A 59,918-nucleotide genomic window follows, 5' to 3' on the forward strand; every position below is an offset into this window, starting at 1 on the left:
TCAAGCTTCCTCCCATTTGACTGTATTCTTCAGTTTTGTCCTAATATCTTATTTTTCCTGGTTTTGTCCAGAAATAAATACTTGTAATGTTTTGGAGCTTGGCTTACATCGCTATGAAACTCTGTGAATAGTACTACTACATCTTAGAGAGTAAATAGCAAGCGTTTGCAGACAGGTCAGCATCTTCTAATAGACAATGGCAATCCTTTAGCAACCAAAACAATCACAAGGAAGTTTTTCAACTTGCACCTGCCAACAACTTCCAGTAACCATTGTACACCCAGTTGTAGAATGCACATTTGAACTTTGTGACTGATGGTTACCAGGAAGTCTGGTCATGACTAGGCTCATGGCCTGCGTGAATAGGGATGGGTATTGTTTAGGTTTTATCCGATACCGGTGCCAAACCGGTACTTTTGAAACGGTGCGGTGCTTAAAGAATGGAGAACACAAACTTTGTCCAAAAACCTCTCATGTTTAGCTGGGTTTTTTTTTTTTGTAAAAAGATAACAATGCTAGCCTTTTCTGCAGCTATAGGGCATATATGGTATCATTCTTGGCTGGAAGCAGTACTTAAACAATGGAAAAAACACAAACTTTGTCCAAAAACCTCTCATCCGGCCATGTTGACCCAATGTGGATAGCGAGCGGGTAAATGGTAAAATGGCCTGTATTGGTATAGCGCTTTACACATCCACTGGCGCCACCGGGCCCTCTGACTACCACCAGTAGGCAATGGGTGAAGCGCCTCGCCCAAGGACACAACGACCGAGACTGTCCAAGCCAGGGCTTGAACCGGCAACCCTCCGATTACAAGGCAAACTCCCAACTCTTGAGCCACGACCCACATGGAACTTTATATCTTAATGTTTTCCCATATTACTTTTGCTTTTGCTATGAGAAAAAATCAGAGTGCAAAAGTGAGTAAATTGATAACACTTCCAACAGTGTAACAAAGCAAAGTCTTCATTTCTGAAAGCGTCACTCAGAGTGTAGCTTATATCTTGAAATAATGGCGTCTTTGGGGTCTTGCTGAGGCACTTCCATCTGTCTTGTTACCTGCAGAAGAAAAACAAAGTGGAATCCTTATTTGTTTGTTGATGAGACAGCCTGTTCCCACTTTGTTTGTCTTACTCTTTTGAGAACAAAGATGCATCACCAACAGACGTACCTAACTATACAGCTAACAAGGAAATTGGATTTACAAAACAACCCAAGGCAGTACTTTAAGTTGGAGGGAAAATGAAATTTCTGCTGTATATACAGTTTTTTCTTTCCAAACGAGCTCCATGTAACCCCAGAAAAACTTTGTTAATATAATTCTTATTGTTATCTGTTGTTTGTGTTTTGTTTTACTTGCAAACATCGTCCAAAAGAGTAATGAGACAAACATAAGACTGTCCAGTACCAGTACATATACAGGCATATGTGCATGCTTCAGCTAGTTGGCTAAATGCTCCCATTTGGCTTCCACTATATAAAAAAGCAATTGTTAGACTCATGTTAGCTGGCAATTTAGCAAACTAGCCAATTAACATTTTGAAAAGATGACTTTGGTTCTGATAAAATTAGCAAGTGAGATATAGTTAGCCAATTTAATTGATTTCAGTTTGATTCATACATTGCTACATCAACAGTCACCTGAAGGTGATATTGTAAGGTAAAAGCCTACAGTGCTAAAAAGAAAACCCCAATAATCAGACAGTCTCGTAATGGTAAATGGATGAGTTTTTATGGAGCGCTTTCCTACTCTACTTGAGCATTCAAAGCACTTTATACAAGATGTTTTCTATCTAACATTCACACTCTGACGGATGCATCGCAGAACAACTCAGGGTTCAGTATTTTGCCCAAGAATACTCTGGCATGCAGACTGGAGCAGCATCAAACCACCAGCCTTCAGATTAGTAGATGACCTGCTCTAACTCCTGAGCTACAGCCGCCAAGTACTAATCAAGCCAGACCCTGTTGAGAGTGGGCACGCTCAGGGTGGTATGATTGTCAGCCACAGCACTTGGTGACAGTGGGAAGAAAGAACTGTCTTTTAACAAGCAGAGTCTGAACAAACGTATCTCAAGCAGGGACAGCTACACTATACTGCCAAATGTATTTGCTTATTTTCCTTCACATGCTTATGGTGTTGAGTGACATCCCACTCTTAGTCAACAGGGTTCAAAATGACGTTGGCCCACTCTTTGCAGCTATAACAACGTCGCCTCTTCTGGGAAGGCTTTCCACAAGGTTTAGGAGTATGTTTTGGGGACTTCCTGACCATTCTTCCAGAAGCGCTTTGGTAAGATCAGACACTGGTGGACTAAACGGCCTGCCGCAGTCGCCACTCTAATTCATCCCAAGTGTGTTCTATCAGGTTGAGGTCAGGACTCTGTGCATGCCAATCAAGTTCTTGCACACCAAACTCACTCATCCATGTCTTCACGGACCTGGTGTGCAGTCATGTTGGAAGAGGAAAGGGCCATTCCCAAACTATTCCCACAAAATTTGGAGCATGGAATTGTCCAAAATGTTTTGGTATGCTGAAGCAATAAGAGTTCTGTAGCGACTGACTCCAAAGAAGTCAGTTGCTACAAATGGTGACCAAATGGTGATCATTTGGTGACCCTGCTCTGTGATTTGGCTGGGTTGTTGTCATTTGCAGTCACGTCCACACCTGTTACACAGGTGACATCCTATAGTTCATTTGCAAACGTTTGTAGAAGTAGGCTGTATCCCATTTCAGGGTCTGCAGCCTTAAAGTACGCAGCCTTAACAGTCCACACGGGCCGCGTACTCAAAGACCGCTAAGGCCGGAAGTGAGAGGCTTGTGAAATGGGACGGTCTAGCCTCCGTCGCGCTGCCCAGGTTGCCTAGCAACCATGACACTAACAGCTGGAAACGTTTCATACAGCTTTGTTTGACAGGAATGAAGGAGAAAATCTTTTGTTCATTTGTTTGTTTGTTTGTACATTAGCTTTGATTTGACAAGTATCTGAGGCTGAGACCACAGGACTGTGAAATCATGATTATTGGGCTTCATTTCTGTACTGAACAGTCATTTAAGATTAGCTAGTAAATAACAATTAGCTAATGTTGTTCATGAGACTAAGGTCATCTCACTTTGGTAATGTAAATATAATATGGCCAATATTAAAGTTATAATTTCAATCATTATTAGTTATTACAGCAGTGAATGAACTCTGTTTCAAATACTGAGCTTCAGTAAAGATTCAAGCTGCATTTATTTATATTATTTATATTTCCTGTCACCTTAAATCTTCACTCAAAGACAGGTTTCTTTGACACTGTATATATAACTGTGTTATATAGATGAGAGACAAATATTGTTCTTTTAATATGTTGGCATTACTAAATTTGTCTCAGTGCTTACTTTAAATATCCATAAAATCATCACATTCTCTGTAAGATTAACGTCAACTATTGAACGGCGTATATTTTAAAGTAAAGGCTTTAAAACCAAGTTAGTACTAACATTGCTAATGTCACATAACTTTGCCGACATGTGGCCAACAGTAATGTTTTAATGTTCTTTGTTATTAAACACTCGCACATAAATAAGTGACATAATATTCAGTACTTACTTTTAAAGGTTTACTCTTCGGGCGCCCCTCTTCCGCTGTTTTTTTTTACCGGCAAAATTATCCACACCCACCGCTGCGCTATGCATTCTGGGATATGTTGGGCCATGAAGTCTACACCGCCACGTCCTTAAAATTCAGTGAAATAAAGGACGCATTTGAGGGCCGCATTTCGAGCAGCCTTTGAATTGGGACAGCCTTCGTCGTGTCGCTGTGACATAATTGGCCTTAAAATGCGGCCTTTAAGGCTGCAGACCCTGAATTGGGATACAGCCGTAGTCTGCATGCCTAGGTGCTTGATTTTATACACCTTTGGCAATGGAAGTGATTGGAACACCTGAATTCAATGATCTGAATGTGTGAGTGAATACTTTTGGCAATATAGTCTATGTTCTGCAACCATTTGGGGGATGAGGGTAAAAAGAATATAGAAAAGCAGTGCATAGAGGCAAGGAGAAAAGTATTAAACTATGGGAGAGAGTAGGAAAAAGGTAATGACAGCAGAAGTGTTCAGTTAAATTCAAAATTGGATATCACAGGGTGCCAATGAATAGAAGCCAGTATGGGAAAAATGTGATCTCTCTTTCTAGTCCTTTTCTCACTGTAACATTTTGAATCAACTGAAGGCTTTTTAGGGATTTTCACCAACATAGCAACAGTAAAAGCACTCCACTCAAGGCTTCATAATGGGAATTCAAAAACCAGTGTGCTACAGCCATATTTTATAATGTCGTGTGCATGTGTGGGTTGCAAGACGGCCTCCCGGTCTCCATTCTCACTTCATTACTACATTTAAAGAAAGTAATATTCTCCTCCCCTTCCAAGAGCCGCTTGTTTTCCTGGAGGGGAGCTCGATCACAATAAGACAGGCCAGGGGCAAGCAATCTGAAGAGATCAGACGCAAACATGCACACACTTTGACTCAAACACACACTGAGGATTGGCGAGGAGCAAAGCAGTCACTGGAGAGCAGAGAAGAAGACAGGCAGGCAGGCTGAAGTGAGATGGATGTTGGCTCTTGGAGGAACCTCACAGCACACTGCTGCTGGGACTTAGAGATAATTTGCTGCTTGTCTGTGAAAACAAGATGTAAAGCCACAATTTATTGTTGTCCTTGCTATCCCATCTGCCGTGGGCCAGAATGAAAATGACCTGTGTTTGCAGGGTAAGCACAACATTCCTCTGCATACAACCCTATATGCAGGCAGCGCTAGAAATCATGCCAAAAGACAAAAAAGACGGGAAAAAGTTCACAGGCAGATGATGGTGACAGACTTAGATTAAAACCCACAGAGGACACACACAAACACACCCACACTGGGTTCAGTTCACAGTTGATGATGAATGCTTGCGACTCATAAAGCTTATTTTTAATTAGCGACATGGTCATTAAAATGTGTTAATTGTATGCATTGTGTTAATGCTGTGTCAAAGTCAGCTAAGGACGAGGCTCGACGAAAAGTGTGGTTTAGCGACTCCAGTAATGCAGTGTGACCCTGTGTAATTTCAGAATGGTAATTGGACAAAGTCCCCCTGCCCGTCCGTGTGCACAGACACACACCCACACGCGCTACCTATCCACAAATTTTGGCAGATGAGAAAGCAATACAGCTCCCCCTTTTGGCAGGATCTACCAGGATCAGTGCATCTTCATCAAAGACATGGCATCAACCTTGGTCTCCAACTCCTCTGCTGGCAAGAAAATACATCAAACATTAGGAATAGCTCACTAAAGACAACTTCACCGCTTCTTCCCAAAGTTGCAGTGACAGACAAATTGAAAAGTGGCACACACTAATGTGCCCTCCGCCTCCCCGAGCCCATCATTCAGTGGAATGTGTTGTTTCGGTGATGCTGAGGAAAATGGCAAAATAAGCCACTATCTTAAAATCAATTATTCATAAAATCCTGAACAATACTAAAATTTTTATTGAATAATAAAACAGAGGTGATGACTTAAACAAATCGGGGCAAAACATAAACTGAATCTGATTCTGCATTCCACTTTAACAAGGGAGGTCGGTCAGGTCAACTTCAAGCTTCAGTTAATGCATCAATATATTACAAGCAGTATGTGATTCCCTGCACTTAAATTCACATGCAATACCTAAAGGCGCTGAAACGACTGCTCAAATGCCATGTCAGTGTCAGATCAGCTTGGTAGAGTAATGAAATTTGCCCAGTGGCTTGAAACTGTAGCACGGCAGCGGCCATTTTGGTTCAAGTCCACAAACTGATAACAGACGTGCCTGGAAGCCCAGAGCCCTGGAACGAACGCCCCCACTGCTGCTTTCAAGGACTCAGATGCTGGAATTCAGAGAACAAATTGCTGATTAAATAAACACACATCAGCATATCAGAGACTTAACTCCGAAGTCACGTGTCATATTAGTTGGCATAACTGCAGGTTCGCACAATATATTTTCCGTTTTAGACTACTTATCTTGCATGTATGTTATAGTTATTTTAGAACACAAATCTGTTTCAACACACTTTTCCGTTTACATGTAGCTGCAACACTGTGGTTACACTACATCATAATGCAATTAAAAAACATTTCTTCTCTTAATGTCTGATCGTTTGTTGTTTGCCCCATGAGCGGGAAACCCACAGTCCGTCATTTAACTACGTATGTCCGCAATCACGTAGTTGAGAAGGCTGAACGTACATAATGACAGTGAACGCAGCACCGCCGTCACTTCTTCCGCCCGCGTGACACCTGCAGTTACAGTCCAAACATGAGCGCTTCTGCTGTGGTTCGGAGGTTAGCAGCTCTGTCAGGAGCCTCGGCAGTGGGAGCTGGGGCTTACGGGGCTCACGGTATGCAACTGTCCTATTGTCTGTAGCTCTCGCTCAGCTGAACAGTCGTGAAAGGCTGTCATGTTGAGGTTTACGGCGCCAGCCTTGATATCAAAACACGCAGATTTAAAGTTTGCGTACTCACCACACGCCCGAGTAACTGTAAAGCAACAACACATACATGCTGCTAATGTTAAACATGCTAACGATTAATTCGGCTTTCAGTAAGCCGTCGAAGCTTCACGTTGTTTTTGTAAAAATAACCAGTGTCGTAATCAAGGTGACCCGCCTCCAGGGTGGAAGAAGGCTTTTTGTGGGTCAGCCACTGTCCACGGTAGGGATAGCTGAGTGGTTGGATAACTTTTAAAATGTGATAAGAGAGTGGTTGGTCTCACCACCGTATCACAACACGAGTATTAAGGAACATGACTTGAGGGTGTGGGTTACTGATTAACCAAATAAAGTGTGGTCTGTTGTGTCTGTGATCATGATATTCATGGTGTGATAATAAGTAACAGTTGTGTTTTTCTTGTTTTAGGTTTCAAGAACAGCGATCCTGATGACTACCGAATAGTGGTATGTTCATAATACTGCTACTTATGTTTTTTTTGAGCATTTTGTGTGCCTAATATCAGTTTTCATTAATTCGTGTTAGCAGAGGTAAAGGTCAGAGCATATGGATTCAAGACTGATTTAATTTGGGATGCACTAAAACGGTGGATAAATATGGCTTCATGGTGACTTTGTCATTGACGTAGGCACGTGAAGTGACATCTGAAATACCTCTTACCGAGCTTAGGTTGTTGTGGAGGGGGCTGCTGGGGCCTGTCTTAGCTGAACAACTATTCTAGAACCAGATAAAAATGTCTTTGGAAAGTGGAAGAAAGCTGGAGTACCTCAAAATACCCGTAAAGGCACTATACACAAAAAGTAGTGAGTAGTAACAAATTCAAATAAGAAAGAAAGATGGGTTAAAAAAATGCAGCATCTACTGTTGGCCAAATTTGTATTTTAAGCATCAGTGTATCTGCCCAATTGGTGCAACTCCAGTTATAGTTTAGTGGACTGTATGACTGTTATTTGTTTTACTCTCAGAAAACTAAAAGATGTCTGTGAAACATTTTCACACTGTGCTGTTAATCTGGAGGAAACTTCTGTAATGCAAAAAGACAGGAAATTGATTTTTTTTTTAATGATGAGATACTTTCCTGGCCAAACTTGGGCTGATTGATGAGAATGGTGTAAATGGTGCTTGATAGCGGCTCACTAAATATCCACTTCTAAACTTAATAATAAAAGGCCTTTCCAGAAAATGTTTGATTCACTGAACTTGATGAGTGGCTGGGAAAGGCAGAGTTTTTTCTGAAAGCTCTGTGTGTGTGTGTGTGTGTGTGTGCCTCTTCAGCTTTTTGAAACCGCCAACAAGTACCATTTCTACCACAGCCTGGCCTTGCTGGGTGCTGCCCACTGTGGGAAACCTGCTGTGGTAAGTACAGAAGCCTAAGACCCTCACTCTTGGCTGGATGCACTTAGCTCAATCCTTTAAAGTGGATATAGTGCCACAGTCGTATTTGCTGTTACCTGTCCATCCTCACTCAGAGATATTATGTTACAGAGACTGCTGTTTTATTACATTATAAATGATAAAAGTGACAGCATAAGTATAAATTTGTTGTGGATTGACGGTGAAAGAACACATTATCCCAACAAATGGAACCAGGAAAGAAAAAATGGTAGCCAAAGAATCTCCTCACTTAAATGTCACCACCCCATCATCTGTACTTTTAAGCATTCATGCATGTCCCTCTGCGTCTCATGTCTGATAATGTTGTTATTATGAGTTGACAATAAATTGGTAAAAACTGTGGAGTTATTAATTTGGATTAAATAAAATCTATGAACCAGCTTTGGAGTCAGTCCGATACAGTGAGTTTTTATTGTTTACACCTGTTTAAGGTGTCCATCTATAAAGTTACTAAACCTGCTCACTCGAGTTGTGTTGTGTGTCAAAATGGGCATAAATATTAAGCTAATGAGATAAAATGACTCATTAATCATAAGTAATGATACTCAATAACATGCGTTATTCTGCTGATAAGATACTTTAATGTGTGTAATGTGATAGTAAGCTAATAAGCCACATTAGCTAACTGAATGATGGGCTAATAAATTATGTTAGGAAATGACGTACTGTAGTAGACTAATCTTTGCTAATAATATGAATCAATAGGATAATAAGGTACATTGTTGAATTTAATGGTAGGCTATTGAGATAAATTAGCAAACTTACAATCAAGCTAACAAGATGTGCTGGCTAATCCGGTCGTAAAGTCTGACGTCACTAGCCGTGTCTGGGCCTAAACTCCGCTGCAGGTCCATATGTCAAACGATCACTATGGCATTACTGAGAGTTGAAAAACTGTCTAAAGTCTTTCATCTTTAATAAAATGATCAGCGTTCTGCTCTACCAGGTGTAACAATTGAGTTTAACATCCAGGCATCCATGAAAACGGAATTTATGACATTTAACGGAGTTAGAAGTTAGCAGGAAGTTAGCTCGCTAGCTTCTATCTAAATACAATATAGCATGTCCTGACTGCGGGGTTTTGGAAACAAATTAAAACGTACAGCTCTGTTATCACTTCCAACATAAATGAAGACAGAAAGCTAAACAGCAGTGATGTTTGTAGGGTTACTGAAGTTGGGCTAGCTGGTATATAATGATGTGCTACGTGACCGCTAGCGACACAGCTATGTTAGCATAATATAAACAAGCTAACTTTTTTTCCACTCGATAAAAGTTAACGTGAGTGTTATCGGTGGTCAGGAACAAATGTAATCGCATGGCAGGATGCTGTAAAAGGACCAAACTTCAGCCAGGAGAACAACTGAGATAATCCATCCACAATACGAGGTTAGTCATTCATATACTGCTGCATGGGCTGGGCTGTAGTTGCATCCTGATCTTAAATAAATGATTAGCGGTAATAAAAGCCGAGGGAGGTCAACAGTGATCACTGACTGTTTTAGGAGCTTTTTGAGATTAAATAGAAGAAAATACAAAACATTAAACATGTTAACAACACAAAAGCCATATTAAAGCAGACTACTTTAGGCCCGGAAGTAGGATTCGTCACGTCATCACTTAACGACCGGATATGTTTTCTTATGATAAGAAGCATGCTAATATTATAAATTAGCTGATGTAACATAAACTATTAAATTATGTTAGCCAATAGCATATTTGTGGGATAATAGCATGCACTGGCTAACTGAATAGTGGGCTAATAATAGCATACTCTATTATACTAATAAGATAATTAGCTATATTAGCTAACAATGCAAGGCTAATAAGATGCATCAATTTTTAAGTAAGCTGATATTATTTAATTATATTATAGGATGATATTATAATATAAGTATAATTTAAGAAGGCTGACTCTAAATAATGGTTTGCTTTTAATGCTTTTAACTTTTTTTGCAAAACAAACAAACAAAAAACTCCTTTTTGCTGGTCCCTGTGGGGTAACATCTCAAGCAAGGGCGAGTCTCAAGCAAGAGAGGTTGGAGAGTACATGGCAGCCCTACTACAATGTGTTTGCAAACTTACAGATTTAAACTGACTGAGACCAAAATGTTTCTTTTTCACAGGCTGGTAGCCTTCTGATTGCGGGCATGGGGATGTTCTGTGGCTCTTTATACCACCAGGCTCTGACAGGGGACCCCGGACTGCGCAAAGCGGCTCCCGTGGGGGGCGTAGCTATGATTGTTGGATGGCTGGCCATGATTCTCTGAACTGTGACAGCTTACATCTTCTCCAGAGAGCCACACTGTGACACTACACTGTCAGACTGCTAATAAATGAACTGGAGAACTTGTAAGAGTTGGCTGAGGGCTAGTGCTGAGTTATAATGTCACCCATCCAACCACCGCCTGCCCTGGGTTGTGGATGTCAGCAGGAGATAAGGTCACCGCAGGATGATCACTTTTCTGCCACTGCTGTCTGTTTGTGGCTGCTGCCCTTTGACTATAATGTTAAACTGGATAAGAAATTTAACACAAAATGAATGGAATGAACTGTATCATCCAATTTGTTATGGAACATTTTAACTTTTGGTGATTTGAGTTAAAATGCATCAATAAGACAGTGTTTGTTGTGAAAATAAAGAATCCCTCATGATAGATTAACAACGAAACCGTTTCCTAAACTCTGAAATCCTTTTTTCCACAAGGATTGTTTATTTACCTTTAAACAGTCATTTACCAGCATGAATAAATCTCAACAATGAATATTCAATCTGCTGTATACCAAAGGTCCGTGTCAAGTCTTTGCTTTTTTCCATTTCTCACAGACATCACTTTCAGATACTGATCATCTGCTGTAGATGGGTTTTTAGGTTATCTTCTTCCTCTTTTCTCCTCCGCTTGTTCAGTTTTGTCTTTTTTTAAGGACACACTGCACACCATGCTGAGATTTGTCAAGTTTGCAGCTAATATCTCTTTGGGAATTCCCTTTTGGTGCAAAAATAAAGTTTTATGCCTGTCTTGTTATCCTTGAGATTTTTCATGGATTTAACTATACGAATGGGAACAAATTGTTATTTTGGAGAGAAAATCTGAGAAAAAGCAGCCACATGTCCACTTAAAAACTTAAGCAAACTTTCTGAAAGCCTGGAGAACTACTGCTCAACAAAGTCGTACAAAATTACAGCAAAGTCTGGCTGCTTGGAAGCAAAATATAAAGAAATGAGGCAAGACTGTAAGATGTGACATTACCCTCTGATTTCTGTAAACCCATTTTGAAGACTCAAGTGTTTCAGTCTTCACTGTCTTGGTATCTTGAACTCAAACAAGCTTTCAGAAGTGTTTTCATTTGACTGCATAGTCAAATATTGTTTTGTTGAAAGACGATAAGCAAGTGTTGACACACAGAACTTTATGCTAGAACACTAGGTCAAAGTTTTTAGTATTACTTTTTTTTAACCTCACAATGTTTGTGTAATAGTAAATAGCATTCAGTTGCATACTTACATTGTGTGCTAAAAAGAACTAATGCGTGTTAATATCTGGTCTTTAAGTGATGACGTATGAACCCTGCTTCCGGGACCAAACTACTCTGTGTTTATTAAGGCTGTTGTGTTTTACATGTTTTAATGCTTTGTATCTTGTTCTATTTAATCTGAACACCCCCTAACAAAGAGCAGTGATCACTGTCGGCCTCTCGGTTTTTGGTACCACTATTCATTTTAAAGCTCAGTTTTTAAAACCTTACGGTCTAACTACAGCCCAGCCCATGCAGCAGTATATCAATGACTAACCTCTATTGTGGATGGATTATCTCAGTTGTTCTCCTGATTGAAGTTTGCTCCGTTTACAGCATCCTGGCATGCGATTGCATTTGTCCTTAACCATCGGGAACCGTCACATTAGCTTTTATCAAGTGGGAAATAGTTAGCGTTCATCCTCCTGTGTTTATATTATGCTAACCATAGCTGTGTCGCTAGCCACCATGTAGCACATCATTATATACCAGCTAGCCCAACTTCAGTAACCCTACAAAAGTCACTGCTGTTTAGTTTCCTGTCTTCGTTTATGTTAGAAGTGATAGCAGAGCTGTACGTTTTAATTTCTTCAGAAATCCCTCAGTCAGAACATGGTATATCATCTTTAGATGGAAACTAGCGGGCTAACTCCCCGCTAACTGCTAACTCCGTTAAATTGAATACATTCTGTTTTCATGGATGCCTGGATGTTAAACTTAACTGTTACACCTGGCAGGGCAGCCACACCGATCTTTTCATTAAAGATAAAAGAATTTAGACAGTTTTTAACTCTCAGTGATGCAGCATCACTGATGCTGCAGTAATCGTTTGACTTTGGGACCTGAAGTGGAGTTTGGACCCGGAAACGGCTAATGACGTCAGACTTCAGTTCAAAAGAGTGCTTTATTTTTCATTGCAACATTAAAAGCTGTTGTCACACATGCTGTGACTCTGAACATTTCTAGATATTATCTAGCTATTATCTGGTAAATGAGAATCCAATGTTCAAAACCATCACATTGGACTGGCTAAAGTAGTAGCTAATAGCTAAGTGTAATAGTCTGGTGAAGTCATGTCTATCGAGTGGTCTTCTACACTATTAGACAGCACCCAGGTCTCAAACAAAAGTATTATTTTAAGTATTCCAATACACAAGCACATATAGATTGTGTGCTACATGTGGACAGTATAGCAGTTGACATGTTAAAGCAGCTTTAATAGCAAATTTTATTATTGTTATCATACCTGGACAGTAGAAACTTCTGTCCTAGAGGTTTGTTGTGTGCACATTCATCTGAAAGGAAAAAGGAAGCTGACTAATGGTAGTGCTAGTTTAAAGGGCATCCTCAATGTGTTGGTTTCACTAAAGGCTAGATAAACCCACAGGATTCACAACCTATGGCAGTAGAAACGGTGTCTCTTGTGGTGAATGTATTCACAGCCCCGAGGGTTTGAGCCTCTGAGTAGCAGAACACAAAAGAGTTCTTTAGCAATAGCCTCCCGTTAGCCGGGACCATGTTCCAACCACTCGGCATTCAAATTGAAAGTGAAATCCATTGAAACACTAATTCCCCTTCCTGACTGTGGGCCCATGAATGGAGACCTTTAGAAAATAGCTGTATAAATCTCTGGGTCAATTTGCTGGGGCCGGTACATAAGCCGAGGCTGTGCTCAAAAGAGAAGGCACTATTGACTGAATGCGTTGCCAGTGAGCTCTTGATCACGAGTCATAAAACCCTCATTAGAATTAAGTAGCTGCTGAGGAGAATTCTGTTCTTCCAGGACCAAGCAATCACACAAGAAAAAGCTCTGACGCCCGGTCACACATCTATGACTCACAGCTTTCAAGCATATGGGAGACACCTGACTGAAAGTTACAGGCTGTTCCGCTCTGTCGGATGCATATTTGAAGTGCTATCATCAAATTTTCAGCCATTTGTTAAATATTTAAAGCGAAACCATGTGATTTTTTTTTCTTGACAAGATGTGAGCTACAAGTTCAGAACAGTTTCACACACTAGTCTTATTTTAGGGTATTTATTTCTCTCGTCTGTAGCTGACGTTCACATGGGTGGATCCTGTTGCTGTCAGCAGCACACCACAGTGTTAAAATCCATTAACTGGATCACAGAGTTCTGGTCTGCCAACACACATTTGATGTGTGAGCACACGAGGGGGGGTGAAATGGAAAGTGAGATAAAGGGAGACCCTTATCTCAGAACCATAATCTCACGAGTTAATTCAGACGACGCGTCAGCTTTTCAGTGTATCTATGAGGAGTGCTTGTTGAGCACTCGGTGTACGGTGCCTTCAAAGATTATTTTTTAAAGAGAAAATGGTTTTCTAATATATTTCATTACAAATATAAAATACAGTTTGCTTAAGTGAAAGAACATCTACACTTTTGATGTATTTATTTTACCATCTACCATGGACTGAGCTACAGTTCATCGGGGCAAACGTTTGCAGTTAATCCAAATCCTACATTTAATTTAGGAACTTGAACCATAGTAGTGCAACATAAACTAAGTTCATTTATATTTTGACCATGGAAATGTTTAAAAAACTCAAAATGGATTAATTTCAGAGGTCCAATCTCCCGCTATCAATGCAGCTCACAATTTCTCTTTGTTCCTTCTACTTCCAAGACTCTTGGTTCACTTTCCTCAGGGTAGCTGTTCGGTGGATTTGAAACCTGACCACAGGGGTGTTGTCAGCATTCACTCAGCTTTAACATCACTCTGGATTCTCCACTAGCTCTTGTTAGCATGCTAACTGTGCAGATGCTAAGAAAGAGCTAAACTTTTGTTATCAGTATAATGTTAAGTGTTTCATTCCTGGACCCAGTTTTCCCTGGACTATCATCCTCTGGTGGTTTTGTGCAATAAAAATTAAAGTAGCACGTTACTTTGGAATGTGTTACACTCTGCAATTTATGGTACAATTTACAATAGCCACATGACAACCAGTTAGCAAAGAATTATTTGCTGTTTTCCAAGTCATTCAGTCTTGATGCTAGCTGCAGGCAGTAGCTTCATATCTTACAGACAGTTACAACAGAAGTGTCAATCTCTTCATTTCATTTGTTCCTTTGTGGACTGATTCAACCATACTCCTTGCTGTGAGAAAAGACAATCTCTCACTAATAGCTAATAGCAGTGTCTTTTGGCAGAACGATCCAAATATCTAAAGTATCATTACCAATGCTGGTATTGCTGTCAGATCGATATCATCATTGATACTTTGTTGCTATCCTCTAAGTTCAGTATGTAGCCCACTGCACTGTGTAAAATAAAATGTTCTTTGGGAAATCAATAAACCTCAAATATGTACCATGAAAAATGTCTGATCATTTTTGTGTTGACATTACATCTACTTTATTTATAGCCTATAGCACATTTACAAAGCAGTGTCAATGGTTGAAAAGTGTGCTTTGTTGTGTTTACTAGAAGATAAGATAAGATAACCTTAGTCCCACACGTGGGAAATTTGTTTTGTCACAGCAGGAATTGGACAGTGCAAAAGTTATGAAGCAAAAATTAGAATACAATAAGAATAAATACAATACACAACTGTACAGAATATAATAAAATAAAATACTATATACAGTAGAATAAAATAGAATAAAATATACAATAGGATAAAAGTAGAATACAAATGCTGTATACAACTGAGTAAAAATACAACGATGCCAGAAAAGAGTATTGCACTTAGTGTTATTGCACATGTGTGGATGTGTGTGTTTGATTAGTTAAAGTCTTTGTTGTGGAGTCTGACAGCAGTGGGGAGGAAAGACCTGCGAAATCTCTCCGTCCCACACCGTGGGTGCCGCAGCCACTGAAGGAGCTGCTCAGTGCTGTCAGAGTCTCCTGCATGGGGTGGGAGATGTTGTCCATCAGGGATGACAGCTTAGCCATCATTCCCCTGTCACTTAGCACCTCCACTGGGTCCAGAGGGCATCCTAGAACAGAGCTGGCCCTGCGGATCAGCCTGTTCAGTCTCTTTCTGTCCCCGGCAGAGATGTTGCCACCCCAGCAGACCACACTGCAAAAAATGGCTTAGGCCACCACAGAGTCATAGAAGGTCTTCAGGAGTGGGCCCTTCACTCCAAAAGACCTGAGTCTCCACAGCAGGTACAGCCTGCTCTGCCCTTTCCTGATGAGGGCGTCTGAATTATGAGTCCAGTCCAGTTTGTTGTTCAGATGAACACCAAGGTACCTGTAGCTGTCCACAGCCTCAATGTCCGTACCTTGGATGTTCAGTGGTTGCAGTGGAGGATGTTTGTGCCTGCGGAAGTCTACCACCAGCTCCTTGGTTTTACTGGTGTTGATCTGGAGGTAGTTCAGCTGGCACCAGTCCACAAAGTCTTGGGTCAGTCCTCTGTACTCCCTGTCGTCCCCATCAGTGATGAGGCCGACTATTGCAGAGTCATCAGAGAACTTCTGCAGGAAGCACTGGGTGGAGTTGTGGGAGAAGTCTGCAGTGTAGATGGTGAAGAGGAACTGAGTCAGAACCGTTCCCTGTGGGGCCCCAGTACTGCAGACGACCCGGTCCGACACACAGCCCTGAGTTTTCACATACTGTGGTCGGTCGGTGAGGTAGTCCAGTATTCATGTTGTGAGGTGATGGTCCACTCCTGAATTCTCCAGCTTGTCCTTCAGGACCGTCGGAAGAACGGTGTTAGAGGCACTGGAGAAATCAAAGAACATGATTCTCACAGTGCTCCCAGCAGTCTCCAGGTGAGAGAGGGAACAATGTAGGAGGTGAATGACGGCATCATCCGCTCCAATGCCAGGCTGGTAAGTAAACTGAAGTGGGTCCAATGATGAGCTCACCAGGTGCCGAAGCTGAGCCAGGACCAGCCGCTCCAGGGTCTTCATCAGGTGGGAGGTCAGAGCCACCGGTCTGTAGCTGTTGAGGTCCTTGGGGCGTGAAGTCTTTGGCACTGGTACAACACAGGAGGTTTTCCAGAGCTGTGGGACTCTTCCCAGCCTCAGGCTCAAGTTGAAGAAGTGCTCCATCACCCCACACAGTTGGTCCGCGCAGGACCTGACGACCCTTGAGCTGATGCCATCTGGGCCCGCTGCCTTCTTGGCTTTAATCCTCCTCAGTTCCCTCCTAACCTGGGTGGTTGAGCGAGACAGGCTGGAGCCTTGCGTTGAGTTGTGTGTATGTTGGATGCTGTTGTTGGGGTTGGGGAGGAGTGAGCAGGGTGAGTAGAGGAGGTGTGAAGTGTCTGAGGTGTCAGAGGTGGAACAGCAGCAGTGGGGGTGGGTGAATCTGCAGCCGATGTTGAAGACTGCCTCATGGATGAATCAAATCTGTTGAAGAAATGACTCAGTTCATTTGCGAAGTTAAGTAGTGATTCATCTCGTCAGTCATGAAAGGCTGCTGTCCCCTACATATGCTGCTTGTATAGGTTAAAAATATTGGAATCAGTATTGGTATTGGCAATACTTACCCTGTATTTATTTGGTATTGCAATCAACACCAAGATTTGCAGTATTGCGCTAGCGTATTGCACAGTATAACACTAGTGTGTACAAGGATAGGATCCTGAAACTGAAATGACAATAGCAGCTTGTCCGACTGAGACGTATTAAAGTGTCCTTTGTGAAAAAGGCCCTTTGGGTGCACCTGTTATGATTTACACATGTCCTTTTACATGGGCGAGTGATAAGTGTTAGAAAGTACACTAAATGCCCTTTGATTGAATGTGGTTTTAATGTGTTGTGTGTTGCTGTTTAATCCATAAAGCTGAATAGATTACAGAGGCAAACCCATGGGCTGTCTGCCTTTGCCTCTGACTCAGTCTGTAGTGTTGCAAGCTTGGGAGAAAGCAGAGGCAAAGATACCAACGGTAGATATTGTTAATTATGCCTCCAGGGACTTCCTCTGCACTTCACAATTGTTCCTATCTTTTTATTCCCCCTCAACTCAAGAATATATTATTTAGTCAAAAATGTTCGCCATTTTTTCCCTCTGTTTTGGCCTTTTTCTCATCTTACCCTGCAGACAGATTTAATTACATCAGCATCTTCTGTGAGGGGATTGTGTGTGTGTGTGTCTCAGTTTATTTTGGTCAAAAAATAAAGAAAGTGGTTCTGTGAGCGTTATCAGTCATGAATGAGTAAGGTGACAGTGAGCTTATAGGAATTGAGACCCTGGCTATGGATTGATGTGCACTCACCAGATCCTCAATCTGAAGACCTGAATGAAACTCTCTGGCTAGGCCGTCTTTGGCGAGGCCACTTGATTGCCCAGAGCTTCCTCCCTCTCATTCACATGAACCAGGGGACACACAAATACCTACTCACAGACACACACGGGCAATAAATTAAAGTGCATGCTGTATAATGCCACCACAGCAGCGCCAAATCCCCTCTCAAAGGCATCAATCAGGACGCAGCGTCTCGCATTGCGGAGCGGAATGACTCTAACGGCCGTCCCGAGCGCTCCCACATCCCGGTCTCCCCCTCTGACCTTTTCAAGACACTTAAATGATATCACACCCTCAGATAGATTATACCCTCACTTCAATGGACATCGAGGCCCCATCACTTCAGCCCCCTTTTCACGGCTTTATACCCAATCTTTTCGCTTCACTCTGCAGCACAGTCATGATGGCAATGCATCAGAGGAGCTAAAGGGATGACACCGGAGGGAGCTGCTATTGTTACCACTGTCATCAGCAGCCGTCTCACAGAGTAATGTGGTGTCTGGAAATTGTTATTAGACAGCTGGGATGGTAAAGATAATGGCGAACAGTGGTTGGGATTATGTTGCATAAATGATATTACATAAACTCGCTATGATCTGCGGTTCAACAAAGCACTTTACAATGAATTTCTCGCTTTTGTAAATATTCAAAGAAAATGCTTTTGTATAACTATAATCAATTTGATGTATACTTTAAACCTGTTGCTGAGAATTACTGTGCTATAGTTCTAGCTAGAGATTTACATACTTCCATTGTGGACACTATAGTTTTGTCCCCACTGGCTTTTTAGTAATTTCTTTGAGCTAGGGTGACATACAGCTTTAAGAGTAACTAGAATTTTAATTATATAGCACAAAGTAAAAAAAAAAAAAGGCTTTAAGGCTAATCTTAAAAGTAGAGAGGGTGTCTGTCTCCTGTGTATTTATTTTGTTGTTTTCTGAAATAAACACAGGGTCAAAATTATATATACACTATACTGCCAGTAGTATTTGCTCGTCTGCTAGTGACATCGCTTTCTTAATCCACAGAGTTTAATATGATGTTGGCTCACCTTTTGCAGCTATAACAGCTTCAGCTCTTCTGGGAAGTCTTTCCACGGGGTTTGGGGATTTTTGACCATTCTTCCAGAAGCACATTTGGGAGGTCAGACATTGATGTTGAACCAGAAGGCCAAAGGTGTTCTGTCAGGTTGAGGTCAGGGATCTGTGTAGGCCAGTCAAGTTCTTCCACACCAAACTCACTCATCCATGTCTTAATGTGTCTTGCTTTGTGCCCTGGTGCCCAGTCATGTTGGAACAGGAGAGGGCCATCCCCAAACTGTTCCCACAAAGTTGAGAGCATGAAATTGTCTTGGTGTCTTGAAGCATTAAGAGTTCCTTTCACTGGAACTAAGGAGCTGAAATCAACTCCTGAAAAACAACCCCTACCAAGCTTTATACTTGGTATAATGAAGTGAAACGAGTACCGTTCTCCTGGCAACCACCAAACCAGACACCTGACTCTGTGGGATTTCCAGATGGAGAAGTCTGATTCATCAATCTGGAGAACACTGCTCCACTGCTCTATAGTCCAGTGGTGGCGTGTTTTTCTCAATAAATGCTTTGCCTTGCACCCTCGGCTATTTAAAGCTTGGATGCAGTTGCTCGGCCATGGAAACCCATTACACGAAGCTCTCTACACACAGTTCTTGAGCTAATCGGCCACATGAAGTTTGGAGCTCTGTAGTGACTGACTCTGTAGAAAGAATCTGTGCACATCAGCATCTGCTGACCCAGATCTGCAATTTACATGCCCTAAAACTTCATGGCTGAGTTGCTGTCTTTTCCAGTTGTTTGTAGTTTGTTATAATGCTACTAACAGTTTACTGTGTAATATTTAATAGTGAGGAAATTTCACGACTGTACATCTGTTTGAAAGCCCCCACCTGAATTGTTTTCTGTTCTCTCTACATGTCATGCTTTTGGCTTTTATGCTCTCTAAGCCATTGGTGGAGTTCTGAGGAGGTTTCTTTGTCTTCAGTTGTGCTTCTCAAATCTTTTCCTCTGTAACTCATTCACCTGTGGATATTTAAGGCCTGATTGTGCAGCAGTTATTTGAACAATATTACTTAGCATTATGAACATTATGCACTCTGGCTTCTCACCCTGTGTGAATATTTCTTCAGCTAACTATGAGTTTTTTGGTTTGTTTTCTGCTTTTTAGTTCTCAGTCCATAACCTGTTAAAGAAACTTTGTTCCCACTCTGTCTTCTCTGGAAACACTGGTGCACACCACCAGCCGCTCACCTCTGGAGAGAATCCTGCAAAGAGACGGACTTACCTGCAACTCACCTGCCTGCCCACAGTCTGTCTAGGAATAGGCCCTCCTCATCTCAGATCCCTCCAGAGCTTATTTTCTGTAATCCCTCAAGTAATAAAATCTGCTCACAATAGATTAGAGGTCTTTCAGTAAACTATGTTCAATTTTAAACTCGGCGAGAGTGCCAGTAAAATGATAAATAGGTTAGTTCTTAGATTGTGTTTTTCTACTCTACCTAAGCACTCAAAGTGCTTTATACAACATTCACCCAAACCCTTTTTTTGTACACTTAAATGTTTTTTTTTACCTAACATTTATACATTTATGCTGAATGTATAAGAGAGCAACTTGGTGTTCAGCATCTTGCCCAAGGATACTTTGGCATACAGACTGGAGAGCCAGGGATTGAACCACCGACCTTCCACTTATAAGGCTACCTACACCTGAGCTACAACTACTCTAGCAAAACATGACACCACCAGCTAGCTTGCTGACCAGCTTTCTGCATGTGCTTCATTTCATGCAATCACCTCAAGGTACATATACAGTGATTTCTACCAAGTTGCGTTAAGAAAATAAATGAACCTGTACAACAAAGCTTGATTTTTGTTTTATTCTAAAAGATGCATGTTGTACAATCTTCAGTTCTAGAAATGAATAAAACTATTACATGTTGCTTTGACATTCATGTGCATGAGGAATGAATCTGATTTGCATCTCTATATTCAGCAGCATTAAAAATGTTCTTGAGCCAACATTAGGCCCGTGCACAGACTCAGCTGAGACAAAATCAAAGTAAGAAAGGAGATTTCATAAAAAAGAAAAGAGAACATTAAAAAATAAGGCTAAAATATATGATATTTTATCACCCACTGACATAGAGCTGACCAACAGGTTTGGACTGCATGCCTGAAGTTCAACGCTTCATCAGCATTAACTGCGTAATGTTATATATAGTCATGAATCAGTCACAGCGATTTTCCTTGGCTACATTTTAGCTGAAAATACTGTTGGTTTTACTGCAGTAGAATGAATGTTACCTTCAGGACTTGTGCTTCTAATGGACTATTAATCCACTCTTGCTAAATTCAATATGGTTGACATATTATCTTAATTTCAAGCTGATTTCCTCTGTTTACTGTAACTGTTTTCCAGTCTGACCCCAAGTTCAAACCCCCAAATATTAATTTTACTGTCACAGAGACACTTTTTGCTGACAAACTAGTTATTAACCCTCAGAGTTTTACCAGTCGATCTATGTCCCTGCCCTAACCTATGATCGTGAGCTTTGGGTAGGGTCTGAACGAATGAGATATAAGCGGTGGAAATGAGCTTTCTCCAAAAGATGGCTGGCCTCTCCCTTAGCAATACGGTGAGGAGTTCAGTCATTTGAGAGGGACTCGAATGATTAAGAAGACCAGCTACTCCTCCACATTGAAAGGAGCCAGTTGAGGGGGTTTAGGCATCAGACTAGTCTGCCTCCTGGGTGAACTGTTCTGGAGAGATTATATCTCTTTCAGCTGGCTGAGAATGCATCAGTGCTCCTCCAGATATGCTGGAGGAGGTGACTGAGGAGAGGAAGGTCTAGGCTTTTTTGCAACCCAGTCCCAAAAATGGAAGTCTGAGTGGGTGTTTTTAAAGAATAGGTTACCAATATTGGAAAGACAAATATTTTTTGCCAGACTTTTTCTTTGCTGTTTTAAAATGCTCACATTTTCCAGTTGTGACAAATGTTCTTTTGTTTATCCATAAAACAAAACATTTTTCCCCAAATACATGTTCACAGGCTCCTGCAGTTTCCACTTGATTTGACTTGCCAGGAGGAATATTTTTAAGGCAGCCCTTAATTCTAGACCTGGGTGATACAGTGGTGTGAAAGGGTGTTTACCCCATTCCTGATTTGCATATTTGTCACATTTACATCAGGTAATGTTCAAATGTTGGTTCATGGTTTTCTTCCATTTTTGATCTACTGCAGAATATTTTTAAGGCAGTTATCTGCTATAAAAAGCCAGGACAGGAAAATCTCCTCAGTTACTTTGACACAAATGCATCTGCTGTGATGCTTAAACCTCTGATGAAGTCTCACAAGTGTCAGCTTTGTTTTTATAACCAACATAGATATAGAAATATGGATATATACTGATAAATGATCATTATTATAATATTTCTGGCTGTATGAGTCAAAATTTAATCGAATCAAATCGGGACGTTGTGAATCTCAATTGAATCGATTATAGAAATCAGTGACGATATCCAGCCCTAAACATCCTGCCAACAGCGGTGGTGGTAGTGTGATGGTCTGGGGCTGTTAAGCTGCCTATGGACCTGGACGACATGCTGTGATAAACTAAACCATGAATTCTGGTATCTACTAAAACATCCCGAAGAAGAACGTCTGGCCACCTGTTCATGACCTCAAACTGAAGCTTGATGAAGACTCTGGAGTGGCCTAGTCAAAGTCCTGACCCGAATCCTATCCGGTTGTTCAGTCTGACGTCAATAGCCATGTCTGGACCTAAACTCCGCTGCAGGTCCATATATCAAACGATCACTATGGCATTACTGAGAGTTGAAAAACTGTCTAAAGTCTTTCATCTTTAATAAAATGATCAGCGTTCTGCTCTACCAGGTGTAAGAATTGAGTTTAACATCCAGGCATCCATGAAAACGGAATTTATGACATTTAACGGAGTTAGAAGTTAGCAGGAAGTTAGCTCGCTAGCTTCTATCTAAATACAATATAGCATGTCCTGACTGCGGGGTTTTGGAAACAAATTAAAACGTACAGCTCTGTTATCACTTCCAGCATAAATGAAGACAGAAAACTAAACAGCAGTGACGTTTGTAGGGTTACTGAAGTTGGGCTAGCTGGTATATAATGATGTGCTACGTGACCTCTAGCGACACAGCTATGTTAGCATAATATAAACAAGCTAACTTTTTTTCCACTCGATAAAAGTTTACGTGAGTGTTCTCGGTGGTCAGGAACAAATGTAATCGCATGGCAGGATGCTGTAAAAGGACCAAACTTCAGCCAGGAGAACAACTGAGATAATCCATCCACAATGCGAGGTTAGTCATTCATATACTGCTGCATGGGCTGGGCTGTAGTTACATCGTAAGGTTTTAAAAACTGAGCTTAAATAAATGATTAGCGGTAATAAAAGCCGAGGGAGGTCAGCAGTGATCACTGAGTGTTTTAGGAGCTTTTTGAGATTAAATAGAAGAAAATACATAACATTAAACATGTTAACAACACAAAAGCCATATTAAACGCAGACTACTTTAGGCCCGGAAGTAGGATTCGTCACGTCATCACTTAACAATCGGATTGAAATGCCGTGGCATGACCTTTAAAAAGCGGATAATGCTCGAAAACCCTCTAATGTGGCTGAATTATAACAATTCTGCAGAGATGAGTGAGCCAAAATTCCTCCAGAGCGCTGTAAAAGACTCATAGCCAGTTATTCCAAACGCTTGATTGTAGTTGTTGCTGCTAAGGGTGGCCACACAAGTTATTAGGTTTAGGGGGCAATCACTTTTTTACACAGGGCCATATAGGTTTGGATTTTTTTCCCCTTAACAGTAAACACCTTCATTTAGAAACTGCATTTTCTTTGTATTTGTGTTATCTTTGTCTAATATTTGAATTTGGATAATGATCTGAAACATTTAAGTGTGACAAACATGCAAAAAATAGGAAATCACTTTTTCACACCACTGTATGAAGTGATGTTTCGCATATCGTTTCCTCTCCCAGTAAAAGGAAGTAAAAACTAAAGAGTTTAAGAGACATCACACTCCTCTTTTGAAGCATCTCACTCTGTCTGCTGAAGGCTATGGTTATCTCTTACCTCTCATTTGGCAGACAGCTAGTGTCGCTCCCTCAGCTTGCTTATTAAGTGCAGTGTGGTACAGCATTATCTTGATAAATGTTCCTCTTATGGCACGGGATAGGCTGATGAATCAGACAGCGTTGGGCTGTATATGGCCAGTTCTTCTCACTGTCACAGTGTGATAGCAGACTGTGAGGTGGTAATGATCCACTGACAAGCTGAGGGGGAGGTCTGACAGGTTATTCCAGGCGCTATCAATCCACTGAAATGTAGCAGCGATGCAGAATATGAATAACTTGGGAATGTGCACACGAGGTTTACCCTCAGATATTAAACAGTAAGTGGTTCACCTACCAGTATTGAACAACTGCTGGGGGATCCCAGGGAGACATTATTGCTTCATTTTATTTAACACATCTTATTTTTGGGAGTTTAATTCCATCTTCCCTGTGTGAAATTTTCTAAGTCAAATATCATTTGGGAATATAAAAAAGGAAGTTACTCCTTAAAGAGCCAAAAGTTTTGCAGCTGAACTTCAGTGTCACGAGAAGTTCAATTTAACCCGACTCTGAAATGTCACCTGAAGAGATCTTTAAGGGTAAAAAAAATAGAATAAAAACCACAAGGATGTCATCACGATCATCTCAAATCTGACCTGAGATGACACGATCTGGATAGAGGATGCTAAAGATTTTTGACTGTATCTCCTTGTGAGGTTACACAATATTTCACAAGAAAGATGACAAACTTAAAGAAACTTTATTACAGGGTCTTGCAGCACAGCTGAGACTGTCTACCTAGGTCTCAGCTTTGCAGCTGAAAGTTGGTACCATTAAGAGTTACGCATAACATGCTAAGCTTTTTGTTCTTAACCGACACATTAACCACAAAGCCTCCTACTGCTCAGGACTCATCAGGCTCATTCTGGGCAGCTTGCTTATGACCTCCTTCCCCAGGCCTTGCTCCCTTCCTTTTTTCCTACTTTGGGACAGGACTAACAGAACATCTCGGATCCAAGGAGCAAAAATAAGCTTGCTCCAAATGTTGTCTTCTGGGGTCATGTTTAGAGATAACGGGTGGGCTCGGAGTAGAGCCGCTGCACTAAATATAGTCTGCTGTGGAGGTTTGGGTAACCGACTAGGATGACTCCTCAGAGACGAGGTGCGTTGAGGGTGTCCGATTGGTCGGCAGAGTCTAGGACACACGGGAGATTATGTCTCTCAGCTCTGCATTTCTGTGAAAGAGTCAATTGCTGGAAGAAGGGGGGTCTGGGTGTTTTTGCTTAGAGTGCTGCCCATGCAAACTGGAACTATAGAAGAGGCAGAAAATGCATCCAACCACAGCTTCCTCCCACAGCCTAATAGCATGCATGTTAGGTTAACTGGTGACTCCAAATTGGCCATAGGTGTTTGAATGGTTGTCTCTCTGTGTTAGCGCTGTCCTGAGTGTAACTGCTGCTGACTCTTTGACAGCAGGGATTGGCTCAATCTCCACCACAACCCTAGATGTCTTTCAGGTTTTCATCACACTGTTTTTGGAGCATTTAACCAGCACAAAAATGGATATGATACAACAGATAAATACAGGGAATATATTAATAATATCCAGTATATTTGTGTCTGATCCCCATCATCTTTAAATCAGCCAATGAGTGACATTGCTAATGCCATGAGGATCCAGTTTACATAACCTACCTCAAAATTAAAGGTGACATTTTTATCATACAGGATGAATATTTCTTATTTCTTTCCAGCATCCAGCAGATAGCTGGATCACTGTGCACCACTGCTCTGATGGACTTGGAGCCTTCCAAAACACCAGCTGTGCAATCCTCCTATCAAACCTTCAGCTCTTGCCTTTATCTTCTTTGCGAGGCACATTTTTTAATCATAAACCTGACCTCACAAATCCGTTTGTAGTGTTGTAACGCGGGGCGTGCTCTCCACATACACCGCTAATCCCTGGATCCTCTGAGTAGGACCATGATTTCCTGGACGGTGTTGCCAGGGGAAAGGTGGTGCCCAGGACCTGTTGGAAATGACAGCTGAGGAAAGCGGATTGAAGCGAAGGCATCACAATAACATTAAAGACAGAAGATAGCGAAGAGTCCCTCGCGTCAGCGTGTAACGGGTGTGTGTCCGTTTGGGATATTTGGCAGCTTTAGCCTGACAGCTAATCATTTCACTGTGAACCGCGACTCGTAAGCTAACGACACCCACTCTCGCTGAGTGTGTGTGCATGTGGGTGCATGCATCTGTATGGGTTATGTGTGTGTGTATACATTTCAGTGTGGATGTGTGTGTGTGTATGACGCTGCGCTTGGATTCACTGTCCCCATCTGTCACGTTAGCTAGCATGCTAATTTGATGAGCTAATATTGGCTAATAAAAGAAATTAGCCGACTCTGGGCGAGGCACCGCACCGACATTATCACTGCGAGTCAGACCCTGAGCTTATACGATAGTACACACTGATTGCAATCTCTTCTAAGCAGAACAGCGTTATTTGCTGCCTTTAAAGAATCGCTTAAGAAGCCTGCGTTGACTTTTAGACAGCAGTGTAGCTAATTTTCTCGGCTATTAGCTTTGCAGCTAGAAGTGGGGGGGCTGGCTCGCTAATTGACCCAGTTTGGTGGGGCAAGGGCCAAGATATCATTCCGCTCGACTGAGCTTTGTTTACATTACAACTTTTAGGCTTCTTACTTTCAGAGCACGTTATTTAATGCAATTATTCAAGCCTATTAAAGGACAGCAGTATTTTTAACAGCACATCATTGACGTAATGCATTCCCAAATACGCTAAACCCTTTAAAAACTCCTGTCCCGCAATTAGTCCGGCCACCTGAGGCACCATGTAGTACATTTAACTTCACAGACTCATTCCTTTGCTCATGGTCGTGTTTACAACCAAATTACAAGTCTGTAATGTCATTAAAAAAGTAATAGCTCAGGTTTTATTAAACGGTATGTATGTTTTTGAGTTTTACTTGCTGTAGATACATTGACTCTCCTTTAAGGAAGTGAACACTTGTACTCTGGGGGTGTTTCTACAGTGTCTCCAAGAGGTCAGGGTTATCATATTTAACCAAAACTAACGTGAAAAACACGTTTTAGTTAAAGAAAATAAAAACAAAAACTAGACTTTTGTTAAAACTAACTGAAATGATTTTGGGAACCTACGAAAGATACGAAAAAAATATGTAGAGGTGATATCGTTAGTTTTAGTACTTTTAGTAAATGTGTTATTGTATCTTTCTTCATGAGGCTTTGGTTGGTCATGTTTATTGCAACTTTGGATGGCTACAAGACTGCGAGTCTACTGCTTTCAAAAGGTTGCGTGTTCATAATGTAACACCGGCTCTGATTTTCCTAAATCTTGTCTCTAGCAAAAATTCTTGCAACAGTGTCAATGGCTGAAAATGCTAAAAAATAATAGCTATGTAAATAGCTAAATGTAATGGTCACTGAAACCTTGAATGCTAAGTTTACCAACTTGCCGAAAGAGCTTGTTGTTAATTGTATTAAAGTAATTTCATGACATTTAAAGTGAATGAAGCTGGATTGAAACATGATAGGTGTTGGTAAAAAAGAATTATTGGTGCTCATATGATTAAAAAAAGGCTGGAATTTCCACTTTTAGCAGTTTTGGTCAAAACATCAGTGTCACCTTTTCAGCTGTTATGATGCATTGGCGGTTGTTCCTTAATGTCATATGTTTCTCTGTGAAAGTGCCTCTCAGAGTCTCATGATTCACACAAGGCTGGTGAAAACAAGGCGGATATTATATGGGTGAAAACATGACTGCAACACTAAAACTGTCTGAGCACAGGCTCTGGTGTCAGGCACATCCTGTAAACAGATAGCCCTGTGGTTTGTTCTAGTGTGCTAAATGGTAAAGTTTAAAACAAATAGTTATTACTGGCACTGTGAGTGTATAATTCGTCCCTCAGGGGAGCTGTTTCCACTGCTTTAGTCATCACAGTAGGGTTATTGTGGTTTTCCAACATTTGAGCACAGAGGTTAAAAATAATGACAACAGTTTCACTTTCTCTGTCCTCATTTAACAGGGTTGTAGAGATGGAGTCCCTGATGAGCGCGGTGACTCCACGCTCCCCAGCACCCGCCAAGAAACTTTCTGAGGTGGACTTCCGCTCAGGGGCAACCCTGGAGCAGCTGTCGGCACAGGTATCTGAACTGGTACTGCTGGAGCAGGGGGAGTTTGGAGACCAGACCGCCTTAGAGGTCCACACTGCCAAGGACTTCATCTTCAACATGCTAGGTAGAGAGGTTCATTTCTAATACACACTTCCTTTCCGATTCCCTTCCTGTCGTGACTGTTACAGGAACCTTGCAGAGATATGACACAAATGCACATATCTAATTAGCCAATAGCACGGCAGCAAGTCAATGCATTTTGACTTAAGACACTATCAAGATGACCTGCTTGAGTTTGGCCTCCTTTAGCATTAATCTAGTGCACAGCTGGTACAATCTCATCCTACCTGAGTATTGTTCCTGACCATGTCCATCTGCACCCATGTTCTAATGGCTCCTTCCAGTAGGAAAACATAACATGTCACAAAGCTCTAATCAGTTCAAACTGGTTTCTTAAAGACCATTTATGTGCAGCACATATTTCTAACAGCATAACTTTTTGGATGGTAATCATTCATTTCCTGTAGCTGCAATCAATTGGGACTGGGTGGAAAAGGTTTCCCACAGATTTATATTGTATGTGCATGCAAATGTATGCGTGTGTATGATTTCTATTTCTGTAGCGATCATCTTTGCCGAGTAACTCTATTTAAAAACAAATAACAGAGCAGTGTCATTAGGTGTATCTTCAGTGAGTCTCACATCCTGTGTTGGGCTCCAGCTCCGCTTCTTGTTCATTAGTAGCCGTTAATTATCCACAAAAGGAGAAAACTTGGAACAGTGGGGCACCTTTCCCAGGAGTGGCTGACCTACCAAAAGTAGTTCAAGAACGCACTGACTGATTCGCTGCCAGTTATCACAAATGCTTAATTGCAGTTCTTGCTGCCAAATGTGGCAGGAAGGGGGCAAATACGCTTTCTTCTAAGGTTTCAGCCTCGCCTCGGTCGGCACACCACTCTCACGAAGCCTGCTTACAGTGCACGTCTTTTCATGTAATGCCCACTGTTTTTGTTAAATGCACCTTTATGGTCAAGCAAGCATGCATGCATTTATTTACCCAGGGCTGTGCGACCTATGTGAGCAATGAGGAGTCTTTTTTAGCAACGCCCTGCTGTCGTCACCTGGACTCTGCCCAGCACAATCACACCATGCTGTGCTGGCTTAACATGCAGTGATCTGTGCTGGCATGCTTAATGTGAAATAATGATTAGAGTCATCAGCTTCATCCTGCTGTGCATGTGCTGATTTGCCTGTCCCTGTAGATTTAGTGCATCACAAGGCTCTTCAAGTACAATGAAAAAGTGACGAGTGAAAAGCGGTTTGGATTTGTGTCGAACTACTCGTCAGACTTTAGTACAGCGAGGTCATTTCTTTTTGACAGTTTTTGTTCGTAGTGAAATATAATTGAGGCAAAAAGAGTTCCCATTTAAGTGTGAGAGGATTCTCTTTCGTTTCGTGGCTCATGTTGGGAGCCAGCATGCAGGAAAATAATGAACAGCGTAGACCAGGTACAGTATGTTTAATTTAATCCTTCCGTATGCACTGAAGCTCCAGTGGGTCATTAAGAAGTCTGAAATTAAAATCAAGAAAAGTACATTCCCCAGAAATCTGTTGCGGTGTGTTTAAGACTGCGGGAATAAAATCAAATCTTTTTTAAACAATAAAGCAGCCTCTCACGTGTGTAAAGGTATTTCTTGTTGCTTAGTTTTCATCTGAAGATTGAAAACGAGCACTAAAGTTTGGTTTTCTCTATAGAAGCTGGTCAGAACAGCAAGTTGGCGGCGGCAGAGCCGATCTCACAGACCCAGATCCAGCATTTGTAAACACGTGCTGGTCGTAGCACTTAGCACAAACATTCGCTATGTCGATGTTTGTTTCTTGACATGGAAGTGAAAACGAGAGACACGGCAGAGAGTTTCTCTCTCTCTCTCTCTCTCTCTCAGCATGTAATGAAAGCAAAGCACTGTGGATGAGCTAGAACGCAGCGAATCAGGGTCGACCTCGTTCATGTTCACTTGTGAATGAGTTAGCCTTTATCACAAGGAGACAGATAATGTCACGCAGTCGCATTCATGTAGCATTTTTCCCATCCTACTGACCGGTCAAAGCTCTTTAGACTCTAAATCACATTTTAACCATGTGTTTATAAACTGCTTTATGCTCTGCAGTTCAAACATTCAAACATCTGCCTCATTGATGGCTGATTTAGAATCACCAGTAAACCTAACAAGCACGTCTTTGGACTGTGGGAGGAAGCCCGAGTACCCAAACCCACACAGGCACAGGGACAATGTGCAGACTCCACATGCTATCATAGTTCTCCTCAACCTGTCAGGTTGTTTTATTATGTGTAAACAGTCAAGAGTAGGTCTGCACAATAAATCGAAAACTTATTGTCATCGCAATATCAGCCTGCGCGATGGGCCCATCGCAAAAGACGACGTAAACTGCGATAATTGGGTACCTTAAAATGTTTACACACGTGCTTTAAAGAATTTACCAATCAAAGAAACCCCTTTACACATTTGACCAGTCGAATAGAGCCCTTCAAGGCATTAACCAATCAAATGGATTAGAGGCCCGCCTCCTACGCAGGTGGGGAGCGAACAACGCTGCAGCAACGAGTCAGAGTTGTAAAGGCTGAGGGCGAGACGCGTGACGAGAACGCTACTGAACTCGTGCCTAAAAAAAAAAAATAGTACCTCACTTATTTGGAGGTACTTTGGATTTGATAAAGACGACGTTCTCCAAACACAGGTGCTCTGCAAAACTTGCCGAACACTCGTGGCAACCACCAGAGGAAACACGACTAATCTCCACCATCATCTTCAAATACAACCACAGAGAACTGTTTGAAGAGTTCCAGAAAGACAGGGCTAGCCAAACAAAGGTTGCTAATGTTAAGACAAAGCGCGCAGCAGTCCAACAGCCGTCTCTGTATCCGAGTTTTTCAAGTGGAACAACTTATGAGAAAACGTCGAAGCGGTACAAAGAAATAACAGAGGCCATTACACATTTTTTGACAAAGACATGATGCCTATAAATACAGTTAGCAGAGAGGGCTTCACCAGTCTGATACATAAAGTGGACCAGAGATACCGCATCCCCTCACGAAACTACTTTTCCCATGTCGCCATTCCACAAATGTACGAAACATGCCGCAGGACCGTCATGTTTGAACTGAGCCAAGCTGAAAACTACGCAAGCACTACAGTGAAGTTTCCTCTCCAGTTTTGACTTACATCATAACTGCTTGGTGAGTGGTAAAATGATGAACAACTGCACTGAGATAATTTGCAGTATAATCTAAGTTATGTTTATTTAAAACTAATTCTAGAGACCGGGAAGGATGTCTTTCAGAATTTTCTTATGTGGGCAATGTTTCAATGTTAAAGTGCACTTTGTTGTTACACTGCTAATACAGCAGCTTTCATTAAATAAAACTGTGCAGTAAAACGGAAATTATGTATTTGTTTTTTTTTTTTTTTTTGCTATTTATTTTATCGCAAGTCATATCGTTATTGCAGTATTGATCACAGTTATCGCACATCACAGGTTTTCCTAATATCGTGCAGCCCTAGTCAAGAGTAACAATAGGTGTAGAAGCCACACTTAGAATTGCACAGGGTAAGCTGGGAGCCGGCACATGTTCCTTACTTAATCCAGATAACTCACCCCAAAGTCCTCTTGTAGAAAACAATGCGAGGTTTATTAATCCACTTTCTTCTTTACAAAACAAATCCAGTGCTCAGACTTACTCAGAAGTTTGCATAAAGTCCAAACTGATCAGGAAACCATAATGCTTCACTCTCCAGCTCACACACAAAGTGTTCGGTGCTGCTGTGTGTTGCAGTAGCCCTGCAAGGGCACACGTGTAATTCTACATGTATTCCAAATACTGTACATGAAGCTGACATCGCACAGGAGACCATAACAGAATGTAGTATGGCATCAGTGTGACGCTACAAAGTCAGTTATCCAGAGAGTCACAAATCAAAGTGACCTCTTTGAATTCTTTCTTGCGTGTGACCAACGACACAGTGTTAACTGAGATGATTGTATCTGCTTAGTTTTTCTGGAAACGCTCGAGTAAGAATTATCGTTGGTCTTATTAATTAATTAATTAGTGATTAGAGTTAATTGGATTTAAAAATATTTAGTGCGTAGTTTGATCGCACACATGGCGGGCTGGCTTTGTTAAGACTTGATGCTAAGATTGTGTTTATTAGTAACAAGCGGAGTGTGTTTGTTTGTCCAATAGGTGGCACTCTCCTCCCTCCCTGCTGTCTCCTGTCAGCCAGCCCCTCTTTCTTGAAATGAGGCGTGTTTGGCCAGAAAGTTTCAGGTCGTTTTTTTTAATATATACACACTTCTTTCTCCCGTGTGTATTTTTATTACCAAGTTTTACATTGCTGTAGATCCTCTTGTCAGTGCACAGAGATGTCTGGATCACCCAGAATTGCTATTCCTGTCAAATCAGTACTGTAGCATTGCTTGACAGACAGCTTCTCTAAGTTTCAAGGCTTCTCCTCCTCTAAGCTGAAATAGCTTCATCAAACGGGCTGCTTCCCCCGGGGAGAAATCACACAAATCAAGATGGAACTTGGCTTTTTTTTTTTTTATCGTATCATTGTGTCACCAAGTGCAGCAGATATTCCTGTTTCTGTGTAAAAGTTGTTTTTTTTTTTCTTTCTAGCCTTTTCTTTTGCTCACTTCTCATTTTTCATGACTGTGTTGCAAAGCCCTCTGCTTTCCTCTTTGCTCTATCTTGGTTGAGAAGCTCTCTCTCTAACGCTCTTATTTTTTTTCTTGGTTTTTGAGGCATCTTTTGCCTGCATAATCACCAATGGTTTGCTAGCATTTTCATAGCCTGTGCCTCACCCCCTGCTGTGACAGCTCCAACTGCGTATGGAAAGGGGAAAGGAAAAAAACAGAAAAAGTTTGGCACTTTCCACTGAGGAAGACAGTTTGCGTTCTAGGAATATAAAGTTAAGTATGCGGCGGTAGCCACGTTAGCAGCTTCTGTGCCTCTCGAGGCGCTGCGGAGGAGGAGAAGCAGCAGCGAAAAGCAAATATCTTGATGGAGGGGCCTTGTTAAAGCATGCCGGCCTGCTGTTGGAGGGGCTGCAAAGGTGCTGGCGTGTCGATGCCGTACACTAGTGGCTTCGCTTCAGCTTTTTTTTGCCAGCCTTTTCTAAAGTTTGAGCTGCAAAGGGATCCCTGCTGGGATTTGCACACTGTCAGAGAAAAGGAAGGAGAAAAGAGATTAAACTCTTATGCACGCGCACGCACCCGGTGTACCCAGCGATTTCCCCTCACAGCGTGACAGATTCAAGAAGAGGCCCTTATTTACCCAGCATCTGAGTAAACACTGTGGTTTTGCCTTCAGGCTACAGTGGCGGGGGGGCTACTGTGGATGTCTTTTGAAAAACAAAAGTGTGATGAGGGCAGAAATAGATCCACGCTGCCGGCGGAGCAGACGATCCGGTGTGGGCCCAGACGTACCCTTAACCCAGCATCACAGATCTTAAAGTTTGTTAGCGAGTTTAGTTCAGAGTTCATCTTCCCCCTCCTGATGTCGGGGAGAGGGAATTACTTTTGATCCAAGTTAAAAAAGTCAGCATCGGCCCAGATTCTGACATTTTTATCCGAAAAGTTCTCAGTTGTAGGTTGAAATGTTGAAGAATTACACTGTGTATGAATGTTTGAAGAAAAAACAGTTTTAACAAACTGTATATATTAAAAAACAAAAGTCAAATGAGAACTTTTCTTCCTCGTACTTGACATTAGTGGTGAGTCGATCACTGGGAGGGATATTCGGCATTTTTCAGATTTGGACAGAGGAGTTTTTGTAGCACCTGGGTTGGTGTTTGGTGCTGGCATGAGCTGTTTGTTTGGTGGAAATGTGTGAAGCAGCATCTGTACAAATTATTCTGGATAGAAGCATATGTTAAAATGTATGTTTATTGACTCAGTCATTGTGGTTTGTTGCAGTTATGCATGTCATTCTCTTGGTCATAACTGGATTCGGTATCAGTTCTAAAAACGTAGCAGTAAATTCTGAGTATACATCAGATCTCCGCCTTTCCTTAGTTACAGTGACCTCCGTTCTCGCCTATGTCAGCTGCTTTGCTGCTATTTTTCACACTTAGACCTCTTGACTGTGTGCCCATTTGAGTGATAAGTGGGGGTGGTTAGACTGAGAAGTGCCATCAGCACCTTAGTTGCTTTTGTCCAAGTCAGAAGAAGGATGAGTGAAAAGGTCACCTTGAGCTGTGAACTTATTAGTGAACATCTGAGTGATTTTTACCAGCGATATCACTATAATCTCATTTCATGAAGTTATCGTGGTTCTGTGAATGTTGCAGGCGCTGGCCTTTAGCACTGAAACATACAGTCTATAAATATATTTGCCCCTATTTTATTTTTAGGTGTTTTGGTGATTGTCTATTGTAATATCCCAAAGCTCTTGAAGGCACATTTATATAACTTGTTTTGTTGTGCCAACAGTCCAAAAACTCAAATATATTCCATTAATTATTAACTGAACCGTCTGTTCATATTTGAGAAGCTGGAACGAGTGACATTTTCAGTGTTTCAGCTGGAAAACATGGACTGTAAATGAAAGATGGATGTGGCCCCTGTGACGTCTCCCAGTTTGTGTTTTTGGCCTCAGAGTTAGTCTTTTAGGTGTGGCCGTGCTGGTTTTCAGGAGCAGGAAGTTACCATATTTAGACGAGAGGTTAAAGTTAGCAGCTAATGCTAGCAAATGTGATTAGCAAGATTCATCCATAATTTTAATTGGTGCACTGCAAAGACAGATGTACTCACATTACTCAGAGTATGATTGTGATAGTCCTGACTATACCGTAAAATATTATTTATTGCACCCTTAACGATGCATGTGGACGATTTGACGAGCGGTTCCTCTAACGAGGGAAATCATCCTTCTACACCAAAGATGTAAACATGTTAAGTTCACGGGGGCTGACTGTTTTGGATCCAACCTCATGTGGCCACTAGAGGAACTTAAGTTTTGGCTGACTGCTGTTTTCTTTTTTAGCCCTGGAGGTTGTTGCTTGTTTAGAAAATAAAATAAATGGATTAATTTTCCATCAGTTGACTAATCTTTTTTTATTATTATTCAATAATATGTAATGTAAGTTTGAAAACGGTGCTCGAACACTGTCATTCATTACATTTGTATGAAGATCTTAAAGCAGCTTGAAGCAGCCTTGCTCTTTAATATCCAAACATGGCCTCGTGCATTCAGCTAGTGAAGCTGTAGTAACACAGGAATGAAATGAATCAAACATAATCTTTGCTATTTGTGAAGAGCACATAGCAAATTGGCAAAGCCATTTAATTATGCAAGGATTGTGCACAAAATGCAGAGACTTGCATATTTTCTTAGCTTGTATAGCTTATTTTCCACAGTTGGGCAGCAGCAGTATCCAAACACTGAGAAGCCAGTCAGCGCAGAACATGTTATTCTCCTTCAACGCTTTAATATAGTGCATTTATCCAGCACTGAATTTGTCCCCTCAACCTTTGCAGCAGTTTCATACACACTCACATGTTGCGACGCATATTTCATTTTTGTGAGGGGCGGGAGGAAAAAAATCCCTTTTGGTTTAATTTGAACCGTCAAAACAGCAGCGGCATCCCTGTGGGAAAGCAGCTCGCTGTGGTCCAAGCCGTGTCTGGCCGGTCTCCCGCTCTCGCCCGTGAACGCTGGTGGGCTTCTGCGTGACTGATTCGCAGCTGGGTGCTGTGACTTCTCTGCCTCAGATGCTCCGGGTCCAGCTGTAGTTTTTATCGCTGGCTTGGGCTGGTGGCTCCACGTGGTCTCCTCTCTCTCATCAATTCTCAGTTAATGCCATTTTGTATTTAAGAGCCCATCTTCATTCGTTCTTGGCAGGTACGCAAGAATCACGGCGCTGCAGACAGAAAAGATGAATGAAATATTTGTGCTGGATTAGTTAGGCTTGGTTTCTGTTCACTTTCCGTCAGCTCAGGCTCACCAGTGCCAGGCAGCACAGATGAACAGCATCTTGCCTGCCATAAGCGATAGTCATTGTTGAAACCTTTTTTTGGCACCTTGTAGCTTCAAATCTAAACGATCAGAAAGCTGGCGTGTCAGTGAAAATGACTGCGAAACACTAAATTGTTGCAACCGTCTGCATCCTGTGACTGAACATAGCCACAGACGTCATTCATTGTAATTGAACTTGTTGTATTTATCATGTTAAATAAGAAATATTCTGACACTGGGTGACAGTATCTGCTCATTTTAATAACTGTGGTTGACACTCTCATTTTTGCTCCTTCATAATCACACTCGGAAGTATTCCCGAGGGTAAGAAAAGGGAATAATTTGGGCAGTAGCTGTCAACCGATAACAGTCAAAGGAGGAGGGTGCAACTACGTGAGGCGCTGGATTCACAGCTCACTCGCAGGCTCTCCAAAGTTTTTCACGAGAAAATCACCTCTTCGTTACAAACAATTAAACCCTCACCATTCATATTTTCTCCTAATTTGACTAATTTAATTTCTGCCTTCATTAAGTGTCTCAAACGAGCTCCCGTCTATACTTCAAAAGAAGACATTTGAACATTTCCAAACACAGAGCGTCGCGATGGACGGAGTGACTGAGCCTTCATATAAAATTCAGCAAGTGTGACATTAACTGATACACTGAACTCGTTCATGTGTAACTGCTCAAAACCCGAGCGAGGACCGAAGGAGACCTGGGGGGAAAAAGACCTGAATATATTATTGTGGGACTGATGTTGAATATAATCCAAGGAGGCAGTGGAGCTTGTGCTGGGTTTGTTTTACGTGTTAATAGGCTCTAGAGTTTGTCACTGATGCTGAGGTGTGCAGTTATTGGATGTGTCAGTTTATGGAGCTCTTTTGCTCCCTGACTGCTTACATTTCTGAATATAGGATGCAAATGTAGTTGGATTGGGTTATTATTATTATTATTATTAGCATAGGTAAACATGCTCTGTGTGCACTGTTTATATCCAGCACCTGAGCACATTGTGATGTAAATTGTGCAATTTGTGAACGTAATCCGACCTCAATCCATACCAGGTGTACGTTGGAAGTTTGAGCTAAGGAGCGTCCCGGAGCCACGTACACGTATTACCGTCGTCCCTCGTTTATCGCGGGAGTTCTAAAAATAACCCGCGATTGGTGAAATCCACGAAGTAGCCAGCTTTATTTTTTACAGTTATAAGTGTTTTAAGGCTATAAAACCCCTCACTACACACGTTATACACTTTTCTCAGACAGACATCAATATTTTCACACTTTTCTCTCTTTTTTAAACACTCACACAAGTTCGAACGTTCATAGAAAAATAAGTCCAGTATAGAATAAAACCAAAGATCAAACCGTGTTTTAGGTCCAGAACATGGGAATAGAGCAGCTGCCGGAGAATTCAACATTAATGAATCAAGTTGTAAAGTTGTCAAGGAAGTAGAGGAAGCAAGAAGAGATGAGTTGAGTAAAGTTTGACTTATCTGACTGTTTTGTTTTTTTTTGCTTAATGCACCTTATAATCCGAAAAATACGGTAACTTCTACCTTCCTTTAGCATGTCCAGAAGTCCAACTTTTTGTGTGATGGTTAGCATCTTCCTCTGCCTTTTGGGTGCTACTGCAGGTGCCTTTGACGGTGCAAAACATTTCGTCGACATTGTTGTGTTTGTTGGAGACAAAAAATTACAAACATACAGTACAGCACTTCAGAGTCAGACTGCTAGTGATCAAAGATTTATGTAAATTGACAAGCTGAATGCAATCTGTACTGTACAGGAGACGGGACGGAGGAGATTGATTGACAATGGTCTACAGCCAACCAAAAGCATGCAAAATTGCGCAAAAAAAGTCTGCAAAACAGCGAAGCTGCGCAAGGTGAACGCCCTTATGGCAAGGGACCACTGTATTAGAATCCGACAAGACACTATAGATGTGTAAATGTCTGTACAGGCTAGCAGCTAGCTGAGAAATTAATGTAAAGTCTGCATGTTCTCCATGTTCTTCTTCCTATATTTACATTTATTGCTCCCACCTCAGGCACGTCTGTGGTTTGTAGTGATGCATTTTGGTTCACTTGGTGTTCATTTGGATTTTTCTCTGTTCAAAGAAACCAAATCATGGAGAAAAACTACAAGACTTAGCTAATGCTAACCTACCTCCCAATGCTGTTAATATTATAAAAGCTGCCGTGTAAACAGGAGAGAGGTTGTAGCTGGCTTCATGTTCAGTGCAGCTATACTCGGCGCAGTGAAGAAGCTACAAAAAGGTTGCGTAAAGCGGCACACTTCCACCTGCTGGCATACAATGTTAAATAATGCCCCACAACAAAAATCATAGCATGGAAGTTTACACCTGTTATGGGTTATAATATTCTCCATTCCATTGTTTAAGCTGTCTGTGGCTAACACACATGGATTGGCAAATTCATCCAGACTCTCAGAACTGATTTGGTAACTTAGCTGATTATTTTAGTTATTTTATTGGCTCATTTTATAAACTAACCACTGCCAGACTTGTTCAGGGTACCTAACGTACAAGTAGGTAACATTATCTCAATGGTAGTTGCTGCTAACAAATTCATTTTTTATTTAACAGTCACTCGTGTAACGACTGACTTGTCTAAAACAGCAATAATCAACATGCGGGCAGTTAGCCAGTTAGCTGTAATTTAGCTAGAACCCTATATCTGATACATGATAGCGCACTGTCTTCTGCATAGAGCTCAGCCCTGATCTGTGAGGTGCTGAATGCTGATTACAGTTCGCTTAACTGCCGTGGGTATCATTAATTAGTAACAATGGCTCTCTGGATGTTACACAGGGCTCCTTTGTGACACTGAATTGATGACCGAGGAGAATTTGAGCCACCTCTTTTGGCCCGTTTTATTGAAATACATCATCTTTATGTGGCTTCTCAAACAAATGAGCCTCACTGCTTCTCTAAAATGTAAAAGTAAAACTGCAGCCTGGCTTTTTCCCCCTCGGCGATAATTGCCTGTCATTTAGTGGGACATCATATCACAAAGTAACTGGCATCAAAGCAGCAATGTGGAGCTGGAACACACTGACAGCTTCTTGCATCCCCTCTCTCTGCAGGTGGTTTCAGACACACCATGTCTGCCGTCACTCTCAGCCCTGTTTCTTGCTCCTATTAATCACATTTTATGTCTCTCTCTCTCTCTCTCTCTCTCTCTCACACACACACACACACACACACACACACACACACACACACACACACACACACACACACACACACACACACACTAAACACCTGGCTCAGTGATGTGAGACATCCCCTCCAATCAGATTAAATTGGAACTTCTCAATTCCTCTCCTTCTGAAAGCCCTATTTTGGAGCTAATCTCCTGACTCGATATGAATTCATAAACAGCGCGGCGTCAGAATGGCTCACCTTTCAGCGGCGGGGTTGTCTCGGATTAATCCGGCTATTAGCGTGCGAGGTGAGGCTGCGAGAAGCAGCAGTTGAAAAGCACAGATAACATCCAGGTTGAGACTATATTAGTCAGGAGTCATTTGTAACGGACTGAATTGCTCCTTGCGGGATGTGGCTGCTTTTAAAATGATTTTCATGGCGCGCTCTGCAGCAGTATTAGAATTTTATTGTCTGGAATAACAGAGAGGTCACGCAGAGGTGGATTCTCAGAAAAAAAACATCACTTTCTGAGACAAATGACATCCCCTCCCACTACTGCACAAAGATGGCCTGAAATAAGAACTTGGATGTACCTCATTAGTTAATCTCCCAGAAGCATTCACAGTTGAAATTGGCTGGTTTGATGTGAATACAGTGATTAAAAAAGCTAATGGTGTAATTACATGTTTATGTCATGGTTTAACGTACTAGCAATCAGTAATGGTTTAAGTGTCAGCGTTCCTTAGGGCTGTATCCACGTGTACAATAGTGCTGGAAACAGGAAGTCCTTAAATGAGGAATGTCACAAATGAAATGTTCTTGCAGATAAATAAGCGTTAAAAATAAATGTGTGAGGATGGTATTATTAGCATTACCTACATCTCAGTTGTTAGTGCAGTCAGGTTCATGTAGGAATCCTCGGTTTATTTAGAGGAATCACATTTTCCAGAGAGATTTGCAGAGCTATGGGTGGGTGTATGAATCTGCAGAGGTGTGTGGCAGAGTATTTGCGCTCTGCTATGAGAGAGGATGTCGTTCCCATGTTGCCTGCGCTCTGCTTCAGGGAGGCTCTCTCAGCAGCGTCCCTTTGTACTGTAGCTTTGTTCTGACACCTGAATGCACCATTGTGTAATGCAGAGAAGAGTATTTCTCTTAAAGACGTGTCTGAATGTGTCTTCACTCTCTAACGCTGTACACTTTGAAAACTTTGGCTTGAACTTTGCTTCATTTCAAATCAAGATATCTCATATTTTAATTGGTCTGTTTAGCATGTAAGTCCACAGTGCACTGATGCAATTCGATCAATTTGCACTCGTATTACGTGCTGATGTGTTCAGTTGTTGACAAAGACAGATGACAATGACAGAATGGAGTCGTAGTATAAATAAATAGCTATTGATTTTGAAATCCTAGTAAATTAGTTTGTGTGTTTAAAAAAGAATAAAATGAAATAGTCGTGATATTTATTCTACTTTTTAGGCAGGAACCTGATTGAAAGTGGTACCCTGCCCTGCTGAATGTATTGTTAAAGTAAGCACATCTGTATGTAAATGCATTTGAATCTCCAAGTTTAAATCATGTTTCACCTAAGCCTCTTTTATCATGATCAAAAGTGGACCTCTGCTTTTTCACGCTAGTTTTATTTTCTTTCATTCAGTTTCGTTTGGGCCCACGTCCCTCTAGAACAGGGGCGGGGAACTCTAGGCCTCAAGGGCCGGTGTCCTGCAGGTTTTAGAGATCACCCTGGGTGATTAGTTAATTACCAGGCCTCTGGAGAACTTCAAGACATGTCGAGGAGGTAATTTAGCCATATAAATCAGCTGTGTTGGATCAAGGACGCATCTAAAACATGCAGGACACCGGCCCTTGAGGCCTGGAGTTCCCCACCCCTTGTCTAGAAGCTGCCACTTGGCAGCCATCCTGAAATGCCTCCAGACACTCCTTTGGGCTTATTTTGAAGTATTCTTTTAAATGTAACTTTAGTGCTCACAAAAGCAAATACTATAATTGTATGTAGTAACACTGGTCAAATGTAAAACCCTCTAAAAGTGTGCTAATGGAAACACTGGGGAAAACAGTGGTTGGAGACTGAGGTTGAAGTGGTTGCTTCTAAGATGGGGACCTGTCTGCAACCACTCACAGCACACTTCAAAAGGGGCTTTGGTGCATGAGATGACCATAAGAGGGAGCCAGTCTGCAATCAGTGCTCAGTTAGATGGGGGCAAGTTGACAGTTACATGCTAATAACATCAGTCAGACAGGTTGGACATGTGGGGAAGCTAACTGCTATCAAATAGTCATTTCACAGACCTAGAATTGAGTCTAGAGTAGAAATAGCTCTTAACGGAAAAATTTTCCTTTAATAGAAATCTGCATTCAAAGACATTTCTTACAGGATTAGGGTTAATCCGACGCTGTGAAACCAGCCGAGACTGTCTCCATTTCAGTTCTGTTCTCAACCGTGTGTGCTCGCCTATAGACTCACACATCACAGTGTGTTGTGCGAGTCACGTGTGCCCGCATGTTTACTGGCAGATGCCCAGCGAAGCAGCGTGCGACTGTCGATTTGAGAGTTTGGTATTAAAAAGTCGACTGTGTTCTTTGGAACAACCTCAAACTCCCCACATCCAGCGTGGAGACTGAAGAGTCCTCACTAATTGATGCAGTTTCTCCTCTGTGCTCTGGTCTCTAAGCGAAGCTGGAGAGATAAGATGCTTTTTATTCTTTTTTTTTCATCACTCTTTTCCTCCTCCTCGCCTATTTGACCCATTTTATCAGTGGCAGATAAAACCAAACAAATCAGAGGAGCTGGAGCTTCAAACTTTTTGCCCTTTGGCTGGCGTCTCTGACACTGTCTTTTCTATTTCTTCTTCACTTTGATCTGCCCATTTACCATTTCTACCCTTTCCCCCTGTCTCTTTCTGTCTTTTCAGGTTTGAAGTTCTGATAATCAGTTGGTCACACTGTGCCCACTGTTATAACTGCCTGGCTAATATTGTGTCAGCCCCTCTTTTGATGCCAAAACATCCCCGACCCGTTAAGGCAAGGGTGGGGGAACTCCAGGACTCAAGGGCCAATGCCCTGCAGGTTTCAGAGATCACCCTGGGTCAACACACCTGAATCGAGTGATTAGGCCTCAGACCTCTGGAGAACTTCAAGACATGTTGAGGAGGTAATTTAGCCGTTTAAATTAGCCCTATTGGATCAAGGACACATGTAAAACCTGCAGGACACCGACCCTTGTGGACGTTCCCCCACCCCTACGTTAAGGCATGGGCTCCTCTAGACCCCTGAAGGTTTGCTGTCCTACCTGACACCAAGATGTTAGCAACAGATCCTTTAAGTCCTGTCTAAGTCTTGAGGTGGGACCTCTTTGGATCAGACAGGTTTTTCCAGCTCATCCCAAACATGCTCAATTGGATTGAGATCTGGGAAATTTGGAGGCCAAATCAACACCTCAAAATAATTGTTGTGCTTCTTAAAGCACTCTTAAACCGTTTTTGCTTTATGGTAGAGCACATTATCATATTAAAAGAGGTCACAGCCATCATTGAATACCGTTGCCATGAAAAGGTTACATGGTCTTCAACCATGTACGTACGTGATGTGTGTCAAAGTAGCATCCACACGGATGGCAGGACCCAAAGTTTCAGAGTTCTCACTAATGTTACGCCTGATCGGTGCATGTCAGTTGATGATGTGTTTTGCACTGTAGCGAGCACCATGGACCAATGCTTGACCCCCGTATGGTATCATCAGTTGGCTACAACAATATGAGGTTTCTGTTAGCAGGATGTTTGCTGAAAATCCACTGTTACAGGTTAAGTGCTGGAAAACTCCTCTGTCAAGATGGCTGATAAACAGACTAGATTACTGAATTACCTGTTTAAAACTAGTAACACTATCACCTTTAGGAAGGCTGAGGGCGGCTGGAGATGCAGAGGACTTTGAGTGTTTTACATAAAGTCCAACAGGAGCATCTGTCTTAGGAGTGAGCGGCACTTGTCTAGTCGGAGAACGAATGGAGCTCGTAGAGTTAGATGGGCCGATTCTGCTGAGAAATGTGAAGATCTAAAGACGAGCTGTCACGTACTTCCTGCTTTCCTTCTTCTCATCGACAGCTCACCCTGTGGTGCTTTCTTTTTCCCCCCTCCTACTTCTCAAAGCAAATCACCAGAGAGATCCTCATCAGCAGTTTTGACTTTGACTCACACGCTAGTCCCATGTTCATTTTTCCTCCAGTTTCCAGCCAGTTTTGTTAATACTTTATAGTTAATCTAACTCTTTGGCCTTTTTCATGTAAAGTAGCACACAGCATGTGGTGGTGATGCTGCTGCTGCATTGGTTCTCATCAGCTGTTCCTGCTGTTTCTATATTTATTATTTATATGACACGATTCTTTAATTTTTACTAGGAAACCAGCCAGATAAACCACATTAAATTTAACAGGTTACATCACTGGAAGACCTAAGAAAGGCTTTCTTTATACCACTTTGTGTTAGCGAATTATTAGCTTCATCGTTTGGCTGATATGGTGGCCGTGAGACGTCAAACAGATAGTTTTTTTTTTTTTTTTTTAAAGCAAAAACCACAACGGAGGTCGCGTAAAACACAATCACAAAAAAAGCTAAAACAATGGAAGTGTTTCTGGGGACACGATAATGTAGTAAGTATTTTTGTAGTCTTTTATTCAACTTCTAATGTGCTTTTTTTGTGCTTTTTTTTCTCATTGCTGCTGTTTTTTTTCCCCAGTCCATTTGACCTCTCGGGGGCACCGTAGGCTTATCTCTAGGGCTCCACCATATCATGGCGCCTGTGATAATAATACATTTTTATGTATGCATTTGCATTCACTTGTCCACACAACAACTAGACGAGCCCAGGCATGTCTTAAACTGAGAGCTGCGTGGCAGTCTCCAATAATTTGGTAAAAAGGGCACTATTTCAACAACCTCTACCAAAGCGCTGCACTTCATAAAATATGCAGGAAAACTGTTTCTGCTTAGGGTGGAAATAACACACTTAGGCAGAAATGCATCATATATAATAGCAGATCATGATGTGTGTAAACAAATTACTCCACCAAGCGTCGCTGGAGTACTCACTCGTTATGATGGGAAGATCAAACTGTAGATGGAAATTCCTGGTGCGGTTACGTGGTCGAAAAGCCAGGTTTTAAGTAGCTGCTCAAAAAGCTAAGTATACAAGATCCACAATAGAAAATATTTTTAAATTTCAGAATATGTTGTAGGTGCGTTGGAAGAAAAATTCCCCAAAAGGCAATTAAGTGAAACTCCCACAAACTGTCTTGCTTCCTGGTAATAAATTTAGGCCATTATATTCTAATCAGGTACCTGATGAAGGTAAAAAGGACAGAAGTGTTGTAATTTTTTAATAAATGTATTAGCGACAGTGTGTGGGAGTTTCATTTAATTGTTTTGGGGGAGTTTTATTATGTGACAATATTGTGTAGATGGTACAAAAGTTACATTGTTAAGTTACTTTCACTATTGTTGTTAAAGTGTTGCTGATTCTATTCTCACATTAGACTCCTGTTCTGTCTGTCTGTGGATGAAGCTGATTGGAAAATGAGTCGATGTTTTTGCTTTATCAGTTTGAAATACTTTATGGATTAAGCACAATTTCTCTTTGTGTATAAATTATATTCTATAATTGTCCAATAATATTGTAGTTTTCAGAGGGAAAGCTGGTAAACTTAGCAGACTGTCACTGGCTAATATTGTAACTGCAGCTGTCCAACTTTTCTGATATGACATCTGTCCTGTGTCTTTGGGTCTCTGCTTGTACCAGCACCGGTCATATACCTGTGATAATGCGTAGAGTAATCTAGATATTTGCCTTGCACACAGGTACACGCACATGCGCACACATGGCTCTACGTGAAAACATCACATACCACTGAGGTTTTGTACCCATGTAACAGGATGAGAGGATCACATTAGGAGCTTTGCGCCCCCACCCATGGCCTGCTGGCTTGGTCTGATGCCCCCGTTGCAGCTATCTCCAGCTGCTTTACTGCCCTGTGGGGATAAACACTCTCAGGTTCAACCTCTAACAATCTCTTCCCTGCAAAGTGTTTTTGAAATATTTGTGCTTTACCTTTGACCTATAGTAGCTAGCAGGGAGCTTCACACCAGTGCAGTTTTGGCTGTATGATCAAGGCTTTCTCAGTTGCACTTTACAGCTGACAAAACATAATTTAGTTGACTCCAGCACTGCAGCTCCCAGGGGCCTGGAGCCTGTAACATATACAGCACAGCTAAGTAGCCATAAAGGGATTTGAGGGCTCGAGTTTCTCTCGTATAAACTGTCCAAATAACAGTGAGGAATTCTTTTTATCACTCCTGATGCAGCCAGGACTAAAATACAATGAGGATATAATGAGATGATCATCTGATTACTGATATTTATCACCCCACCTTCATCTTATATATGCACTTAGCTAACAAAACTATAAAACATTTATCCTTTTTTCTTTAGCTCGTTACCTGGAGATGTGTAAAAGGATCTTTGTTTGTGTCTGTTTATTCTTCATGTTTGTGTAGCATATGTGGGGCTGGGATTGAGATTTTTCAGTCCTACATGTAAGAACTGAATTGTTCATTAGGGTCTAGTGCAGTGCTCATGCAGGACTCTTTGACAAACTCACACATCTGTGAGCATCTACAAGTGTAATGAAATCTGACAGAGAACAAGGAAAAGAAGAGCAGGACCTATTTAATTAGCTTCTCTTCCTCTTGCTCAATAATTCTAGGCTTAGTTCAGAAAGTGGACCAGCGCCTCCCGGTGGCCAACGAGTACCTGCTGCTCTCTGGCGGGGCCCGTGAGGGCGTCTTGGACCTCAACCCCGAGGATCTTGGGGACTATGCCAAAGGGGCCGACTTTGACCTGGACTTCACCCTGTTGGTGCCCGCCCTTAAGCTTCACGACCGCAACCAGCCAGTCACTCTGGACATGAGACACTCCCCGCCCTGCCACTCGTGGCTCAGCCTTCGCCTCTGTGACTCCAGCATCCTGTCCCGCTGGAGCATCTGCTGCCAGGAGGAGAATGGGCATCCCACTGAGGAAGAGGAGGAGGAGGAGGAGGAGGAGGAAATGGGTGAGTTGCAAAAAAAAAAAAGATAATCAGAGATGAAACTGGGATGGAGAATTTCCTAGACGGAGAGGAGGACTGTGTGTGAGCTGACTGAATCGAAGTCGTGTCTCTCATAACTTGATGCACGGTGTTGTGATACAATTTTAAATAAACTGAGCGACGTTTACGAGTGTAACACCTTTTTTACTCACGTCTCAGCCTCTCTCATCCTTTAGGTCACAGTTTACACTGTATAGCACAGAGGAAATAAAGGGGAAACACGTAAACAGTGGAAGATCAATTAAATCTATTTAATGAAGTTTACAGCCTTGAGGCCTGCTCCCAATGATGTTGCGACTTATGCACGTCCTGCGGGAGCAGTTTCAGCGGCTGCAGTAGTTTTTAATTTGCCCGCGATTTTTATGTGACAAATGACGCGTTCAGTGGGAACGGGCCATTAGCGTGCCCGGAGTATTTGTCTGAAATTGGCTTCCGTCGGGACCCTGAAACTTTGGCGCCGTAAATATGTGATGTATTGAGTGTCCTACTTTTTTAGTGTGTATAAACAGCCCCACAAGATTACTGTAGCAGGCTGCAGCGTCTCGAGTAAAGTGAACAAGAAGTACAGAAAACGATAACAACGGTCTTCCAGGTCTTGTGGGGTTCTGGCTAAGCACGTGAAGTGATGAATGTGAGATCTTCGGGCTCTGTGACTGCACGCTGTGAGATAAATGTATAGAAGCAGTGACTCATCCTGCCTCACTCCATCCCTTCCCCGCTCAGGTAAAGGCTCCATCCCCTCCCTGGGCTCCCCTCAGTCTCTGGATGGATGCTACTTCTCTCCCGCCCTGGTGACGGACTGGTTCTGGGGGGTCGTGAGCGAGGCTGTAGAGGAGCTGAGGCGCAGCCCCCAAAGAGGCATCCCCACCCCAGACCGCCTGGAGAGAAACGGACCCCTCACTACTATTATCCTGCAGGTACAGCTTCGGCTCTTCTTTCGGTGATAAACTGAAGCCCTCTTTACGCCTCAGTCGATAAAGAACATCAGGGCTGTTTAACTTTGCAGCTGTGAGAAAATTGCTCCTATTCATGGGACGTTTATGTGGAGTGAAATCATTATTGCAGAGGATTGTAGTCAAATGTTAAAATCATTTTTTTTCGCGCCCTGTTTGTAATTCAGCACCGAGTGTGTGACATTTAATATTCCTCCACACTCTCCTTCCTGCAGGCAGGCTCGAGCCGGGTGCTGTACGACCTTCTGCCGGTGGTGTCGTTTCGAGGCTGGCCCGCTGTGGCCCAAGGCTGGCTGACTGCCAACCACTTCTGGGATGGTAAAATCACAGAGGAGGAGGCCATATCTGGCTTCTATCTGCTGCCCTGCTGCTCCCCGCTGGGTGGTCGGCCCGACAGGGAGTGGAGACTGGCGTTCTCACGCAGCGAGGTGAGGGAGATTGTTACCGTAGTAACAATTTTCTTTGTTTCCAATGTTCTTTTTCATTTATGCTCCATTTTTATTTCACTCTTATTTGCAAAATTGGGTATCATTTTATTGATACTCTTATTGATAATACTCTTCATAATCTTTGTGTGTAACACAAGGATAAAGAAAATGTAGCATTTTTATCACTTAGAGGTATTTTTACTTTTGAAGAATGAGAATTATTTTGCATCCTTTCTGCTCGCTGATTCAGTGCTGGTGATTTTAAGGCAGCTCTTCCACACATGACGACAGGCGAGGCAAAGATGATGTGTTACTTAACCCTGACTTGTTTTGGAGACAGAAAATTGATGCCTCAAAGTAAGTTTCAGAAGTGAAAATATGCTGACTCTTTTTAGAGTCAGCATATTACATTATATGTAATCATAAAGCAGCCTGTGACAATATCTGACAGAAAGAGTCACTGCAAGTCTGTCTATGTAAGTCGCTCTATTGCGGTGTGGACAGGTCAGCGTCTCTCTCTGTGGCTTCAGAGAAGTAAACACTCTGTGGGAAACTTTTGTTGCCAGCTGACGCGTTGAGATCAACTCGAGTAAGGCTGTGTTGCCTTCTGCTAGTTCTCTGTGTGCTCTACTCCATCTCTCACCACGTCTCTAAAACACACACAGCCATATGTGGACATCTGGTACCAGAAAGAAACTATTGAAAGAAGCTAGCACGACCAAACTAGACTGTAGAGGCGATAAATTAGAGAGAAACAAGTGCACATAAATGAGGAATCTAAGTAAAAATCAACAGCAGCTCCCTGCACTCTTTCCTACTAACTGGTCACTCATTGGCTTTTGTTTCTTCTGTTACAGGTTCAGCTGAAGAAGTGCATCCCCTTCCCCATGGCCCAGGCGTTCCAAGCAGCCAAGGCCGTCCTATCTCGTATCCTGGCCCGTCCACGAACAGGCCTCAGCCTCTACCACCTGCGCACCCTTCTCTTCTGGGCCTGTGACCGGCTTCCTGCTGCCTACCTGTCCTGCCCGGACACCGACACACCCGGCCGCCTCCTCCTGGGACTCCTGGATGATCTGGCTCATTGCATCCTGGGTAAAAACTGTCCAAATTACTTCCTGCCCCAATGCAACATGTTGGAGCATCTGACAGACGGCCAGGCACTCCTTGTCGCCAGGAAATTGGCCCACGTGCGCTCGGATCCCAGCGAGCACCTGCGGGCGGCTCTGGACCAAGCCCAGCAGGCGGGCCAGCTGAAGAAGGAGCTGACAGCAAGCACTAACGGCCACAACTCCCCCGGGCATCACTCGGCCAACGGCATCATCTCACCTTCAGAGGACAAGCTGGCGCAGCGGCTCCAGCAGCTGGTCACAGAGAACCCTGGGAAATCCATATCCGTCTTCCTCAACCCCGATGATGTCACCAGGCCACACTTCCGCATCGATGACAAGTTCTACTGACGCAGACACGCTGCAGGGAAGACGTATGGAATTAAGTGTGTTTAGCTAACAAACACACTGAAGAACGCTGTGCACACGCTCCTGTTTGACCATCCTACGGCGATGAAGCCGTGCTGCTCGACTGACTCTTTAAACCAAAAACACTCATTTCTCACTACTGAAAAAAACGAAACAAAAAACGTCCAGTTTACACGACGTTGCATAATGGACATGATGTCACCAAGCTGTTGCCACGGAGATGGCGCTCTCCTAACGAGCTGGCCTTAACAAGACTTATCAGCTGGTGCTGAAGACAAGGGCCGGGCTTTAGTCACGAAAAATAAGTCCAGTGGAGATGAACACAAAGTGTGTGTGTGTGCGTGCGTGTACATGTTCGCCCAAGAGTTTTCATCCATTACTTACACTTCTGAAGTCAGCGGGAGAAAAGCTCCATGTTTGGTGCATTTCTCCCTTTTTTATTCCAGATCAGAGTGGGCGATAGCTGAATCAGAAAGGAAAAACAAGGTGTGACTGATGTAACTGAATGTAATGTTGTAAGGAGAACTGCCGAGTCTTTATAGTCTCTTTTCTCTTTAAGCTATATTTTAGCCCTTTTTTTTTTTTTTGACCCTCATGCCTCAATTTATGACTTTTTTTTCCTCCTCACTTTAAAAAAAATCTTTCTCAGGTATGCACAACCCTGTTTTTGTAGGTCTATGATTATAATGTTTCATGTCAAATACATTTCATGGGGTGATGGAATGTACCAAAGAGCTACGTTTGAGCAGAACAAACACGTTTTAACATGTGTCGACATCGTACTCCACACGGTCAGAATGTTTGTTTGCCTTTTATCCTTTGAAAGTCTCACACCGGCATGTAAAATGGTAAAAGTGACCCTAAAATTATAGTTAAAATGTGTGTAAAAAGTGGATCAAATACAAAGTGCAAAACTTGCAGCAGAACAAGATTATCGGAGCACGGTGACAGTTTGAGAAAGTAATGGTTTCAAAATATGAAATTATAAGTTTGAGTCTAAAATGTTTATGATTTAAAACTCATAAAGCTATATATAATTAGAAGAAACTAGGAGTAGGGAAAAGGGAGCAGGGCCTTTAAAATAAATGTAATAAATGAATGAAAAACATTTAAGTTCTGGTAGGTAATCGGCAAAGAAAGGCAATTTAATTTTTTCCAATACCAATATAAAAGTAAAGCTGACGACTGTCAGTTTTCATGCAGTGATATTACCATGAAACTCCTATAAGTCATATTAGTGCAATGATAATGTTTCAAGTTGATTTAGGGGAGCTATGCAGCTCTTTAGTTGTTTTGCACCTCTAATTTTATTCCTCTGTCACAGTGAAAACTGTTCATGCAAACGATAATGAGAAAGGAGTCAATAGCTAAAGTGTGCCAGACGTTTTATCTCATTAGCGCTCGATTTCTTGCTTACTGACTGACTGTTAGCAAGTTGTTAGAAGCCATTTTTTCCCTCCGCTTTAGTAGAACTGAAGCGCATCAAATGATATCCCACAAAGAAAAACAACACAGTGAGAAGAAAGGAGAAAGAACCTGGGTGAGCTATTGTAACTGACTAGTGCTAGCATGCCTTGGGTGCTTGCTTTTAGCTGTTAGCGTGCTGGCTACAGTAGTACACTGCCTCTTCCAGAGCCACAACAGTTACTTCACTATGGTACTGAAACCAGTATGTACATTATGAACTACTGTTTGATTATAAAAAAGGAAGCTTTTTTTTCTTAAAAACTAAAAGCATCTGTTAACTTTGTTAATTTAAGACAGCTGGCACACAGCTAGCATCTGTAGCATTACCTTTCTCAAGTCAAAAAGAGTAAAATAATGTAAAAAGAATGAGAGGGAGACTGTCAGTCAGCTAAGCTATTGTCAAAGATGTGGCTCAGCTTTGCCATTTCACTTGCTGGTGTGAGAATAAACTAAAATTCAAGCAGTTCAAGAATTTAAGAAATTGCTGGTACTGCTAAGTTATCACTGTAAGTTCTAGATAAATCCATAAAACTTTAAGCTTTTCAGTTTTGACTTTTGAGTGCTATGGTAGGCACTTTAAAAGGGGATTAGGAAAACTGAGAATACAAAAGGTAACTATAAAGCAGCAACTATACTCTGCTTGTTGTGTGATGACATATGGACCCTGTTTCCAGGTCCATTTAGTCAGTTTTGTGCATGACGGCACTCGTCTCGCTGCTGTACTTCTCCATAAAGTACCCCTCTGTACTTTATGGATAAAAAGTACTCACCCCAAAGCATATCTAATTCATTGCCTTTGCTGCTGTGTTGATATTCGCATAACAACACTTCTGTAGTCAGCCAGCCTGACTTCACTAACACTCCTTTTTGTTTAAAGTTATAGCTTTTGTATACTTTATGAACACTTCATCAAGTAGCTAGCTAGCTAGCTAACTTCACTAAACTTTGGACGTCATCTTTTTAATGACCGCCTGGATGCTACACATGATTGTACACAGTTAATTGGAGTTGAATGAATTTGGGCCGTTTTAACCCTCAAAGCTGCCTAAAAGCTGTTTACTTTTGGGAACCGAAGGAGAATTTGGACGCAGAAATAGATAATTCTTTTTTGGCGCTATTGTGTACTACAGCCACCACTAAGTCTACATACTCCAGTACATCTCTTCGTTTTAAACATTGTGTAAGCACATCCATTCACGTACTGTAGGGGAAACACACAGTTTAGTGTCTTTTTTGGAGGCTATTTTTGACTTGACTGCTTCTGGTAATTGTCGCGTCTCCTCCGCTTGACTAGTCTTTTTTTTAATGAGCTTCATGTGCTTGTATATGCGCCGACGTGTGTGTTCACTGAGAGACGAACCTTACAGCAGGGTGCAGACAGACACCCAAATGGTGACTGTGTAATTTCCCCCCTCCGTGGGTGCAGGTGATTTGAAGTTGGCCTTTTAACTTCATCCCACTTCTTCTGGCAACTTGCTGGTCCAAACACACACACACACACAAAGCTCTTTATACTTGGTATCACTCCAGCACACTGTTTACTCTGTTAGCAGACGCTCTCCTGCAGCGCCACTTCGCTGATTTGATTACAAGCCGCTGCAGCAGAAGCGAGAAGCAAATCCAGATCACTTCCACTTACATGGATTTAGAGAGAGTTTGTTTTGCTTAAGTGAATTTGAGACTGCATGGCTAAATTTTGATTCAATTAGTTGACCCGACACTGCAATGCTGCTTTCAGTGTTGGGTACAAAACACAACAAGCACACGAGTGGGTACAAGTCTCCTTAAAAATCAGGGTGGTGGTTGATTTTAAACTACTGGTTAGAATGTTTCAGGTGTCCTGTGTTACACTGTCAGCTATTGTGTACTTACTACTGAATGATTTTTAAAAGTAAATAATAGGTGTGTGTGCGTGTGTGTGTGTGAGCCTGAGGAAAACCAAAGTGTGTTGTCGAGGCTGTACAGAATGTCTCAGCATGGTGTGTATTCAGCTGTTAAGGTGGACTGGGTTTTCAGCACTTTCTCCAAGATGGGCCGGATTATGGCTGCCCAGACAAGATTTGATCACAGCGTTTATTTATTGGAGCGTAGAGATGTGTTAACGGTACGTTCGACGTCCAACTGAGAGTGTTGGAAGTTTAAAACGTGTCACACCTTAACAGGCCTAGTTAGAGATTACTAGACACTGGAAACAATCAATGTTTTTACCTGAATTGTTGAATTGTACACATAAAATCTTTGGGGTATTAGTATTGATTCATAGATATGCAAACAACACCCCCGAATCAAACGGCCTGTGTGTAGATTTATTGTCGATGTAAAAAACGAGGGATTGAGTCACTATCTGCTCTCCAGGAATGAAACACCTGAACACATCACTGTCTTCTCTTTGCTATTCTCTTAATTAAAAGAAAAACTTTTAGTTATTAAAACTTTTGAATGTATCCTCCATATCTTTCTAATTTGTTCCCTACTTGAGATCAGTCACCCTTCACTGTTATCTAAGCAGATGTAGTGTGCTCTATGCTCAGGCACTGAGATAAGCATCTGCAGCGAGTCAGTCCACAGTTTGAGAAATTGAATTTCATATCTCTTATTACTTGAGTTCTTTCTCTATTTTTTTCTTTCTCTCTTTAAAAAGAAAAAGCAAGTTTTCATTTCTCTCTATGCTGACTGATTTGCTTTATTTATTACCGTTTATGTTCTCGGGGTTTATATTGATTGATCTTAAAGCTTTAGCATGAAATAAAACATTACTTTTAAAATGCTACCACGTGCTGTTCTTTGATTATGTGTGCATCATTTTTATAAGGATAAAACAGTGCTTGTGTTTCCCTGTGACTAGTCTGCAGTCTAACAGAGCACGGCAGGCTTTAACATCAGCTGCAACACGCGTTTAATCCAACAGAGGGCACCACAGGACAGCGTTTACAGCCAGGCCGCTACAGACCCGCCCCACTGCTGCTCTGATAAGAAGCTGATGTTGGATTCTGTCAGCGTCGGTACGCTCTCGTGATGAATGTCAGATTAAAACTGGTGCTAACCTTGCAGCCACATCTCAGTCAAGTTCTTTATCCAAGTCACAGCAACAAAGTCAGTTCTGTTTTCTGGATGTGGAAAGGTCAGAGGTCAACCTCGAAGCCTAAGCAACACAGATTCTTGCTGATCTATTGGTAAAAGACGTTTGACAACATGTAAGAGATGAATGAAGAGAAATAAATACACATATTTTAGGACCCCTTTATTATAAACCCTCCACACATTTTTTTTTTTATGTGATATCTTCAACTTGTGCACACAACACTGCTAACAACCAAACAAATGGAGCAGATTACATACAGCCTCGCTTTGAGGAGAGAAAAAGTTACTGCTTGGAGTTTCATACACCAGCTTTACTTCATCATTATTGTTATGGCAGTATTAACCTAAACGAACTTTGAACTGGGTTTATTCTAGGTTTACTTCAGAAAACTAGTACTAATCTAAATCTACAAACTTCTTCCATTTACCAAAAGACCACCGAACAGCACAAGGCTGATGAAATTGAATAGTTCACCTTCATGTCTGTTAATGTCAGCTTGTTCTTAATGTGGAGCTTTCTCTATTTTCTAGCTTGAATATTTCCCTGCTCTCTTACTTTTGCTTTCTTGTCTTTCCCGGTTGCTTTCCCTTTCTTTTTCTCACTTACTTTCTCTTTTGCTTTCGTGCTTTTCCATAATGTTAAGCGATCAGACACACTGACTATTATTTATATTGTAAAATACTCGGTTAACACATTTGCACTATTTTAACTTCTTTAAGTTTCTTCATGTAATCTCTCTTGAACTTTCTCAACAGAGGTTTGTGTAATTCTTCATCTGTGGTTGGTTATTTCCTGGGGTGCAGATCCCGGGTGGGTAATTTGACAAAAATAATTATGAGTAATTTGGTTTTGTCCCCAGGTGACATTTGAGAATGTTATCCATAGCCTGTCATTAGTTATGTGATGATGGCACAGATGCTTTTGGTACAAACACACACATCATATCGTTTTCCATTAATGCCCGAGACCTCATGCTGATAGCAGCAATCTGTTAATGTCTTTTAAGCAGATTATGAAGCGAGGAAATCGCTGGATTGTTTGATTTACAGATGCGACTCTGTCACGCTCTGACCTCACGAGTCACTGGGACCAGTGACCAGCACAGTGGATTTTAAACCAAACAGTCATGATGTGAGTCTGTGCAGACTTTCAGCTTTAATTCAAGAGGTTTGATAATCGCAACCTTTGGAGTTTCCAACTAACTATGCAATCTGGTCAAAATCGTCTGCAAGAGCAACATGAGCCTCTAAGAATAATGAGCTGGGAGAGTTCTGTACCAGCAAAGACTACAAGTGGGTCTTTTCCAAAGGAGAAGGGTTAATCCTATGATTCTCTATATATATTTTAAAATATACCAATAACCTCTTATGAGGTTATTGGTATATTTTCGCTTCCGCTTATCTTTTTCAGGGTCACGGGACCTGTCCCAGCAGTTTTAGGGCAACAGGCAGGATACACCCTAGACAGCTCGCCACTCTGTTGCAGAGCAAACACATATACACAGACAACCATTCACATTCACTCCCACGGGCAATTTAGAGTTTCTAATTAACCTAAACCCAATAAGTGCATGTCATTGGGAGGATCCAGGTAGAACCCACACAAACACAGGGCGAACATGCACACTCCACACAGGCTGATGGTAGAATTGAATGCAGAACCTTCTTACTGTGAGGCAACAGTGCTAACCACCGTGCAACCATGCTGCCCAGATACCATTCTCGGGCGTGCTAAGGGTCGTATGGCCATAAGCTAAAAATGAGGAGCGCTTCACAAATTTGCGTGTCATCCTCGCGTAGGCGCCATGCTAATCTTCTCTGTATTGTTCCAATTTTAGTATATGTGCTACCGAAGTAACACATATACTACTGTATATACTGTTGTGGGACATGATCATGCAAAAAGTTGTTGAATTACTGCATCATGTGTAGTGATGGCTAAAAGAGTGTTTTTTTGAGCTTACATTAGTATTATTTTTATAAACGTGGAGATCTTGAAGGCCTTAAACCGCAGCTGTTCACAATTCTCATTCACCCCGTCAAATCTAAATGAGGATGCGTTCCCAGGTAGTGAAATGAAGGTTGAAATTTCCCACTCCTTGCGAGTGCGATCGATTACACAGGTCTGGAAAAAAAAAAGTTTTTTTCAGCCGCATGGGATATTTTTGTTAAATTTCATGTTTTTTAGGGTGCTGAATTCAATTTTCCTCCATCATGTACAGTCTTTTTTTGCAAAAAAGGACAACAGCGATGAAAAAAATCTATATTTTGTTACAATTAACTATGTATCATTTTTCTTATAATTAAAGAAAGAAACAAAAAACTATTCCTTCACAATATATTTACTACTTTTTGTCTGTGAAACCTTTTCTTCTTCTCTTTGATGCTCCTCCGAACACGCTTTCGCTTTATTTCTCTTGATTCTCACTCTTAGAAATATTACATTAATATAAGAAATTATTACTAGATATGGTTTTTTGACTCTAGTATAGGATACCAGATTAAAAAGGGAAATTATACGCTTAAGTAAACTAAAAGCATGAAAACCTGACTTGATGGAATTTAAAAAATATTTTTCCAGGTTTCAGTGATTATAAATCTATAAGGAGCAGTCAAAAAATCCTATGCAGTTTTTTGGTTGCAGACATGTGTTATTGAATTCAATAACAGAAAAAAAGTCAGATGTTTCTGCGGGTATGTGGTCACACTCCCTGATTGTGACTGTGTTCACTGGTCCCCCCTCACATTCACATGTCCACATCCTTCACTGTAGGGTTTAACATGTCCTCACCGGTGCCTCTCTCTCGTAAATAGGCCAGTGTAACCTCGGCCCTCAGGCAGCCTGTTTCGGTGTGTTTGCAGTTTGGAAGTTGTGAATGAGGCCAGGCTGTAACTACCACCGAGCTGAGCAACTGGGGCTGAACGGGGACATGTGTTCACCTGATGCACACAGTCGTAACTGTGCCATTGGGCCTTTACCCATCCTCTCATCCGAGTTACCTGCCTAAATGCAAAAGGTGTGAATATGTAAGTGTTCATGTAACAAAAACCCACCATAACCCGCTATCATCCATCCGTGGATTTGACAGAAGAGCTGGATCTCGAAGCGTCCTTACTCACCTGTAGTTGTGTGTGAAACCACGTGACACGTCACTAAATCAGTTCCACAGTGGACATCACTTCACACATTGATGATTTATATTCAAATTCTGTCTGCCTTTTTCTCACCATCATGCCCTGTGTGCGTGTTTCTGTGAAACTTGTCCCCGTGCCAGCGTGCATTAATCTCCATTATTGAATCACGTGTATTAAGAGTTTGCAGGGGGGGAAAGAAAAGGGAGGACAAATGGGGGAGAGCTCTGCTTTGTTTTCATGCCGCGCACACGTCGTGGGTGCCTACCCCAACCTTTTGCCCTTGTGCTGTACAGTTTCAGCCGCTCCTTTCGGGCCTCATAATGGCCGCTGTCATAGCTGATTGTGAATCACACGTCATTAAGCTGATAGTTTTCTGCTATGATTGAGTGGCGCACGTGAAGGTAGATGTAAAATTCAAGAGAAATGCACACTGTCGCCTTTCTAAACGTATGTGTAGTTAATCTTTTATGGGGTAATGCATTCTCCATGTGCAACTGTATAGCATGTTTCATTTGGGATCTCTTATTCCGACCTTTAGCCGACTCTTTAGCATAGCCTTTCTCTGGACTAGGATTGGTTAGATCAATTGGCCCACCTCTAGCTCCAATAAAAAATGGTGTGGATACTTGGGGTTAAGGCTACGTCCACACGTACCCGGGTATTTTTGAAAACGCAGTTTTTTCTATGCGTTTGCTCCTTTCGTCCACATGTAAACGGCGTTTTCGGTCACTGAAAACTGAGATTTTTAAAAACTCCTGCCACGGTGGAGATTTTCCAAAACTCAGTTTTTGCATTTACATGTGGACGAGAAAAACGGAGAAAACGCAGCGTCAAAGGTGTGCGCCTTTTTTGACGTCAGACTGTGCGCCACATTATTGTTTCGGTGAAATGGATTTCTACAATGGCGGACTTAGACAAAATACTGTTATTGTTAACTTTAATCTCTGCAGTGTTTACATGCTTACATATACAACACAGTTTCTGTCCCTCCACACATAGGACTCAGTTCTGCTTCTATGTGCTATCTTTGTTTACTCTTTCCCGCCCAGGTTTCTAGACTTCTGATTGGCCAACATTTCTAAACGGTTAGGAATATATCGCCACCTGTTGCTTTAGCATGTTCCTAGCAGCGTTTTCCTTTGTTTTTGCGTTTACGCGTGGACGGGATTTAAAAAAAAAAAAAAAACGAAAACAGAAAATCTCCGTTTTCAAAAATACCCGTGTACGTGTGGACGTAGCCTAAGTTTTTAATTTTTTTGCTGTTTTGTTTTATCAGTTGTTCTTAACTTATTTACTGTATAGCACATTGGTCCTGTGTTGGCTGTTTTAAAGTGCTTTATAAATAAAGTTGGATTGGAACTTTCTACCATAAGCTTTTTGCTGTCTATTTTTGGGGAAATTCTAGTTTTATTTTGGCATACCCATGTCTACAACAAAAGCTGTCACAGTGCCATATAAGCTATGCTGTAGCATTATGCGCACCTTCTTTGAACCTACATATAATAGCGACAAACAGCAGCTGTGACAGGTCTATATTCTTGTAGTATGCTGTTTAAAAACCATATGCTCACATGACATTAGTATGAGGTGAGTACCTCTATGAAACAAAATGTAAAAGACTAAACTTTTATCTAGCTTGCTAGCTTGCGCTATGCTAATTTCTACACTGATAGAACAGCTAGCTTTTTGGCAGCGCTGTTTTTCTCATTGTGAACTGGCTCCTCCTGTAATTCGGTCAAAGGAACTGCCAGTTTGATATATTGGAGACCTTACCCATTTAAGATCTTGACGTAAGCTTTACGAACACGTAAAATCTATGCAAATACTTCAAGTTTTGTTTTGTAGAAACAAGCTAGATTTTGCTGACCTGTATAAACAGATTTGACCAATCTGACCACTGCTTTGAATGGGTCTCTGAAATGATTTCTTTGCCTCCTTAGATGTGGTGCCAACTCTGCCGACAAGAGCTCAAACTGCCATGCTGACCTCCTGAAATGTACAAAAGCAGCTGCGATACAGCTTCAACTTCCTGCTGTTGCCTCCTTGTGACATTTAAATGAACCAGAATTTCCGTTTCTTCCTTTTCTTGTCAAGAAACATCAGGACCAGCGCTGATGTCAACTTTATTGTTTTCACAATGTGTTTTTGTATGTATGTACTGTATGTTTGGTGTGTGCATATACATTACACAACAACTTCAGACCCAAATAATTTTGAATTTTGTGTCATGTTTTTGCAGCATGCTCGGTGAGTAATGACCTTTAGCCACAGACCAACCTTTATCTCGGGTCAGGTCTGCTAGTTTTCTCAGCAACTACTGTTACACATCTCAGCTGCAGCTCTGATTTAATGATGTGAAATACCAGCAGGTCACATTTTTCACCAGCGTACGTGTGTGTGTGTTAAGCCAATCTCCATCAAATATAGGGTGAGAATGCCTTATACAAATGAGGCCCTGTAAGTTTGGCTCCAAGCAGAAGCAGAGATGCCAAAATGATTTTTGCGCCCATCGATTTTTGACAGGGTAGTCGATGCTGTTGACTTTGTGGCTTGGCCAGAGAATGTAAAACCTCCTGCCTCAAGTTTTCTTATCTACAGGCTCAGGAGAGAGGAAGCGGAAGAAGGAGCGGGGGTAAAAACCAGCGTGTCTTTCTCATGCAGAGTGTTTGCCCTGCTGTTCATGACTTAAGCACTTTTTCTGTTTAGTTTGTCATCAAGTTCACTTGCAGAATTAATCTCTCACATAGCAGTTTCTTCATCTTATTATATAAGCATCCTCCTCAGTTGTCTCTGTCTGTAGACTGCTCCACGACTCTTGCAGGAGGCACTTGATGACATCACTGTTGATTGTAATGCTGCCAGTGATGCCCATCATTGGACACAATTACTTTTATCGATCATCTCTACCTTCTCTCCTCTCCTTTGCTCGCCTCCTTTCAACTTTGCAGACACTGCTGTTGGCGTCAGATCCATGTGTGTGTGAGTGTGTGTGTGCGCACAGCAGGAAATGTCTAACTCATATCCAGAGAAACGATGTGGGCTTCATAGATAATTGGCAAACCTTCTGGAGGAAAC

The 59,918-nt window shown here is 41.8% G+C and overlaps 2 protein-coding genes and 1 non-coding gene across 3 annotated transcripts; 2 read left to right on the top strand and 1 right to left on the bottom strand.

Annotated features, from left to right (window-relative positions):
* The first annotated feature begins 6,295 nt into the window (after positions 1 to 6,295).
* Positions 6,296 to 10,943, top strand: tmem256 (transmembrane protein 256). The gene is made up of 4 exons (XM_085267335.1): positions 6,296 to 6,413; positions 6,931 to 6,968; positions 7,798 to 7,878; positions 10,044 to 10,943. Exons 1-4 carry the CDS (start codon positions 6,332 to 6,334, stop codon positions 10,185 to 10,187), a joined length of 345 nt encoding a protein of 114 aa, XP_085123461.1. The 5' UTR covers positions 6,296 to 6,331; the 3' UTR covers positions 10,188 to 10,943.
* Positions 10,944 to 25,692: 14,749 nt separating this feature from the next.
* Positions 25,693 to 53,397, top strand: tmem102 (transmembrane protein 102). Its single transcript, XM_085267336.1, has 6 exons — positions 25,693 to 25,921; positions 27,858 to 28,069; positions 45,924 to 46,268; positions 47,028 to 47,221; positions 47,473 to 47,685; positions 48,543 to 53,397. Exons 2-6 carry the CDS (start codon positions 27,868 to 27,870, stop codon positions 49,140 to 49,142), a joined length of 1,554 nt encoding a protein of 517 aa, XP_085123462.1. The 5' UTR covers positions 25,693 to 25,921; positions 27,858 to 27,867; the 3' UTR covers positions 49,143 to 53,397.
* A 2,066-nt stretch (positions 53,398 to 55,463) lies between these two features.
* LOC146580564 (U6 spliceosomal RNA) lies at positions 55,464 to 55,569 on the bottom strand. The gene has a single exon (XR_014891734.1). It is a non-coding gene; the product is annotated as a U6 spliceosomal RNA (small nuclear RNA).
* Between the last annotated feature and the right edge of the window lie 4,349 nt (positions 55,570 to 59,918).

This window comes from Mchenga conophoros, linkage group LG3 (assembly GCF_057382185.1).
Source record: "Mchenga conophoros isolate Kocher_MC1m ecotype Shallow Benthic linkage group LG3, M_conophoros_male_GT1.1, whole genome shotgun sequence".
NCBI lineage: Eukaryota > Metazoa > Chordata > Actinopteri > Cichliformes > Cichlidae > Mchenga > Mchenga conophoros.

What these genes read in the sequence shown, in the direction of transcription:
- tmem256 (XM_085267335.1), top strand. Translation starts at nt 6,332, where the DNA reads ATGAGCGCTTCTGCTGTGGTTCGGAGGTTAGCAGCTCTGTCAGGAGCC. An exon ending in TGGGGCTTACGGGGCTCACG is followed by an intron (nt 6,414 to 6,930) that starts GTATGCAACTGT and finishes TTCTTGTTTTAG; the next exon opens with GTTTCAAGAACAGCGATCCT. An exon ending in ACTGTGGGAAACCTGCTGTG is followed by an intron (nt 7,879 to 10,043) that starts GTAAGTACAGAA and finishes TCTTTTTCACAG; the next exon opens with GCTGGTAGCCTTCTGATTGC.
- tmem102 (XM_085267336.1), top strand. Translation starts at nt 27,868, where the DNA reads ATGGAGTCCCTGATGAGCGCGGTGACTCCACGCTCCCCAGCACCCGCC. An exon ending in CTTCATCTTCAACATGCTAG is followed by an intron (nt 28,070 to 45,923) that starts GTAGAGAGGTTC and finishes CAATAATTCTAG; the next exon opens with GCTTAGTTCAGAAAGTGGAC. An exon ending in TGGCGTTCTCACGCAGCGAG is followed by an intron (nt 47,686 to 48,542) that starts GTGAGGGAGATT and finishes CTTCTGTTACAG; the next exon opens with GTTCAGCTGAAGAAGTGCAT.